At 47.6% G+C, this 72,089-nt stretch overlaps 1 protein-coding gene across 1 annotated transcript; it reads right to left on the minus strand.

The window, feature by feature from the left end:
* Nucleotides 1–9,072: 9,072 nt before the first annotated feature.
* Nucleotides 9,073–38,182, minus strand: LOC119102373 (glycine receptor subunit alpha-2-like). The gene is made up of 9 exons (XM_037225742.1): nucleotides 38,128–38,182; nucleotides 37,084–37,222; nucleotides 36,033–36,123; nucleotides 34,228–34,310; nucleotides 17,377–17,508; nucleotides 15,000–15,198; nucleotides 14,348–14,452; nucleotides 11,738–11,876; nucleotides 9,073–9,860 (listed from the first exon to the last, which is right to left on the minus strand). The coding sequence occupies exons 1-9, from the start codon at nucleotides 38,128–38,130 to the stop codon at nucleotides 9,711–9,713; spliced, it is 1,041 nt and encodes a 346-aa protein (XP_037081637.1). The 5' UTR covers nucleotides 38,131–38,182; the 3' UTR covers nucleotides 9,073–9,710.
* Nucleotides 38,183–72,089: the final 33,907 nt, after the last annotated feature.

Consider the following 72,089-nt stretch of genomic DNA (forward strand, 5'->3'; position numbering starts at 1 on the left):
CATAGTGACAGCCTTGAGCTGCTTTCATCGACCATGGGAGTAACACGCAACTCACAATATGCTGTCGACCTTATTGCCAAAATTTGGCTCTGGTGTTTTGGACTCGGAATGTAAGCACTGGCCAACAAGACGTATCTTGCGATGTGATGTGGTGTTAAATGGATGCAATAATATATGATACAATAAATAATACAACAATAAATAAATGCAACCGGTGAGGTGATAAAAAACTTGCGAATTATCCATTATGATCACGCAGATTAGATCAAAAGCCGACCTGAGCGGGCCAGACTCCATAAGGAACCCCTACAGATGAGTCTGTTCTACCGTTTGGAGTTCCAATTGCATGGCAGTCACATCAAAACATTACGAAGACCAAAAATATATGTGATGTAGCTGGTCGCGACGACACTAATAAAAGCTTACCCATTTCTCCGGGCCAAATTTATTTTCGCAAGGGCCGCAGCATGGCGCATTCTTGGCCGATTTCTGAAAGAGTGATGTCGGTCGGCTGCTGGTCAACTGATGGTGCGCGCATTGGTCGGACTTTATTGCGGTCGTCAATATTTGGTGTTTGCGAGCCGTGACCTTTGGCCAGTGCGGAGCTAACCATCCGCCGCTTCTCTGTCAGCGCTGCCCCGCGTGACCTGGGCAGCTCCGTGGCCTGGGGCGGTGACGGTGACCTGGCGGCGAGGTGACCAGGCGAGTACACTCGCGCTGCTCGCAGACGCTTTTGACTGGGTACAAATTTGTGAATACGGTGCAGGCGATCAGCATGAGTGTAGTGGATCAGAGCACAACGGAGAATGCGCCATGAATCCGTCTTCAGTGACTTGGATGAGTTGCTACCGCCAAGACCCAAACAGAAATGGCGAATACCTGTGTCTGATATGATCCAGAGCTTAAAAGATCGAGCAGAAAAGAAAAGTGAAATGTCTGCCTCCGAGGAAAAGCTTCTTTGCTCCCGAACATGACGAGTGATGAGCTCACAACCTTTATGAAAGAGACCATGGGTAAAACGAAAAAATATAGGAAAACAACCATGGCAATAGAAGTGGACGCCATGAACAAAAAGCTCAGTTCAGTTGATCAGAATATTGGGTATGTAGAAACCAAACCGCACATGAAAGAATGAGGGTTTTATGGACTGCGAGATTCACTGAACATGTCAGAATAACACCAATGTTTGACAGAACATGCAAAACCTTGATGCAAACGATCGCAATGTTTGCTAATTCAGCGTAACTGATTCTTTGAAGCAATGAAAACATCGAGAAGAAAAAACTGCGGATATTTTAGACAAAAACTTCCCAAAGCTCTCGTTCAACCTTTTTGACAGTGACGTAGTATATCGCCTTCAGAGTGATGAAAATGCCATTTGTAAATTAGCTTGAGCAAGTACAAGAAACCACATCTACAAAGAACGGCTGAACCTGGACAACAAGGCCGGACCGGACCAGACCGAACCGGACCGAACCCAACCGAACCCAACCGAACCGGACCAAACCCAACCGAACCGAACCGAACCGGACCCGAACCGAACCGAACCGAACCGAACTGAACCGAACCGAACCGAACCAAACCAAACCAAACCAAACCAAACCAAACCAAACCAAACCAACCAACCCAACCCAACCCAACCCAACCCAGCCCAACCCAACCGAATCAAACAGAACCGAGCAGAACCAGGCCGAAGCAAACCCAATCGAACTGAACCGAGCCGGACCGAGCTAGACCGGACATTACTCACTGTCCTAGTAATATTTGATCCGCCTACAGCCTGGCACAAGCCAACAAGTAGCTTGATGCGCTACTTATCCGGTGGCATACGATTTATAAATTCAGGTTGACCTTGTATTTAAGTTATACACAAGGCCGGGAAACAAGAAGTGAAAAGCTGAAGCCTCCCTTTGCAAAAGTGGCTGCTTTGGAGAGAAAGGGACACAATATCGTGACCAGAGTCAAGCCCAGCGTGCATTATCCAGCGTGTTTGGGAATGATTTAACGTCAAGCAGGGCGACCAGTGGCCACCAGCGCCGTCTGCCCAGGAAAACGTCATTGGTGTAACAAAAAGGGTCATTTCGCTTTGGATGGATGGATTTGGATTTCGCTTCGCTATATGTCGATGTACACATAAACACCCTGCCCTCAAAACCATCTAAGCGCAAACATAATAATTAGGCCGAAATAAGGTCACAGTGGCGAGGAGTAAACTGATAATGAAAGCTATCAGCATTGCTTTCAAGCTAGCTATTTCGTTTCTAAAATGCAGCCCACACAGGCATTCCGTTTCATTCAGTGTCATACTGCGCATTTCGCTCAAATGGGTTTTTCCATACAACTTTACGAGGTTTATATACCGAATCTCAAGCGGGTCAGAATGCTGCATAGTTAGATTATATCATGTTGGCCTCAGTGCATTCTTCCGCTGCTGCCAGCCTGGATTCAAGGTGCTTTGTTTGCTTATCATAGGCCAATGCACACCAGCGGAATATCCAGGGGTGGTAAAAATGTACATTCTGTACCGAACGGATTTCTGGAGGCAAATTGTCGCCAGCAGCATAATGCGATATCATATGACATAAAATGGAGATGAAGTCCATGCGTCAACACGAATCAGCCTTTCACCAAAAGCCCTTTTCATCAACGCAATTTTCAATATCACGCAGACAAGCAAAACGCGCTATTATACAATGTCTTTCAGCTAACGTCAAGTTAATGCTGCTGCCAGGGAGCAGGTGCACTTGCCCTTGTCTATAGGACAGCCCAATGACAACAGTGGTCTTCTTCCACCCTCGGGACTTGCCGGAGCCTCACATTTAAACTCGATCTACGGCTGAGTTTGCTTTCCTCGATCGTAAAAAACAACAAAAACAAAACAACGAAGGAACTTGATAGCCAGGGCAGCAGAATGCATAGCAGAATTCGAACCAGCGGCAGGCACCACTGGGGAATAACCCCACTATGCGGGCCAGTTCAAGGACATGCCCCTTTGAAAATCACGTGTGCGTTTCGAGCCCGATCTCAACAGTCATCAAACTATTCACCATACCTTCGGTATGCTTCAAGCCTGGCACGGCATGTGTTGCCTGGTGGGCACCCTTCGCCGTGCCCAACAGGCAGATTGTATTGAAATTTGCTAGTAAACTCACACCAGGCGGCTGGTCCTTTCTGAACAGCATATTCGCGTTGACGAGAGGGAGAGGGGGAGGGGAGATGCGACGCCCCGTGCAGTGTTCTGAGGATACCAATTCTGCATACTGTGCAGTCTCGCTCAGATCTTTGATGGCCTCTGGGGCATCCTTTGAGCGTGTGTTGACGCCAAACACGTGTCTCTAGCAATTCTGGTTTCGGAGTAGCGATGTTTTTTTTTTACGAGCGCTGCCAGACGACCCGAGGCCGGCGGGTGAGGCGGGCGACAAGCGGCGATTCTGCGGACGGCACGCGGAGGGCTGACACTGTTGCATAAACAAAGCCCTACATTATAAGTGAAGGCTCGAAACAGATCAAACTACACACCGTCGTACTCCTAATTAGACAAGGGACACGTCTCTTTATGTTCCATGTCTCTACATTGCATGGCTCCGTATACGTGAATACGCAAACTTAAATAGTTTGATTTTCAGGAAAATCTGAACCCAGACTTAGTTTAATGAGGTCAGCTAACAAGAAGGTCTAACTAATCACGAAACCACGTCAGTGGGATCTTGCTAATCGAAGAATCCCGTTAAAGACAGTACACTTTTTCGCAAGGCTCCACGTTTGCAAACTAAGAAATAGTTTGCAAACGTCAAGGAATCGTTCCGTCCCCCTCAGCTCGCGTTATGAAAACCAGCAAGTCAGGGTAAGTGATAAAATGGTTGGTTACCGTCCTTTCTTAATGATTTTGCATACGCTGGTGACAAATTTGCATTTCAGATCATGTAAGCATCAATTGCTATTGCAAAAGGACATATTTTGTCACTAAAATCCAAACATTGGTGGAAACTTAATCAGCAAGCCAAAATTGCCCTGTGCATGATAAGAAGCATCCAATTCTAAGCCTACCTGCGATGCTTACCATGTATAATGCAGGAAGGTCAAAGGAAATTAATTCCTGGGGCTCTTCCCAACTTCCATGTTGGGCTGGGTCCGCTCAATGCTGATTTCCCCTCCCCCAGCACATCTAGTTGGAATATTACAAAAAATATGAGAAAAAACTAACTTAAATACAAAACCATCTACTTTGGTGTTGGCTTATTGAACAGTATTCATGAATTGCTACCTCCCCATAACCATGCATAAAAATTGGCACTTCAGTCATTATACCACTCCCACACAAGCTATATTGATTTCTACTATCTATGTAGGCTGCGCAGAGGCAGACTGTCTGCTGTCACAGGCTTTACTTAATATATACAGCTTTTTTGCTAAGGGTTCGATGGGGAGACATTTTCTTTTTAATATTGGCAAAAACAGTAACGAAATATACCATATTTGCGTCCATGCAATGCTATGCTCACAAGTGCAAATATAATATGCATATGAATAAGCACTGCAGGATAAATCATTTCCAGAGCTTTCCTGTTACAGTAGGAGTGCTACCATCAGCAGTCAACATTGTCCTCAGAGGCAGCCAAATACCAGCCTTTCTATTGAACTCATAGGGCACTTTGACCACAATACCACAAAACCACCTGTTATTGCAAGTAAAGCTCTTGGGGAAAGGGGAGATGGCAATGGAGCCTGTTTCCCCTGCCCCCTCACTGCCTGCATTTGCTACACCTCACTCCTCCCTTTTCATTGCCTTCCAATTGCCTACATTATTGGCTATCATATAAGTTTCAAGCAACTAAGACTCACGTTAGCAAAAGCTTAAGCTGTAATTAATTTTTCAAACGCTATCAAAACATTGATGAAATAATTGCATTTCCGGGGGGGGGGGCGTAGCTCTTGAAAATATGTTTCAATAGCAGTGAAAAATTATACAATCTACCCTGAAATATGGATGTCTCCTAGCTTGCCATATTTCTTGACAACCTCAGGAGAAGGTATGGAGCCCTGGGCTGAATAGGAAACTAGATACAACCCTGATTTGTAAGTCTATGTGCCTGGTAACCATTCTCAATCAGAACAGGAGAAAGGCCCCTTTCATGAGGAAGATCATCAGACTTCAACTCGAACCCATGAACCTTTTCAAAGGGAAGACGGCTGGTCGATTGTGAGTGCTGCAGCAAGTCGACAGCCTTTTCGGTGTCTTGAAAGGGCGGTGTGGATAATCGCAGGTCAATTTTTACCTTGATCGGTTCATCTCGCCGACTTACCCTGAACTGTCCATGCCACTCACTGCTGAGGACAGGATGGCGAATCGTGGCACCGCTAACGAAGTAAGCGAGGCCAAAAAGTAAGACCCAGGCAGGTATTCCCAACGCGGTAATGCGAATGCCGCTCGTAAGTTCGCAGTGCGTTGAAGACCACCGCCCACCTCATATCAGCCGCATCGCACGGATTGAAACATGTCGTTGCAGGCAGATGCATCCCCACATCTAGATCCTGTTCAGTTTTTTGTCCTGTCTTGTTCGGGGCACTGAGAGTCGGCTGGTAAAAACAGCGTCTCGGCCGACCGGCCGGGCCGTAAGAAATACCCTGATTTGTCGCCGATCTGCCTCCGAACCGACAAACCAACTAAAAATCATAGATTATTTATGTCGCCGGGCTGGGATGAAACCTTAAGAAGATATCATGGTGACGTATAGTACGGTAAAGAGTCTTGACGGGAAGGCTCGTTGGTGTTGTGTGATGAAATATATTACCATGGATGCATAATATCTATGCATGGGGACCTCATGATATGTCTCGCAGAGTGTACTGTATTATTTCGTCGTGGCTGTCACCAAAATCGTCTGTTGAAATATTTTTTTTTGCACCAAGCTTTGCATGAATCTTTGCCTTTTTGTCGCCGATCTTATCCAACAAGCCAGAAGATTTTACCGCCCCTGGGAATACCGCATCGTAGTAGTAAGACATGGTTTGGATCGTTGCAATGACAAAATGCGTTTTGAAACGCATATCGCAACGCAAACGCAAACGCAAACGTTTGCGAGGTACAAAAACCGTATGATAGCATGATGCTATACACACAGTTGATGATTGCGGCCAGATGAAATAATGTTTTTTTTTGCATGACCTTTCCGGTTCAATGCAATTGTGTATAATTGGGGACAACATTCGATATAAATTTAGAGTTGGGCTACCAAACCTAAGGGCGCTGTCGTTCCTCTTTTTTGGTGTCTCTGAAAACAAACTATGAATCACCGGATATTTCTAGATAGCCCATAATGCCTTTATTTAACAGCCGACTGTCATAGGACATACACAATTCAGCTTGTGACGCACGTTTAACGTTACGTTATAACGTGCGTATTACGTATTATTTATTATTACGTATTACATATTATTTATTATTACGTATTACGTATTATTTATTATTACGTATTACGTATTACGTATTATAACGTATTACGAAACGTTATAAACGTTTCATACCCGAAGAGACTAGCGTTCAACTCGGCTCTCAGATAAGGCTTCAGTCTCTTGATTTGATTTGACGAGACTTAGGTCACATTGACCGATGAAAAATTATAAGTGCATGATGGAGCTGTTTCAAGCACATTCCGACACGCTCTTTTCCCATCGATGGGAGGTTATTAGCCATTTAGGAGCAATGTAAGGTAATTGGGTTTGAGCTGTACCAATTTGACCCAAAATATCCAGTTTGGAACACCAAAGGTAAGCTGGACGTGCATTCATTAGTTCCATTTTTCGTGTTACAAAAGCAGTTTCGCCGCGTCTGCTTTGTTATGCTCCGTCTTTTCCTTTCCTCTCCTGCCAGGCAAAGGTCAGAAGAACGCGAAAACCGACAGCCCGGCCTGTAGCGTGACAGATGCCGAGCCAACTAACCGCGTGCGTCTCCACATTAATATGCGCGTTCGACGACCCTATCACGAGGCAGCGCCGGGCCACTAGCGCCGTGTCCACCGCGGGTCGCGGGCCTGCGGCGGGCGGCCGGCCGAGTGCTGGGGTCAGGGAGCTGGGCTCGCCTGAAACCGTTCCGCGTGACTCTGGCCAGACGTGCCGACCGCTGCCTGCTGGGACGTGTCAAGTGGCTACGCCCCGACCGAAGTAAGGAAACAGAGCTGGTACGTGCGTCCATTTATTGAACCAGCAGGCGTTGTCATGCGGCGGTATGTGGCGCTGGCACCAGAGCCCGTGTACCGGGGTGTGCGGTGTTCCTACCTCTCCACGCATTCTGCACACATCATCATGACAACCAACACGCATTCAAACCGTTCGATGTACGAGACAACGGCTGAGGCCGGTGCATTTGTGAGGACATACAACCGTGGTACATGATATTACATTGGCCCACGCATGCGTATATGGCAGCCCGTGCATGGTAAATAACAACATTTATTAGATAATATGCGACTTCCATCCACGCTGTGCAGGAGACTTTCATGAGGAGGTTCTTGCCTAATGGATTCGAATGGTTTCAAGCTTATATACCCATCACATTAGAATCACATCACATAGGCATCTTATCTAACTTCCCTCCGCCACATTAATGCACACCCTGGCGTCTGATCTGCCATCCTAACCGCATTGGATCAAAATTTCACCACCACGGGATGCATAAAAAACGAGGTCATTAAAGTAACCTTTGGCATGTACAGGCATCCATAAACCCTGTACACAGCTCACATCATGCTGCGGTTTAGGAGTGATGACCGAACAAAATATGTCGAGCAAGTGTATATGTTCTTCCTGCACAGGCCGCACAATTAAAGTCAATAAAGTTAATTGAAGTGCATAGGCTTATCTGAGCGCACGAGTGAGGCACAACATAGACAGATATAATCAATGGCGTATTTACAGGAAACCAAGGACGGCTATTGAAAGGGGCAAGCTCATTGTGTGGAATTTGCAAAGAGACGCTCTTGCACTGGATAAGCGAAATAGGTTTTAGCAGTGGTATAACTTGTTCGTTATTGATTCCTGTTTAAATATTTGGTCTAATTTCTTTGAATGCATACACAATCGAGATGCTGTTATGCGCATCACTTTTATGCAAGCCACGGCCACGTATCGAGAGTTATCGTTGATATGGATGTTTTCTGCCCAATAAGCGTGCTTTTTACAGCAAGGATTAGATTTTGGTCTCAAATTCAGCTTTCGAACAATACAAAATCATGAGCACATAGCATAATGACACCATTGCTCTCCATCTTCAGTCGCAACGCCACGGACCAAAATGTCATCCTAATGAAAGTACTGCCTTTCGATTAACGCAAATAACCAGGGTAGTCCACGCGCACTTAAAACCTAATGACTAGCTGCTATTTAATGCTGCCATTTAACTAGTCCCGAGCCAGCCCACAGCTTCCCATGATTAATTAAGCATAACGAGAAACCCCATCGTTTAAGAAAGGCTCATAGTAAACCCAAACTCGAAGTAAAATATCCCCCCCCCCCCAAAGAAAAAGAAGCCGGATAAATAGGTGGGTATTTCACAACTTCCAACGTATTTAACTTGAAAACTACTTTTTTGGAAGGCCAAATCGTTATATGTGGCCCACGAAGACGTTGTTCTTAAAGTTTTTCTGTGAAAAAGCATTTGCTGCCCATACCACAACAAACTTTGCTTCGAAATATCAAGCTCTCTTCCCAAAACAAGATCTTTCCAGCCGATGCTTTCAGGGAAAGCATTGGACACATTTGAGTAGATGCATGGCGGCACAGGACCGAAACATCGCCACACACCGGACGCCTAGGTGACTGTGCTGGACGGCGTTTGCCTGCACCTCACTGTTACGGCATGTGGCGACGTAGCGGATTCTTGCAGTGAAGTTCTGGTGGTCAGAAAGGAAACTGACCCTTAATCTCCGCAAATGGCGAGCTTTATGACGCAATGTAGATTACAATTTCGCTCAATCGACCGCGAAGAGTCTGCGGCGGGGTAAATTTGCATTCCATCCGCCAAGATGAGGAATTCATCGAATGTCGTGAGATGAGATTTTGGCCCTATTTGTTGACCTCATATGGACACCAGCCCAACTGTGTCTGTTCCTCCTGTAAGTGGTGACAGCTCGCCAAGTTTCGGACATACTGGTGTTTCGGCTGTAAATGGGGTGCCCGTGTAGTACCGAGACCAATGCAGCAAATCTCCCGTACCCTGCGATCCCGTACCATCGGTTGCAACCCAAGAGAAACAGATTGTCATGCGTTTTCACGCGATCTCAGTTCGGTAAGTGACTTTCATATTGTTTGATGTCATACAGCAGAGCATGATACACAAAACGGAAATGATCTGAGTACATAAATAAAACCCACTTTGCCACCCATAATATACGCTAAGTCGGCCTACTCAGAAATCGAACACGTGCCAAGTGGCAGTTTTACCAAACACCGCTAAACTTGACTCGTCGGCGAGACCCGTGCATCCTTTGTGTTTCAGACGACCACTGGCACATCTTACGTATCAGCCGTGGTGAAGAGGACTGGGGCTCACAAGGCTGCCCTTCGTCCACTTCGAGACTAAAGTATCCAGCCGCTGCCTTTTCGTCAAGATTGTGCCTTATAACAGGAAATCCTAATCACGACATCGCGCGAGAACTCTCCACCAACGGACCGGCCGCGCCTGGCTCGTTTCACCGGCGCTCAAGGCGCGCCGTCTAACCCTCCTGATAGTGTGCATTGTCCTTGAACAGGTAGACACACCAGAAGATGACGTTGAAGCCGAGATATAAGATGGGATACGCGAGCCGGATGAGCCTCTCTAGGCGATTAGCCATCACGTCCCAGGCGATATCGTCGCAAACTTTCTGGAACGGGAGGCACGTGTCAGGCGCGGGCGCGGCGCAGCACGACCACCAGCAAGACACTTCTGCTCAGCATACGATGTCCGACCCTGTGCGGTCGTGGGGGACGTTGGCCAGCCGGCAGTCACGTGAAGCTGGCCAGGCCTTGCTGGGCTCTTCCAGGCAGGGTGTGGTCAAGTGGGAATTACTCGGAAGCTCTTCCGCTCTAGACCACATAGCGCATATATCGACGCGGTCCTTGAAGTCAGTTCCGACCGATTTTCACGTCACTGCATTGATTGTGATGTAGAGTGTTCTCCTAAAAGCTGGAAAACCGCTGATTAACTACAGCTAAACGGGGAAGTCGCTACCTCCCCGGCACCACAAAAGTATGACCAGCAGCGCAGTGCACGCTGGGGCCTGACCCATTTCACCCCCGTCGGCAGTCAGGGCTGCCCGTCGTCGCGGCGCTTACCCAGCGCCAGGCGCCAGCCGGGGCCGACGGCAGAGAACGCTGGAAAAGGCATCGACGGCAGAGGACGGTGGGAAGAGGACCGACGGCAGAGGACGGTGGGAAGGGGACCGACGGCAGAGGACGGCGGGAAGAGGGCCCATAGCAGAGAACGGTGGGAAGAGCATTGACGGCAGAGGACGGTGGGAAAAGAGCCGATGGTAGAGGACGGTGGGAAGAGCTTCGACGGCAGAGGACGGTGGGAAAAGGGTCGATGGCAGAGGACGGTGGGAAGAGGGTCCGTAGCAGAGAACGGTGGGAAGAGCATCGACGGCAAAGGACGGTGGGAGGAGGACCCATAGCAGAGAACGGTGGGAAGAGCATCGACGGCAGAGGACGGTGGGAAAAGGGCCGATGGTAGAGGATGGTGGAAAGAGGACCGACGGCAGAGGACGGCGGGAAGAGGGCCCATAGCAGAGAACGGTGGGAAGAGCATCGACGGCGGAGGACGGTAGGAAAAGGGCCGGTGGTAGAAGACGGTGGGAAGAGCATCGACGGCAGAGGATGGTGGGACGGGAACTGAGGGCAGAGGACGGTGGGAAGAGGACCGATGGCAGAGAACGGTGGGCAAAGGACCAATGGAGGAGGACGGCCGATAATAGAGGACAGCCGAGAACGACCGGCGGCGGAGTGCGCTCAGAGAACCGCGGCCGGCGAGGACGGGCGACAAAAGAGGACTGAGGTCCGACGCCACAGATGACGACCGACAGAGGACAGGCGGCGACGCGCGACGGCAGAGGACAGCCATAGAGGCCGGGTCGCGATTGGGGCCGAGACGCCGCCGCCGATCGCGACGAGGACCAATATTAGCATCGGAGCCTGATAGCTCGGCATCAATACGGTTCCGGCGCGGCCCGCCTGCCGGCGGGCAGTTAGCCGGCGCCGCGGCCGGGACGCGACAGGAAGCGGCACTGCCAAGTCAGCGGAGCGAGGCGCGTCAGCACCGGCGCCGCATTCAGCCCTGGTCGCGCCCTGCCAATCGCCGCCGGCGTCTGGCCGCCGCTGAAATTCGGGGCGAGCAGCGGGCGGAAGGCGGATGGGAGGGGGCGTACCGTGGGCGGGAGCTGGTCGGCCGAGCAGGGCAAGGGGACGCACCTTTGGCGGTAGAGGCGGGTCGTTAGGCGGAGGGTGGCCCTCGGGCGGGAGGAGATAGAGGGGCAGGGAGTCATGCTATGGGCGGGAAGAGCGGGCCAGAGGGAGGCGAAATGGGAGGCGTACCTTGGGCGGGAGGAGATAGTTAGAGGGGCAGGGAGTCATGCTATGGGCGGGAAGAGCGGGCCAGAGGGAGGGGAAATGGGAGGCGTACCTTGGGCGGGAGGAGATAGAGGGGCAGGGAGTCATGCTATGGGCGGGAAGAGCGGGCCAGAGGGAGGGGAAATGGGAGGCGTACCTTGGGCGGGAGGAGCGAGTCGGTAGGCGGGTGTGGCGCCACCTTGTCGCCGTTGATGCGGATTGGACGGACGTGCGTGACGGTCGTCGGCTCCCGCTCGGCGCGCTTCTTCCTGTTCTTCTCGGCCACGGTCATCATCCTGGCCACAGGTGCAGCAGGCGGAGCGTTACGGGGGCCAGCGGTGAGACGGTCGAAACAACCCGCACCTATCCTCACGATGCACACGGTTTGAAAACTATTGTCTAGAAGCAGACACGATCACTCCACAGCTGAGGACGCCGTTAATGATCTGCCACACGCATTATTTAGAGAAGTTTGGTCGTGTATAGCTCTACCGGAAGCTTTTACGGTTAACTTGTGAATGATATTAGGCCTACGCTTATTGCGGTACAACTGTAGCCTGCGTGCAGGGTGTCTTCCAACACCGGAAGACAACGGTAACATGACAGATGCAGACTGATGTTGCGTAAACCCGCCATCAGCGGGTTTACTATTCCAGCGAGTCCGTACACGTCCGATCGTATGAATCGGCCGCCAGGGGGCGTAAGCAGGGGGAGGAGGCCCAGACACACGCGTTCGCCTTAGGTCTCGCTGGGCCCGTTCCAACCGATCATCAGTGGCCGAACTGGAGAGCGTTTCGGCGGCTTAGTTTAACTCAACCTCGTGCGTTGGAGAGAGAAAGAGAGAGAGGGAGGGGGGGGGGGGGGGGGGGGGGTCGGACGCACATTCGTAGCTTCACTGCCCGGCGCGTACGGTAGCAGGAGGCCCCAGCTGGCACTCGGAAAGTGGATGGTGCATTATTCGTGCTGATGGTCGCAGGAAGATGATGGACGCGTGGACACAACAACACGGTCGGCTGTAAGCAGTGCCGGCGGAAATTGTGCACTGCCGGTGAATGTAATGTAGGACAGCCCGTAAGATATTCATTGCGCGCAATGTTTGTCATGCCTGAAGGTATGACTTCCCATCAGCCGCACGGCAAACATGTTAACGAAATGACAACTTTTTTGTTCTTGTCGCCACTTTGTATCACGGTCAGCAATGGTTTTAAAAGTAAAAACAAGTCCGCAGTTTCCCAAACGTGACCAGTTAGACAGTTACTACTGAGCTGAGGTGTTACTGAAGTTGTCGATGATATATATATATATATATATATATATATATATATATATATATATATGGTGATATGCCTAGGATTGCCAACTTCTACTCTGTGACAAATGTGGCTCCACACCAGTCAAATTGGATCAAACGCTAAACTCAAGGGTCGAGCACCGGAGTTAGAGCCACGCCAAATCCGATCATGCTTCACGAACAGGGATGACAAAACTCTATGGCAGGCGGCTGGCTGTGTCACGGAAATGTATGGCGCAATTGGGACTAACGAGCCGAATTTCTAACCAACAGGGGGGCCCGAATTAGGTCCCATATTCGGGACTCCCTTGCTGCCGGGGTCCGCGTCCTCTCATCGAAGTTTGAGTAGCAATCACCGTGGCGTGGCCACAGTGTCGCCCGAGAACGTCCAACACATGACTAGCTTTGAACTGAAGCATGCTAGGTGATATTCTGGAGTTTTTTTCAGGAGCTTGCTCGAAATGTCTGGAAGTGTTGTCCCAGTTCCCGTTATCAAATTACACAAGGGAAAGTGACGTTCAAGCGACTTCTGTTGACTCACTCCTTGAGAAGTTCAAAGATTAAGTTAGTCACTAAAAATGAAGTTCTGGGACTATCTATACATTGTCCAGATGGTCCTGCTATACCGTGCATTGACGCTATGTGGTGCGTCTTATGTTTCATTCTGTACAGCTCCACAAAGTTGGTGTCATTACGTCGCGCCGGTCGGAAACTAAGTTGGAAAAACTTCATGGAGTTCAAACTGATCCCCACACAGGCGTATGGCATAGATGCGTCACATGCGTCAAATCGTGTTTCAATCTACATGACAAATGGGCACGCATGAAATAATATCACAGTGCTTAAAGATCATGCGTAGGAGTCAGACAAATATGCGAACAAAGATAAATGTGACAACCAAAATGGGACGTAAGACAGTAAAGATCGTGAACGCATCGGAAATATATTTTTTCATTAATCACGCACTAAGCTACGTCATCCTATCCTGTTTCATGCCATATTTTGTGCCGCTTCACTTGCTGTCTAGCGCGGTGAAAACGCGGAAATGTTTTCGCTGTAACCTATGGGAGAACAGCAGTCCTCTAAGAGTTTTCGCTAAATGCCTATGGGAGAACTACATTCCTCCAAGAGTTTTCGCTAAATGCCTATAGAAGGGCAATAGTCGTTTAAAGCATGAAATCGTGCATAGCAGTACTCTCAAAAGGCACTACAGCTATTTTAAAGGTAGCGGTTAAGTTAGCTCAAGCTGAAAAAAAAACAAAGCGGGAAAGATGCAAACAAAGGGCTCCGATATTTCCGATTGCTGTTGATGTTGTTGTTCGCTGTTGCTGGAACGATATTTCATCGCCCGCAAATTTTCGTCTCGTTCCGGAAACCGAAGCATTGATCATGTCAGGTTTAATCCTTTTATGCAGCAGCAATTGCCAACATTTTTTGCGTCTATTTTAGCACCATTCCAACATCAATTTGCCTTACCTTATCACGATGACGTACTCCGAAAGTGCGATGAAAACAAAAAGCACGCAGCCTGCCATCCAAATGTCGACTGCTTTGGCATAGCTGGCCTTCGGACTCTCTGCCCTGCAATAACATCACACTTTTCAAATTTACTCTCATAAAATTGGCTTTGCGACTATCATCCATTAGAGCCGTGTATTCAGTACCCATTAACATGCTGGTCTCGAGAGAGGGAGAGAGAGAAAGAGAGGGGGAGAGAGGTAGAGAGAAATAGAGAGAAGGAGAGAGAGAGAGAGAGAGAGAGAGAGAGAGAGAGAGAGAGAGAGAGAGAGAGAGAGAGAGAGAGAGAGAGAGAGAGAGAGAGAGAGAGAGAGAGAGAGAGAGAGAGAGAGAGAGAGAGAGAGAGAGAGAGAGAGAGAGAGAGAGAGAGAGAGAGAGAGAGAGAGAGAGAGAGAGAGAGAGAGAGAGAGAGAGAGAGAGAGAGAGAGAGAGAGAGAGAGAGAGAGAGAGAGAGAGAGAGAGAGAGAGAGAGAGAGAGAGAGAGAGAGAGAGAGAGAGAGAGAGAGAGAGAGAGAGAGAGAGAGAGAGAGAGAGAGAGAGAGAGAGAGAGAGAGAGAGAGAAATGCGAAAGACGATACACATGCTGAGATCCGCAGAAGCACCGGCTCACCTGACGGCGTTGAACATGGCCGTGAGCGTAAGCAGGGTGGTGATGGTGAGCACCATGCGGCCGGGCACCACCTCGGGCGGCACCAGGAAGCTCAGCCAGCCCACCCACACGAACAGCGCCGACGGGATGAACGTCTGCAGCAGGTGGAAGCTCAGCCGACGCTGCAGGTTCACGTGGAACTCCAGCGCCGGGAAGCTCACTGCCGGAGCACATGCACGCGCACTCCGTCAGACCGCTGGCGTGAGGCGGGCGAGCCGAGCGGCGTTCAACCGAGCACACCCGAGCGCGAGTCACCGAGTACATCACCCGAGCGCGAGTCGCCGAGTACATCACCCGAGCAGCGAGCAAAACGACCAGAGCAGCGAGTAGCCGGCCAAACGTCCTGGTTCGCGTGGATCGGATTGGTGTTGAGTGTTGCTTTTGTTGGACGAAACGGGACCTTAATTTGAAGGACTTCCTGAAATTGGTCAAATAAAAAATACGGCCTCAGTAACATCTCGCTAACAAGGGAACACTGCAAGAAAGCAGGTGTTATGGTGAGCTGTTATCTGTGTATATCGTAGCACTTCGTTCGTAAGTGTCTGTCAAAAGAGACTATCGCGTTTTTCATTAAAAAGGTCAGCATTCCTCACAGTATCCTAGATCGCATCGTGCCTCGTGGCGGGTACCTCATCATATGTCCGGTGGTACGCAATGTCCGTTACCCGTCAGACCAAAACAAGTCACGTAATTTATAATGTGGGCGATTTCAGGTCACTCCCACACCCTGGCACTGTGCCCGGATTTGCAATGCGTGGCCACCTAAGCGCCCGTCATGGATCGGCAGACAACATTCTCAGATCGGGACAGGACATGCCTAACAGGCGCGTGCCGCCCGCTTGGCTTGAGCCCAGCGCTCCTACCAGTTCAATACGCGCTCACCGGTATCGTGCGCTCGGTGACGTCAGCACTTCATGCATATCGCCACCACTTGTCGGCTATTGGGGCCTCGCAAACGGAGTACCTCGACGCGTATCGGTCGTTTCGCTACACATGATATGCAGATGCGGGTTCTGTGTCGTAACCGCGGGAGTCATTTTGGATGCAATACTCGGGCCGGCGTGTGAATTACGACTTGTTTGTCCCCATGCAGCGGTCCCGTGCGACGGCGCCGAAGATTGAACGCGTCACCGCCGTCAGAAATATGTGGTGTCCCTGGAGGAACCCTAACAGCTGTGGACAGGTCGGCGTTATCGTCAGGCAGCGTTTATAATCGTAGCTGACACGACGACCGCAGTGACACCAGCTGGGGCCGACTATGGTGGTGCGGTAACCTGGTACATTCTCACTTCACATTGCCGAGTTTGGACGAATATGAGACAGCCCGTCCATGCTGCAATGTTCTGGGATGTTCTTATGTAGGCAAGGCTTGCTGGGTCATCAACCCTTCAGTTCATCATCTAAATGGAACTTACGAAATTTGAAATTTCCTCGCTCTCTCAGTTCATAAGCTTAATGATGTTTTACGCCACTTGACGGCATCCATGTTCCCCTGTCATTGCCTAATTAACTAGCTATTGGTTGCTAAGTGTACAATATATTTGAAATAAATTCATGTAGAGCCAAGCTAAATATGCGAGTAAAACACACATTTCATGCTAAGATGGCTAAAGGGCCCTCGCCGTTTATATCAGCCTTCAGCCCTAAGCGATTTAGTTGAAGCATACGCACTGGCTTCATGCCTGTTCTAACCCATATAAACGACCACAGTGAGAATGTGCTACAGACCTCCCTCACGGAGCCAGCGCAACCAGTGATCTAGGCCAGTGCAGGCGAGCAGAAAGCTCCCTGCAACGTCTGCACTGGCAAAAGCGTCGTTTCCTAACGTTGCGGTTGATTCTGAGTCCGGGGCGTGGGGGTTCATGACCTAACTTCCACGGATTCGTTGGAAAAGTCGTTAAAATGACAGCACGTCGTCGTGAAGTTCACCGTTGATGATATCGTGCCAACCGTGACCCAGCACATTTTAGCGGAGTCATTGGGTTTCGGAGTGAGAATTTTCGCTTGGGAGGTCTTTGGGCATGGACGAGGACTATGCAATCGCCCTGTCAGAATTAAGAGGCAATATTGACCTCGTTCCGTCTTAAAGTGCGGGATCGAGTATCGTCTTCGATTCCCACTCAACCGAACTAAACACATCGCCTCAAACTACTCTTCGCTTTAAGGTCTTAGAGTTCAAGCTTTCCCCCTGATTGAGAATGTCTCAGTGGTCGGTGTTTTGGCGGCTCGGTTTAGCTAGAACATCAGGCGAGTCTGATTTCTCTTCAGACCGACGGCAGAAGCCTTCGCCACCGTGGTCGCACACCGGGGGCTGGCAACCAAGCGTGACATCACTCACTGGTGTGATGGCTGTAGTTTTGCGTCTTCAGCACCTCCACCTTAATGTCGTAGTGGTCGTGCGTCAGGTCAGGGCTGACTTCCACGCCGGCTGCTTCCCACTCGTACACGACCTCCTCGGTGCGGTACGAATCTGAAAGCAGCGAGGGACGTGAGGCCGTGCGCCCCCCCCCCCCCCCTCCCGTCATCGCGAATATGAAGCCATTGACCGGTCGATTGGCCGGTCCCGTGACCCCTGTGATCGGCGAGTTCGATTGGTGCCCGTGTTTCCGCCGCACGTGTCGGAGGCCATGCTTTCTAAACAGCTGTCAGACATTCTAACGCCATAGCTCCGGGCTGATTGTTCGATAATCGAAGGCTAGCCTTGCCGAGCGTTTGTGATTCTGGCGCCCTGTTATTTTTGGTGCGCATATTTTAGAACAAATTATAGGCCACATACTGCCGGGTGACAGGTTTGCCTGGGCCACACATTTCTTTCCTTTAAGACACATATGAGTTTGCTTGCACGACAGGATAAAGAGTGAACCGGAAAATGTCAAATAGAAAAAGTGAGAAGAGTCATGTCGAAAGGGCAACCAGTCAGCAGCGTGAAAAGTCAACGGGAACGATGCTCGATGTGGAAAAGGGAAACGGCTGGAGATCTCCAGAGCGGGAAGTGAACAGCAGAAGTCGAGATGGAGACCTTAAACAGACAAAAATTGTAATGGAATACCACAAAGGAAACAATACTAAAATATCAAACGTCATAGACAAGAAGTAAAAAGAAAGGAATTCGAGTAAAAAGGGAAGGAGGGTTTGCCACAAATGACAAGATCAGGTAGATCGATCAACCAACAAACCAACCAATCGCCTAAGCTCTGAAGGAGGACATATTGAAAGACCATAAAGGCCGTAAGAGGAAATAAGCCATGTGACATGACCTTTTATGACACTGGTCCGGACGCTTAGGGCCGGGCGTAAAAATGTCATGAGCGGAATACTGGAATAGACTAGCTCAGACTAGACCAAACCAGAGTGAGACAAACCAGACCAGGCCAGATCAGGCCAGACCCAGCGCAGAAAAACCCACGACACAGCGGGATGGGACCGGACAAATACATCCAGGACGTGATTAAAAACAGGACCCCGCAGCACGAACCGAAATGCAGCACCGGTTGCGCCATGGCCATCAGGCGTCATGGCGAAATGAGACCTAGAGCTGTTGGAGGTCACCCTGCTGTTTAGCGCTCCTCAAAGGAGTGCAAGACTATGTGCGCCGCATTCCGTGAAAAAGAACAAAATAGAGCCGGACTGAACCGAACCGAACCGAACCGGGACGGACCGGGACGGACCAGGATGAACCGAAACGCACCGGGATGCGCCAGAGGCAGAGGCAGCGAGCATAGACCTTCGGAACCCTGAACGCGTATAGGAACGAATTCGATAGTATCCATTGGCACATCTACTCAACGGTTGGTAAAGGCCTTTCCTATAACCGTACCCATACACGTAATTATCACCAAATCTGTACCCAAACGACCGGTAACTCGATCCACATAGGTGCCCATGGGCTTAGCCAGCCTGTTAAGTCCTCTACGCTCGTCCGGCCACGTTTCCTTCAGGCATAATGAGCTCTCGTAGTTATCAATGCAAGAGTAAATCCGTCTGAAATCCCTCTTGAAACTTTTTCATCTTTTAAACTAGAATGCTGGAAAACACCCACGGGTTGGGTAACGAGTGGGTATAACTGATTCGTAATGAGAAATGGGCGTGTATGGGCACACCTTCACAGATAGCAGGTGAGTATGGATAGCATGTGGAGCGTGTAGCCCCTTGGATAGCGAATGAATTGGGTAAAGGCAGTCACATCCATGAAGACCTCTAAAGGCACGGAGCCAGACGGGACGTGCCTCGAGTGCGCGTGGACGCCCTGTGGGCGGCGCTGCCGCTCGCGGCAAATCGCCGCTGGCCAGCGAGAGGTGCGGCCAATAAATCAAAGCCTCGCCACCAATCAACACAGTCGACACAATCGGACCGAGCCGGGGAGCCACCGCCGCCTGAGCGGACACCGGCTAAAGCTAGGGCGCTACCTGGTCTGGCAGTGTGGGCAGTGTGTCGTGCGCCGCGGTGCACCGCAGCGCAACCACAGCCTGCTGCGGTGCACCACAGCACACGACGCGTCCTGCTGCGGTGCACCACAGCACACGACGCGTCCTGCTGCGGTGCACCGCAGCGCAACTACAGCCTGCCGCGGTGCACTACAGCACATCCACAGTCTGCTGCGGTTGCCTGCTGTGGTGCACCGCAGCATATCCACAGTCTGCGGCGGTTGCCTGCTGCGGTGCACCGCAGTGCAATCACAGCCTGCTGCGGTGCACCGCAGTGCAACCACAGCCCGCTGTCGTGCACCGCAGCGCGGCCACAGTCTGCTGCGGTGCACCACAGTGCGGCCATAGCCTGCAGCGATATTGCACCAACCTCGCCACTGTCCGAGTGCTGTGGAGAACCGCGGATTGCCAAGTTTACGTGGACACGCTTTTTTAGCGCATGAACGGAAGCGATCAGTGGCTATCGCGTGGAAATACTGTCAATTCAGGGTATGCTAATATAATCGTCACTCTGATAAATAAACGAGCCGGGTAGCTCTTATAACACATGTTGAATCAATGAGAAAATAATGCACGGTAAATGCAACAGTTTCCAAGCAAGACGTTTATTCGAACCAGCTAGATGACAAAAAGAAAATACGATGCGATAAGTCAAACCAATGGCGCAAAACAAAGCGGTGCAAAGAAAAAGTGCAAGTGCAAAACATCAACAGAAATGAGGGTAAAAATGAAAGAATGTTGGAGTCTATAAAAGAAACTGGATTATGTTCAACAGGGATGAATTAGTCGGAACAGGAAAAATCAATAGACAACACATGAAACGGAACTGAAATGGAAAGGAATGCCGTTAAACGGAACAAAATTCAAGAAATCGGATGATTTAGTTAAGGGAACATGTCAGCTTCATGTAAACCGACAAGAACGACAAAAGCACAACAACAGGGAAGAGGTCCAGTTGACCGAAGAGATCCGCGGAGCTAGGCGTAAATCCAGGCTTTCTCCGTCCCGTTTGGAACGCTTCCCGAAATCGCTGTCGCACGACTTTAAGACTTTAAGTAGACCTTGCTACCCAGCCCGCTCAAGCTCAACATACAAGTTGAGAACCTGTAGGGATTTCGAGCTCTTCACATGGGTGCAGAAAATCCACAGATGAGGGATGAGCTGCGGATGAAAGCAATAACCTAAATATTCTGTGTGTCAGCATTGGTGTTAAGTAATCACCCTCAGAGTAACGCCATTCTTCTGCTCGTCATGTTGCCGCTCAGAAAGAAGGCCGTAGCAGCGGCCAATACAATGCGCGCTGGATCTCTAACAGGCCCCAGCTCAGAGTAAGGCTTCTGAGTCACAGTCTGAGTCACACGGGACGAAATCTTAGCAGGGCGGTGCCACTCGGCTAAGCTGTGTATGCGGCTGGCAGACGCGGAACGGCAAAAGGCTGGAGCATAGCTAAAATGAACTTGAGCTGGTAAGGATTTCCAAATGCAGCCTTCCACCGCCAGTCAGATAAAACTTAAATGAAACTCAATCTCGCGCCGGATCAGAAGGAAAGCTTATCAAATATCAACAGGGCGCCACCGCCCGGCCGCTCCCAAAGACAAATAGCGTTTCAAGAGCAGTCAAAGGCTCAGGCAGTCGGCCGGCTAGCGCAATGGTTGGCTTCGCTGAGCTCTCGGATCAAGCTCCTCGTCGCTGACTTTCTCCGGAGATAGCAGCCGTTCGTGGACGGAATGTGTCGAGTGCGAGCCGACCACGCTCAGGCGCTGGTCAGACCATCTTAGAGCTACTCGTGACGTGTATTATTAGGCTGAGACGATTCTGAACGCTGAGAGCCGCGTTCAATCTGCGAGCCCGTCGCGTCGACCGTCCACTTGAGAACGGCGCACGCCCTGAGGCATCTGACGCTTAAGCCGTTATCTCCCCAAGGACATGATAAGTACAGCCTTTCGGGGACTCTACTTTCAAGATCCACTCCAGCTCAATCGACCAGCTTTCCTTCTATTCCCAACAATTCATGTTTTTTGCACATCCGAAGCACAGTCTGAACCACTGTACGACGTCAAAACAACTTTTCCACAAGACATCTCATCAATACCATCGTCCACAAGCTAACATGAAATTGCCAAAGCAGCGTCGTAAGCACATTGCCTTCCATAATGCGACTTCCTAGTTACCAACTCATTCGGATGTTCCGATCAGCCTGGGCTGACCGATCTTTACATACATTGTTATTCTAACCCGGCATTGACCTAGCTCCTTGGCAGCACGCCATTGGCCGACGGAGAACAGATTTGACCCGCCCCTGCTTATCTCAAGAACGGTTGTGCCAAGTTCAGCATTTGTACCGCGTATTTAAAACTTGTATCGCAATCGACAGCGCCTTGGCGTGCGGTGTCAGACCACACAGCAAGCTTAAGTTTAGGTGTGAATTAAGATCACAGGTCACGACCGAACGCTGATTTTTGTGTTGAATATCTGGCGGCCCCGCAAAACATTTTATTTTGACGCGTGTCTCATCGTGTGAAATCATTTCGCCATGATCAAACATGCTACATAGGAAGTAATTCAATGTTACGTGCGCCGTACCAGGTCTAGAGCCAAGGTCACGTGCTGTGCAAATGAGAGCCGAAACCTTGGTGTGCATATCTGTTTTGGTCTATTTATTCCCGTCACATCTGAACCATTTAAGCGCAACGTGGAAGAACTTAGCCGCCATTATGGGTGTCAGACAAGTGAGCAGGAGCGGTCACTTGTTCAAAACCCGTCTAAGGTCGAGGTCAAATGGATAACCTCGATGGGGGAAAAAGCTGTTGAATCGATTTTTGCTTCGTTTTGGACAGTTCGGTGCTGCCGACAGCGCAACCTGATACCCTTCGACCCCTCCACCAGTCACGCGTTCGTTGGCTCGCGTGTGAAACTGATACCGGCCCCGTCAACGCGCCACTGCGGCAGACCTGAGCCCGCCGCCCACCGCCGCGGGCCGGGCGGGCGCCTGATAAGGGGTTACATGCGTTGTGGTGCATTTTAAGCCATAACTAACTCACTGTTTCAGATTATTGCTTGGAACGGATACAGGCATCGTTTATAGACGCATGTAAGCCAACTTTTCCATGTTTTCAAAATTTTAAGTCTGAGACGACAAAAGATGTTCAGTGTGCTGTTTCAAATTTTTTGTTAGTGGCATGCTAATATTCGTAAGTGCAACACTGAAACAACACAACGGCGATGCATATGATAGATGGACTGACTGACATTTCCCGTTTGGTGGTATAAAATATGTTGCTTCGCTCAGCTTGTGTATCAATTTGGCTTCGGCTGTGCACCTTTGTGAAAAATCAGCAAGCGTGACGTCACTCTGACGTCACTTACGCTTGATCTATTGTGGTCACATAGTGTTTATTTTCGTGTAGGGCAAACAAAAAAATCAATTGACAGCTACTGAACATTTTGCAGCGATAACTACAGGCGTTTTCTAATTACCGCGAATATGGGACAGGAGGGCCGACAGGGGCGGTAAAACCTGCCCAATTGGTGGATAAAATCGGCGACAAAATTATACATATATGCACGCGAAACTTGGTGCCAAAATTGCTTGGGGACAGCAAATCTTAGTGACGGCTAAGATGAAATAATACGGCACACTGTGCAAAACATAACATGCCTACATACATAGATATGATGCTTCCATGATAATACATTTCGTCACACGACACCAGCAGACTTTTGCGTAAAGACTCTTTACTGCACTGGACGGCACCATAGCATCTTTTCTATGTTTCATTCCAACCCGGCGACAAAAATATCTCATGATTTATAGTTGGCCGCTCGACTCGGAGAAAGATTGGCGACAAATCAATGTATTTCTTATGGCCCGGCCGGTCGGTCGAGTCGCTGTTTTTAATAGCCGACCCTCAGTGTCCCGAACTAGGTCACATAAAATACTGAAAAATATAAATATGGGAATTCATCTGGTCGCAAGGACGTGTTACAATCGTTGCGATGCGACTGATATAAGGTGGGCGGTAACTTTCAATGCACTGCAAGTTGTAAGTGACGTTCGCATTTTAGTGTCATAAATACTCGCTTAGGGTTTAATTTTTGACCTTGCTTCCTTCGTTGGCGATGCCGCGATTCGACATACTGTAATCAGCGACGAGAGGCATTGACAGTTCAGGGTAAGTCGGCGGGATGATCCGATCAAGGTAGAAATTGACCTGTGATTATCCAAACCGCCCTTACAAGACACAGAAAAGATTGTTGACTCACTGAAACAGTCACAAGCGACCAGCCTTCTTCTCTCAGAAAAGAACCGTGGATTTGATGTTAAAGTCTCATGACACAACTCATGAAGGGGAATAACAGGAGGTGATAATAGTTCTGAAATGCCACTTTATGCCATTTTTGCTCTTGTCTTGATTGTGAATGGTTACCAGTCACGTAGATCTTCAAACCAGGGGTGTTACTGCTTTTTATTTAGTTCAGGGCTCCATACCTGCCCTCCTGAGTTTGTGAAGAAGTGGGCTTATCTGGGAAACGTCCATATTTTGGGGATGCATTGCGCAATTTTTACTGCTCTCAAACCTATTTTAAAAACTATGCCCCTGCTTCAAATGCAATTATTTCATCATGGCTTTGATAACATTTAAACAATTATTCACGACCCAACCTTTTGCTAACATGAATCTTTGTTGCTGGAAATTTATATGATATCCAATGATGTAGACCTTGGAAGGCCACGAAAGTGAAGAGTAGGATGACGTAGCAAATATAGGCAATGAGGGGAGGGGAGGGGTACAAGTTACAGCATCAGCAGTCAGCAGCGAGGGGGCCCAACCCAACATAGATATTGGGTGGCACCGCAGAAATTAATTTGGATTGACACTTCTGCATTATACATGGTGAACATCCCACATAATCTTATATTTGCTGGCTACTTGCACGCCAAGGGCAATTTTGGCATGCCCATTGAATTTGTATCATTGTTTGGATGTTGGTAATGAGATGTGTCATTCTGCTGTATCAGTTGATGTTTTCATGGTCTGAAATGCAGATTTTTACAGCAGCATGTATAAAATAAATAAAAAAGGTTGGCAGCTAACGACTTTAATCCTTACCCAGAATCGCTGGAGTTGTAACGCAGACTGATGGCGAAGGGGGATCCCTGGCTTTTAAAAACTAAGAAAGGTTAAGCCTCGCAAAAAAACAAGCAGACAGCGAACTGCCTTTAACGAGATCTCGTGATTGGTAAGAAGCCTCTTGTTATGAATTGACCCCACTAGGCAAGACCTTCATGAAAACCAAAGATCAGTTTTGCATGTTCATATATATATATATATATATATATATATATATATATATATATATATATATATATACGAAACTATGCTGTGTAGTCACATGTTGCATAGATGGGTGTATCTCTTGCTTAATTGTCAGTAAAATGGCATGTAGTTTTACCTGTTTGGAGCCCGTATTCATAATGTAGGGTTTTGTTCATGTAACAGTGCCAACCCTCCGCGCGCAGTCCCCAGAATCACGACTTGCCGCCTGCCGCACCCACCGGCCTTGCATCGTTTCGCAATGCTCTAAAAAAACATCGGTACTCTGAAACCAGAATTTCTAAGGATACTTTTTTTGAATCAACACGCGTGCAATGGATGCCTAGAGCCTATCAAACATTTGAACTGCGCCTGCATAATATGGCGCAGTTGGTATCCTCAGAAAACCGCAGCAGGGGGGGGGGGGGGGTCGCATCGCCCACCCTCCCCTCCTGTCCGGACGAGTAACTTATTCAAAAAGAGCTAGCCGCCTGAAGTGAAGTTATTGACAAATGTCGATTCAATTTACTTGTTGGGGCAAGGCAAAAGGCGCCCACCAGCCCAAACATATCCCCCCAGACTTGGAGCATGCCTAAGGTATGGTGGATAGTCTAATGACGATTGAGATAGGGCTCGAAGCACACACGTGATTTTCGTAAGGAGGCATGACCTTGCGGAACCTCCCATATTTGATGTCATTCCCAGCGCCACTTGCCACTGTTTCGAAATTTGTCATGCATTCCGTTGCCCTGGCTATCGAGGTCTTCCGTTACTTTCTTGCGGTTGAGGAAAGAAATCCAGCCGTAGATCGGGTTTAAACGTGCGGGCCCGGCAAATCCAGAGGGTAGAAGAGAACTCCTGTTATGATTGGGCTATCTCAATAGTCTACGGCAGGGTGCACCTGCTTTCCTTACAGTAGCACTTCTCCTGACGTTTGTTGAAGGACAGTGTATGAATGAACGCTTCGGTTGTGTGCATGATATTGAAATTTGCAGCGATGAAAGAGACTTTCGGTGATAGGTTGATTACTGATGACGCTACTGAGCATGGACTTAATGACCATTTTGTAATATGATATCACATTACGCTAATGGCGACAGTTTTCCTCCAGAAATTTGGCCGGCGACAAAAAGCACACTTTTACCACCCCTGGGGGCCGATTTAACTCCGGTCAATGCCGGGTTAACCAGTGCCGGAACAGCGCCTGTTCGTAACACTGCCTAAGAAGCATTTAAAAGGTCAGATCCACCTACTGAATGGGGTGACCGTCTAGTGTAAACTACCGCCGTCTGCTCATACCATCAAGGTCACTCAGAAGCGAACTAACCCATTAACGTCCGACCTATTTCTCACCAGTGATTTTTTATGTCCTGCGTTCTAGGTACATGAGTAAGTGATCCTGAAAAATTAGGTCAAAATACCAATAAATTTTTCAGATACGACACCGTCCAAAAATGACTCACCAGGCGCACGCTCAGAGATGCCTCGCCGTCTCTGCCGCCCGCTGCGCCGGCCGGCCGGCCCGCCGCTCGGCCGCGCTGGTCGGTTTCAACCCCCTCTCCCCTGCCCCTCCCCTCTCTATCCTGTCTGGCCAGCCCAATAAAACAATAATTATGAGCTCCATTTCAGGGTTATGTTGTTTCAAACGTGCTCAACCATGCTATCGCCATTATAGACAAAGCACAGAACATGTAAAAGCATGGAAGGTCATACAAGACGCAGTAGGTATGTAACAGCACGTTACGCTAAAATGGGAACAGAAGCACGGTAATAACGTCTACGGATTAACTCTGTCGGTATAGGCATGTGCCAAACCAGTCACGTCATAACACTATGCATGAGTATTTCACATTCACCCAAAGCAATACACTATATATAATACACAATACACTGTATGAAGTACTGTAATGTTTTGCTAGTCAAAACAACTGGATAAACAACGGTTAGATCGAAACCACCCGCCATTCCTAGCCTCTTCGCATCTTGTACATGGTACATCTACTTACACTGACCGCTAGTGGTACTTAGCGAAGCACTTGAAGCAGATAGCGACGTCACACTTGGCGCAGCGTTTGGTGGAGCGCAGTGTGCAGCTCTCCAGCTGGCAGCGGAGGCGGGCGTTCAGCGGTGCCATCATGTGGCCGACTCCGCCATACCGCAGGCTGACGGGTATGTGAGGTGGCAGCGGCCGGGCTGCGTCTCTGCCACGGGCTGCCAGTCTCAGGTACGTGGTAGCGATGTCACGGCGGAAGTTGATGAGCGACGGATGTTCGCCACCGGCTGCCGTCTTGTGCAGGATATGACTGTTCACGACGGACCATATGTACCACCAGAACCACTTGTTGCCCCTAATCGCCACTTCATACGCCCCCAGTAGCTGGTCGTGCAGGTCGACTCCGCCCATGCCTATGCTGTAGGTTTTCAGAACCTTGAGCTGCGGTATTGGGAGACGTTTTCTGGCCGAACGATCGTAGCGGGTCGTTGAAGTGGGCGGGTCGGCTGAGTCGTAGTTGGTCATGACGTTGACCACCTTGTTGTCATGCCATCTGACCAGCAACACTTCTGATGTCCAGTCGAACTTTTGTTCGTAGCTGCCACGCGTTGACTTAGCCATCTCCTTCTTCGGGGTCACGGGGCATCTATCCGAGCCTTTTTTCTCGAATGGTGCCTGTCGCATTGATGCCGCGGTCTTTGAGCTGCGCGAGGAGGCTTCTCGAGGTGAAAAGATTGTCAAAAAGACGTCATGACCGCTGGGGTCCGACACCACGCTCAACATGTCCATCATCACCCTTGCGCCTAGCGGCTGGCCGCGTAGTTCAGGACGCTCCTCTTTGCCACAGCAGAGGTCAAATTTGTGACAGTATCCGCCACTGCCACAAATCGCCCAAAGCTTGCAGCCGAAACGTATCGGCTTTCCACGAATTAATTGTTTCCAAGTTGTGACCGTAGTACGTTACGATCATCTCGTCTATGGCTAGTTTGGGCTTAAGATGCCGAGCTCCTGAAAAGACTTGTTGATGAATTCCACGACTGGACGGACCTTGAAGCCGTGATCTTTGGTCTGGTTATGTTTGTTGTTGTCTTGGACGTGCAGGTATGACTTTATTTTCAGATATTCAGGTCTCGTCATCGCTTTACGGACGATGAGACGTGAAAGGTCATCATCCTTCGACCAGTACATCCGTTCAGATGGCAGGGGATTGTAGCCGGAGTAGAGTAGTATAGCGATGAGCGCTTTCAGTTCGAGGTCAGACAGAAAGAATAGCTGGTGGTTATTCACATCTCTCGCATAGTGCAATGTTTCCAGCTGAATGAGGTGAAACCCTTCAGGCGTGAACATTTTGTCAAAAATATCCACAGCTGTACTAACACCCCGCCCATTGGCTATTATTTCCCGCGCCTCCTGTGGTGCGTTTGATGTTCCTGCCAGCCTGTGTACTGCGGTTGCGTGTCACGTCACGTCGGTGTGGTTTTTTTCCAAGCGTCATTTTGGCCGGCTGCGACAGGGTGTCCTCAGTTACCGGTTCCTGGTAATTTACCTCCATCTCGCCTGGTACGTCGACCACATGTGCTGTACCCAGGTGTTCATCGTCGCCTTCATCCTCGTCGCTGCCGTCGGGCGGAATATTTACCATATCGGTATCACCATCAACCGAATCGAGGTCGTTCATCACCATGTCCACTGCTTCCTCCACTGTCAAATATCGCACCCACGGCATAGCGATTGAGCTAAGTTTGTGCAGTTGGACGCATTAATTGCCGACTCACCACACGATCGCACTCCAATTCCTGCCAAGAAACTAACCGGCGCTAACCCGTCTGGAGTCGCCGCCGGGCGCCGGGTCTCCCCTCCCGGCCGGCCGCCTGCAGCTGGCGGGCGCGCGTGGAAGCTGACCACACGCCCGGCGGGTCAAAATTGGTCGATTAAAATTTCACGCCGGCTGCACGCTACCGATGTTGAATAAGAGTAATTTTTCAACGGGCTTAGTGAAAATGTGCATTTGACTTTGCTGAGGTGTGGTTCCTATCTCGGTATGTTGACACATAGCTGAAATAATGCACCTTCTTTGTACGCAAGACATGTCATCAAAAACTCGCCAAATTTAAAGCCCAGCCAACTAATGAGACAACACCGTTAGCCGCCCACACCCATCTGGTTATATTTAGCCAACCCTTCTCATCCATGGGGAGGGGTAACAGACCCTCTCGGGCGAAACCAGCCAACCGCGGAGCCCTCCAAAGCCACCGTCCACTGTTGACTCGCCGGGCGGTAATGGGCCAAGCATGATGAGCTGCGAGACCCGGTGAACGGAAACAAGGACTGAAACGCGGGTAGACGGTGCAGGCGGACTTCATCAAAACTTTCGGCCATTCTGATATAAAACCATCTTTATGGCAAGCCATCTTTAGCAATACTGAGCGAACGCACTCTATTTTTGACCATACAATTCGAAAGCGCTTTTTTGTCACGAAGTCAGGAGGCCTTTCAAAGGATACAAGGAATCTCTCCCCCTGTGTTTCTTTATCTAGCTGTCAAAAGACATGAAGTGGTGTGAAGAGCATTGTCGCCCTCCTCAGGATCAAAGAATTTAACCAAATTACTGTTACTGGTCTCAAACAAACGCTTGTGGTCATGTTTGGCCACTTCGATGCTTGGAAGCGGTGTTGAACCACTTCCACTACCGAAAATAGTTTTGCGTATGCTTAATCTAAGTAATCGCACGTGCAAATCACTAAGAATATAATGCATCACTCTCACAGCTAGCCAACGCTATACGAAGCCCTTACGTGCGTTCCTCGCGCGATGTCGGCGTCAGCTCTGGATGGATACTGTGGCTGGCAGGCACGGCAGCGCAACTCCAGCTTTCGATGAGATTGCCAATATTTCCACATTTTGCCGTCGTAAGAAACTCGCTTCCGTAGCTTTGTCAACACTAATTATTCAGCATTTTTAGCCTGTGCGACAAACCTGTCGTTCTGTCGGTGGCGAGGGGGGAAATCATTGCAGCTTTGACTCGATCGCGATAAATATGAGAATTGAGTCCCAGCAGAGGCTGTAACTGAGCCAAAATTCAATCGCAAATTATGAAAGCCACCATCCAAAATAGGTGCTTTGCTTGCCATAAAGCAACCTTTTGATTTGACCAGGAGAGAGATTGTGCTAATTCATGGTCTCATGCGGTGAAGTGGAGCTCCCCCCCCCCCCCCCCAGTTTGACCGCTTGCCAGGGGGTGAGCTTTACTGACCTGCCCCAGAGCCGCGCAAGTCTGGGAGTGGGCGCAGCTTAAACGCGTCCCCTGTCTAGCTGCCACCTAGATCAAATCGAATTATTTCAACGCGGACTACAGGCAGAATACACGTTGTCCACTTTCGTAAGTTGCTAAGTGCAGTTGCGAGGAATATCATTGGCATAGATAAAAGTCAACAGTAATCGCAGCAGTCAGTAGAAATAGCAGTAATAGCGGTCAGCAGTAATAGCAGTAGGTGGTCCCTAGTGAGGCACTAGTAATAGCGCCTTATTCTTTGGAGAGAAACCAGAAGGATGGCGATATAGATGCGTTGATATTTTGGCAGCACGCTTTTACCGAAACGAATAGCAGAAGTGAATTAATTTAGTTATGCTATTCGTTTCGATAAAAGCCTGTTGCCGAAATGCCAGCCCATCTATATCTCAATCCTCCCGGTTTTTCTCCGAGGAATAAGGATATTATTGCTGTCTTATCGTTGCTTGCTTTTGAACATACTTTTTCAGTAATCACGGCAGACTCCGCCGTGGGTAACACTAAGCTCACTGCGATCACGAGCCAATTAGCGATTAACCCATCATTTGCAGGGCTCACCTTATGGCCCAACACTGCGAAAGCTGTGTCACAGCATGTCACATCTAGCCGCGCGGTTGCAGCGAAGATAACTAAGACCCCGCACAACCCCGCCACGATAACGTGTGAGACGACGCACAATCTCCTGGGCCCTGACGCACTCCTGCCAAAACCGTGGCAAATGAGCTGATTAGTGGATCAAGTGGCGAGCTGATTAACGAAGCCCGGGAACCTGGGGCACCCGCACGGTTTGCCAAGTGCAAAAACAGACGGACCAGACGGACAGTTCGCGGTCCGATCTGACCTTTCCGGTGGCTCTCAAATTGTATTGCGCGCGGACGGCGCCACTAACTAACTCACGGGTGACGCCAACAACACCGACTGCACGCCCGGTCTTGTTGACTGTCCGGTCGGTGCTGTTGACTGCACAGCCGGTTACGTAATTATCGCTCGTTGTCACCGTTCTTATCGACGTACTTAAATAGTCCACCATTGTTATCGGTTTTGCTCCGCACTGGACCTACGCGCGGTCACTGCAAACAGCAAGCATTGCAACAGCGTGGCATTGGGCTGCGCTGATGCCCGGCGTTGATGCAGTGCATAGCACTCGTATTGTTTTTCAATGTTTGGTGGCATAAGTCTTAATTATTATCCCATGCACGACACTCATATTGCTTTTCAATATTTGGTGGTGTCAGCCTTAGTTATGATCTTAGTCTTAGTTATTAACAGTCATAATTTTTACGCAACATTGATCTGTCAAGCTTCCTAAAACTACCTTACAATAATATTGAGCATTTCTGCTACCGCTACGAGCATTGTGCGTATGACATGGTGCAGTGGCGACCATTCAGATCAACCGACAGTCATTTTGCTGTTCTATCCAACCTGTTCGTAAATGATGCCCGTCTGGCCGCATTCCGGGGGGGGGGGGGGGGGGGGCATGGCATGACGGGTAACAAGGGTGTTGTCTTTGAATACTGAGCTATGTTTACGAGTGCATGTCGAGCATCTCCCCTGCGTCGAACAGACATGCCTTGTCATCATTGCACACTGCGTGGAAATCAGAAAATCCCAAGCTCGTTAGATGGAAGGCAAAGCGGGACAAAATTCCAAGTTTAATCAATGCATTAGCTCACCAGATACCCGTGGAAGTAACGACATATTCAGGGGACACATGGCCAATGGTGGGGTTTTCGTTATTTTGGGGGGTTTTCGGATGCGCCGACTGCAATGGCCGTTTGGCGTCTATTAGGTGCAGTTAGCTTGGACCACTTACATGATCCTTGGTATGCAGCAGATCCAGAGGAATGACCACCGGCTAAGAAGCAGAGCTGCGACAAGCACAAGCAAAAAGGTTTAAATATTTATATGGCAGAAAAACTTTAAAAAAATTGTCATGAAGGTAAGGTTAGGTAATAGTCGTTTTCACGCAGATTAATGCACTGAAAAGTTCTTTCAATTCTTTTGATAAATGCTTCTATGCAGTTTTAGCATACCTTTAATACTTTGGCAAGGAAAATTTTTTCATGCAATTCCATTAACTGCACTAATTAAACCCCATGTATACAACCCAGAAAAAATTTGTTCGATTTAAACGAGATGCTGATAGACAGCTTCTACAGCCCATGTCTTCAGCCCAACCAAATTCTTGGAGAATACTAGGCCTGGTAATCAGTAATGTGCATCGGTCCGAGGTGTGGGATGTCGGCCGCCTTATTATTGCTAACATTGCTGCTGTGTAGAGCAAGGCAGGCTTTGGGGATCATTTCAGTTCAGGATCATTCATCATGGATCATGTTAAGGTGTGTAAATCCTGTGAGCTCTGTAAGTACTGTAAGCAAGCTCTGTACGTACTGTGAGTAAGCTCGATAAGTAGTTGATTACTATCAGCAGGGACGCTACAAGGGTATGAGTTTGTTTTGTCTCACCTGCGTCACAGATGCCATGGAATGTTTTAATTAAGTTTTAAAAACTTCTTTAGGTAGCGATCTGGCATGATTCTCGTTCATAAAAGCATGATCTTGCTTATAGCCAGCTAATCGCAATTTTATCAAGTTACACGTTGTAACACGTTGCTAAATCTCTGTGAAATATTTCTAGCCGGAAATGGCTGATAAAAGATATGTGGTTAGAAAGCATACGCTGAAAAGTTTAAAAAAAACATGTTTCAGGCTTGTACTGTAATATTTTATAAAACGGCTAATGTGGTATTGTTTGCTTGGTACGTAACGTTTGGTATGAACTGGATTTGTACTGAGCACTCCTCTATCATACAAACTGCTCGTGTTTGTTCGCAGCACTGCTTAATTAGCCACGGGGTGGTGGAAATCAATACAAGATTTTGTTGGCCTACGGCCCGCCAAAATGGGGTTAGCGGGGACATAATAACTAGGTATGGCTGTTTTAGTGATATTACATGAAAAATCAGGAACTTATAGTTACGAGAAGCTGCCAAACCATTTATATGCAAAATCACCAACCGAACTTCCGCGATGAAGCACCAGTCATTTGTTGGAGATATTCCGGTGTCACGGCATGAAGTCTGAAGGTTAGCCGTAACGATTCGGTGGAGTGATTCCCTGGGTCTCTGTTGGAACAGGAAACCGCCATCTAGGACGTAAAACGACCTCCAGCGTTGGCGCGTTCTGAGGCCGCAATCATCATACTGGGACCACGCTGCCCGCCAGCATCAATGATTCAGCCTCTTCTAATGGGGCAGCACCGCCGTTGTGCCAAACTTTCCCTGGCCCCGTTTCTGAAAGACAGTACGCCATCTGATGGGTCGCCATCGCTGCTGGGCACGTGGCCATCGATTGACAACAAATTATTCGGAAGAAGTCCGGCTAGGCCACGTGCGTGGGGCGGCTGGTGGTGAATCTTAGCAGGAACTTAAGCCGTTGCGATGAGCTTCTGCAACGGTATATTAGGCATAGTGTTGCAGCGTTGGGGTCTCTGCGCATGCGCAGAGACCAGCATAATGGACCAAAAGCATTACACCAGCAGTGGATACCGATCTAGCGTGGCCAGTTGGTTCCAAGCAAACACTTGCGTCCGCGCTTGGTATGGGACTAGTTCTACGCCTAACCCTCCCGCCCGCTCAAAGTTGCCATTCAATTCCCATTGAGGGGACTTAACAACACACCTGCAAGACTGTATGGCCAATTTCAGTCGATTTTGTGCGCCAAATTCAGAAAGTTTTCATATCGCCCGTCCCACCGCGACCTACTTCGAAGCCACTCTGCGTTACTCTGGCCACATGGCCACAATATGCGCCTGCCAGTGACTCTAAAACTCTTCTGTGTGTAGACGGTGGGACTGTCTGTGTCTCCCGCGATATTTTCGTAACCTGCTGTGTGCCAGATGCATGCGTCTATGACAAGGATGCAGCATTTTCTGCAACTACTGAAACCGGGGAATCACTGAAATCACTCAAATGATTGGCCCTCACCAACGACATTAGCTCTAAAACAGCCCTCGCAGAGCGAACCAGGCAGTCGGAGGCCCCTACACCGTAGGACCAGCAGACCCAGCAGTTGTGTGCGAAACATGCTAATGCAAAGAAAATCAAGGACCGACAAGATATGATGGAATACATTCCATCGAATGCCAAAACATTATCAATACTCACAGTCCTCGAGATGAAACACGCAGTGCTGGGAGTCAAACGGGTAATCTCTGAAGCTCATCTTGCAGACAATCGTGACAGTGAGCCTAGAAGCAGGGAAGCGCTGTTTAATATCAGCAAGAAGTACGAGCACATTTTATCACATCAATCGAAATGCGTGATTGCACTTTGGCCAATACCTACGTCCCATTGACGCTATGGGGACTTAGCTGACTGAATGTTTGAAGGAGTTTGGCGTTTTCGTGTCAGGTCTTGTCTATCCCTTCAATGCGGAATATATATCCGCTCACCAAGACGGATGCTGCACTTTAACGCTGACTAGACACCGAACTCGAGCAGAAAATAGTTGCAGCTCAACGCCACGACTAATTGGAGAGAATGCCGTCTACTAATGGGGGGTCGGGGAGGGGGGGGGACGGGGGCCTTGGGGCCCTTATAAAAATTATAATGACACGAAATGACAACCAGGATGAATACCAGAGACGCAGAAGGTCATGGCGAACTGAAAATAATGATTTACACAAAATGTTCGCTTCACTTGCGTGATATTTACGGGTTTGGCCACCTTCCTCAGCGTAAGAACCAGACAGCTGAAGCGACAACTTTTCCTGTTCCATAACCGGTGTATGTACTCGAGAAGTCGTAAAAGCCGAATAGTTAGCACCTTCGACTCCCGGGCGGGGGCCCGGGTGCGAACCCCGGTTACGTCATGACCCCTGAACGCTGTTAAGGCTTCTTCAGTCGCTGGCGCTCGAAACAAGGGTGCGGGGTGGCGCGCATCACGTTACGCTTTTTTAAGAGGTTTCCTTGCAAAACACCTGCAAGCGACACTTGTTCTATCCGCCGCTTTGCACGTCACTCCCGTCTATCTGCCGTGCTTAACCTAAGCGTACCAACGTGTCGTCAATTTGATTCTCGAAATAGTGCGCTGATATCGTGCAGGCTCTCATACCGACCTCACATGATCTTAACCACGAACGTGTTTGACAAAGTCACCACCAAATTTGATGCGCTCATTGCGTAAGCACTAACACCCCTTTCAACCACTAAACATGACAGCGTGCAGACAGTGCCAAGAACACATCGCATTGAGGATTTTTTTACAGGTATTCGACGGGCAGATTTCTTTAGAATGGGTCATATTTGTTGACGTGACAAGACCATGCCTCGATAAACTGACGTCTTGGAAACTGATAAGTTCACGTCGGGCGCAAAGATATTCCCGAACTCAGCTACATCGCACTTCATCATGATCTACCGAGCGACTCGAGGGACAGATCTGAAGAACCAGAAGCGGTTCCACCACCAACGTCATCCCACTCCGACGAGGTGCACTAACATGATATATTTCTTATCATCATGAGGTTCAAAAATGATTTTGTGTAGCCAGGTAGGCAAAACCAGAAGAGTCATCGGTCATTACTTGCCCTGACCGTGGTCCATATCGATAATAACTTTCCTGAATAGAGTTTCTTATCACTCTGGCCTGGTAACGCTCTTGTTGAGGTATTGTGCGCACCGGAATGAATAAGATGCAGGAAAGATAATAACATGTACGATATCTGCCTCCCGTTTATGCTTCCTACCCGCTCTCAGCAAAATGATTTAGTTCTAAATAATCGGACGCGTTTTTGCATGCATGACAGTTTTTAGCTCGATGGTACAATACGCCACGACATAAGCCTTCTTCAAAATGGGTGACTTCAGTGACTTTCATGCCAGAATCACATCATCACCTTGCAAACGACTTCAGGCGACATGTAATCCATTTCAATGGCCTGCCATCCATCACCCGACTGGGAACTCACAAGACGGAGTAGCGAATGAAGCCGTTGTACTGCATCCGCAGACTGCTGGCCGGAGATATGAGCTTGTATATCCGCAGATCCTTCATATGATCTGCAACCAGACCAGCCGATGATTGGGTCGTGAGCGCAGGGACCGCATGGCGCCGCGCGTGTGCCACAGGCGCTGGGGTGGCATGCAGAGCGGCGCGCCGCCAGCGCCCTCTCGTGGGACTCTCCTCAGGCGCCATCATCAGTCTCGGTCTCCGCCAACGCTCGCAGCCGGGCAGCTGGGAAAGGCCAGCTGCGCATGTTACAAAAAAGACCGTGGGATAGCGTGCCAGGCTGCCACACAACGGGGTACTCTGCGTCCGCCGTCGCACGTTGTCGGGGTGTGGTCTGGCCGCAGCGAACTTGCGGGAAAAACGGTAACATCACCTTTGGCAAACTCTGCAAGCACGGCCGATTTCGACGTACGTCAACGTAGTTTTTCTGAACCAATTCATTCTATTATGAGAGTATGGTTATCGTTATTTTCCGCGGAATACATCATCATGCTGCTCATGAAATTAGCGGCATCTCATATTCGTTTCCAAGGGCCATTTCCATTTATTAATTCGGGACAGCCATGCGAAAGTCGTAAGCATTTACGAGGACGTAAAATTCAATTGCTGTATGGTAGCTGGACTTGCTGACGCCAGCACCTTTACACCGCGGCTCAATACCTAGAGATACTGTTCTGCGTCTACTCGAAATCAATGTGTATTGGCATTGTAAATTGCAATAGTCTCGTACTAATGGTCAATTACATCGAGGTTGGCATAAAACGCCTCGTAACTAGCATGTCGTACAAAATGACGAGTCTTATCTGCAAAGTCATATCCCAAATATCTGACAGAAACAATTACATTTGCTCTTGTGCTGACAACTCGTCAACCGAATGACATGATAAGCCACCGCATTCGAAACAACATATGGGACCGGGGTTACCACATCGGGGCATGACAGGAAGGTCCAGGGGAGCGCGGGGCGGTCTGCACCTCCCAGCACGGCGCGTGGCGCTCCGTGTCCATACCCACGAACGTGATGGGCTTCCACATGTTGTCGAACACAGACGGGTGCACGTTGAACCACTGGCCGGGCTGCAGATCGCTGGGTGCCTTCAGCCGGCTGTCGATCCAGTAGAAACGAAGAAACATTTCGGTGGCCAGCTCCTGCGGCGCGGACGTCTTTGCTGTCATGCGTCAAGACCAACCACGCAGATTTCCTTAACGCCAGTGGGTTGCCACTTTTTTAGGTAGACGTACGCAGTTGAACATGGAGGTAAATCACAGTTTTCACCCGGTTGTACAAACCTTGGCACCAGGTAATTTGAAAGGCATTAGTATGCAAGATATCTGACAGACAGCGTCTCTTTAACAAACTTCAATAACACATGATGATGTGAGCATTTGATATAAGTTTCGACCAGCTGTGAATGTAAGCCAGTTTTCCTTTGAAAGAAACATGTGGATTAGTTGCATGACCAGCAAGGGGTCTTAGCAAAAAAGAGAAAGAAGTAGACACGCTTAAAACAAATTAATGACGCATAGAGCTCAGAGGATATGCACGTGGACACTTCTCCCCAAACCAGAAAACTCAAAGGTCAGGCTACAGCAGAGGTGTTCGTGGTCCTGCCACGCGGGAGCGACACAGAAGTGAAGCGTCTCAGATGACACCTCCATCGCGCGGAATGCCGGGATCGGCGCAGGCGGACGGCGACAGAAAAACGACCGGAGCGGGCAGAAGGCGATGTGGAAGGCTCGCTGCGAGAGATCGATTACTTCGCGACGGGAGAACTGGTAACGGCGGGAAGCGTTCAGGGATGGTCGGCAGCCAGGATGGGGCTGGTTAGCCCCGTCCGGCGAATAGCGACATGCAGTGAGGCGACAAAGCCTGTTGTCCCTAGATCTGTCCCAAACCTTTTCCCACGAAATATCTCATGCTGTGCGCATGCGTTCAGGTCAAGTGCAACGTTCATGCGCTTATGGTTTGAAGCTGCAGCGATATTTGCAGCCAACATACCTGTCGCCACGAATTGGCGGGAACGACTTTAAAATACGAACGATTTGGTACTTACCATATGTTCTTCGTTGACATCTTGAATGTCTCTTATCTTTAAGCTGAGGGATACCTTCAGTGGTTGGCCTGCAAATAAGAAATATACCACGTCAAGTCAAAAACGTAGCCCAGAAACCTTAAATTAAAGGAGCCGGGGCCTGTCGGGCTATACCGGACAAAGTCCTCATTAACTCTACTTCGGACAGGGGGAGGTGGATTAAGTCGCCCTTGAAAATTTGAAGCTTGAAACACTGCAAAGTCATGGGCAGCCTCAGCAGATGCAAAACGGATAGAACAAACGTTATCAAAATGGGTTTTTCGTTGAAAGGTAACGGAGCAAACGGGCTAATGTTCTATTTCTCATCAGACATTCGTCTTCCTTTTTCTTTTTCTTCCACCAACCACTCCCACTAATCGTTTTCATTTGTGAAATGCTGATAATGCTGTCCGTTTTCTTTGCGATATTATGTCACAGATCGAAGAAATACATGATGAGGATGGCAATCGGATACCTCGCGTGAAACTGTTCCATATCTGTCCATTAACATCACGCTTAATATCCTCAATGGATCTAGCGGGTTCAACAACATCGTTTAGCCATGTTGTAAATTTTCAGAACGTGTGCAGCATGCAAGTGAGATGAGATGCGTTTCATAGCCCTTACACATTGAACTATGACGGACATTAACCCGAGAGATGGCGTGACCTGAGAAATGTGAGACCATGTCATACGATTAAGTTTGACGTGCATTTCTTCCACCCCATTTTCTCAACACGCAAGCAAGACACGACAAATCAACAAACAACACCGGCTGGGCCTACCAAAATTACATCAAAAGTCTGTCAAGTCTGCAAGGCATATAGAACAACATTACGAGACGCTAGGCTGATTTCCGCCAAAATGCATTTGGCCCGGCGCATTTGTCCGAGACCTGGGGCAAAGAGACGAAAATAACGAGCTCTCGTCATGCATTACGTAATCCTGTACTTACATAGTCATTGGGAATTCTGGGTATATGAAAATTTGCTGATGTGGGCCAGGGCATTGGCATGTAACTGGAACATTTCGGCAGGGCTATTCATTTGAACTGCGAGTGAAGCTGCTGTAAAGGTAACATGCAGATGCTACCATTTTTGTGTTGATGCTTTATGCATGCCGAAGTGTAGCGTGTTTTCCAACCAAATCTTTCCATACTTTGAGGGACTTTCATCTGACGGCGACTGAACATACATTCCACCCCCAGCAATGGAGTTTCTATTGTGCAATGGACCGCAGGTAAGTATGCCATTTTTGGCGTTCTGACACACGACCAAAGCTAATGGAATCCAAAACGAACCGGTGCCATGCAAGAAAGGCATGACAAAGAGCGTCGATTGTTTGCCCTCTGTATTTATGCCACTCTGGTGAGGTTTGGCGGACTAACTGGCACGTGTGTGTCCACAGTCTGCCCGTAATGGGTCTGTGGGTGCATGGCCACGCAAACACTGACAGCTAAACGAATAGCCGAGAAACAAAGGTCGTCACGCACGACGCTGTACAGTATCTCAGTGCCAACTGGGGTATTGATCTACTGCGATCGCTAGCAGGGTAATATTGTCCACCCCTGTTGCGTAAAGGCCCATGCGCTTGTGATCAGATCAATTTTGACTCTCATGTTGCGTGACCCCAAGGAAATGAAGACGTTTAGAGACCTCTCTTTGCACAATTAGTGATAATACAGTTCTCGTCGGAAATATTTTTTTATTTCCTGTTTTCGTCCGATGTTTTCTGTGTCCTTTAGTGTTCACAACAATGGGGGCGGAATATTGAAACCGCACCCAGACGAAAGGGCGTCTTCTGCGTCGGAAACGTACCACAATGCTGGCAGAGGTCTAGTTATTTCCGCTTTAATTCACGACTTTGACAACACAATTCATAGCAAGGTCAGGTCAGATTAAGGCCTACTATTTGAAACGGACATTTATGCTCGTTAGTCACATGACCTGTTGGGGCCCATGATGACCCGGCTAGGAGCTAATAGCTTAGAAGAGGCGTTGGCTGCAAGGATATATTTTTTAACCGATATTCTGCACAAATCGTTTCGGTTTGACAAATATAAGTTCACCTGACAAAAGCTCTACTGAGGACCGAATGCATCAATATACCATGCAATCTACTATGACTACCACGAAGTTAAAGCAAATCGCGGGTTCTGTTAAGCCATCCGATCCAAAACGGGAACCTTATGTGCTTGCGCCGGATACTTCTTGGAAGAGGCTTCTGAAAGGTGTCGCATCTCACCCTGATTCGCCGTTTTTCATAACATGGGCGGGTAGGAGGGGGTCGATACCCCTCAAGCGCTTCAAAACTAATAAAGACAAAGCATAGCAGAAAACACCGTCAAATCTTTTCAACAGGATCTCGGGAGTGGTATTAGTTTTTATGGTTTTAGGTCAATAATTGACCCTATTATGCCAGGACGGTGATGAAGTTTTCCAAAAAATCGCCCTTAAGCAGCTTTACATCATCATGCATACGAAACTCTCCCTGGTGGGGAGGGAATTGAACAAGAAACACGCCAGCTTAGGTTTTGTCTACATTGGTAGATATTTTATGTGTTTTGAGCATATACTCATAATACAAGTCCCCACTGAGTGCCGGTCCCTGCGCGCGTTCCGCAGTATCGTCGGATGTCGCCGTGCATTACTCCCAAAAAATGCCGCTGCCCCGAAACCAGAAAAGCTGGGAACATGTTTTTATCTCAAAACACGCGCAATGAATACCCCATAGACTACTGAAAATTTGGGTGCCATTGCGCGACATGTCAGACCGGTATTCTAAAAAAAATCTTAGGTGGAGATGCATCAGATCCCTCCTATCCGGGTGTTAATTCAATGCGTAAATGTATTGTTATGCACACGAAAGCAAAGTCAGATACGGATGTAAAGAGCAGAAACATAATCAACCATCAATGAGTTATAAACCAGGGTATTTTTGCGATGCTTGTGCCGCCGGCCAGTTCCCTTTCCGTTGTTTCCCAAGCACCTCAGCCTTCACGCCATGGGTGTTTGTCCTTAAGCAGGGCGACGCCACCCAGATGTTGTCTGGCTTGGAGTCTTTCACGGTGGCGCTGATCGCTGACACAGTCCCGTGATCATTTGGTGGTTATTTCTGCGCAAATTGCCCGGAAGTTAACGAAGTACACTCGCGCTTCTTGCACTAAACGTGGGACAAAATCTGCTCAATTTGTTTCCGGCCTCCCAGAGCAGACTTCGAGTCGGTTTTGAGCGTCCCCTCTCCTGGGACTCGCACACTCCCATGTTTAATATAGCTGACTATGTTTCAAGGACATCCTCAGTTAGATCCAAGGTCGTCCTTAACAGCCTCCCCTTAGTTTTGAGCAAGTGCATGGAATGATCTGAGGGTAGATTATTAATTGCATAAATGCATTGATAGTTGTATTTTTTTTTACCAAAACGTTGCTAGAAAACCATGCCTTTGAGGAGAAACGTAGCCATCTCAGGCAGAGCATCCTACCATGAGGAACAGGGACACTGATGGCAGCTTACTACAAGTGAGCATTCTTACAGTTCACTAGAGTAAGTAGGGCAAGCTCTGACATGAGCCGTCGCCGGCTCCTATCGGGTCATTTAACCCGCGACCGCCTGGAGCGTAAAAATATCCCCTCTGAGTTTCATGCATAAGCTCCGAATCGTGCAGGAAAACTCGGCAAATGGTCAGCACCTGACAGGCCAGCAATGAACACATTCTTGACCTGACAGCATCTGATGGTGGGTCATGACGCTGAGCTATGACACCATCAGTGAAGGCTTGCAAGAATAGTTTTTACTTTACCGAAGCGATTCCTCTCCTGTTTTGTTAAATGTTTTGGGGTAATTTTGACCTACCTGTCAACCGGTGGCGGTCCTCCACACTATACCAGGTCACACTAGCTCACATTCAAAGGGCAAGATGCATGGAACGAAATCTGTCGAGACGAAACTAGTTGTTACGCCCATTTGTGGCAAACGGATGGTCACAGTTGATACATCTACAAGCCAGTGACCTCTGGTTAAGTGTGAGCTAGAAAAGCAGACAAATCGCATTTAATGAGTTGACCTAACCTTAACCTGGCCTGACCTTGAATCGACCTGACCTTGTTCACAAATTTTTATAACATTTCGAAGTGTTCTTTCCATCTGTCTACGTGTCCGCATCGTTCCTTCGTGTTTTTTTTTTTGGGGGGGGGGGGCTAGAGTTACACAGCCGTGTTTCCATTACTACCAGTGCCAGAGCACCCATTTTTGACCTGACGAGTTTCCCACTTCTGTGACTTTTAAGGCCTTTTACAAGATTCGTGACATTAACAGTCACGTGGCAGATGCCGATTCAGCGATTCCTGGGTGACATCGACCAAACCTATTGACTACAGTCTGAATGTCTCTGATCCGACGGATTCTGAGCCGACGACGGTCGATGCCGCGATTCTACGGAGAATCACGTTCATCGTCATCCCCCATACGTTCCCCGGAGGCGAAACAACCGCACCTGTGTATGTCACACGTCGCATGGCGCGCATGCGACGCATTTTTACAAGGTGCAACTTGGATGTCGTACTGGCTCAAATTAATACAGACGTCTGGGAGACAATTGCGCCATTACAGTGCACAGCTGCCGCTCAAAAACTTCACGCAGTTTTACCGATGCATGGACACAGCAAACTTACGTCGCGGTATGAGTGAAATGCTCGGGTTTGTTACCATACTAACAACTTGCATTCCCATCATAGCCTATCATCATACGGCATGAGCCAGCAACAGACTACTTCTACAAACGCAAAAAATAAATGGTTAGCAGCATGCAACGAGGCGGGTGAAGAAATTAATTGTTTAAAGCGCGCTCATCAATCGTCGGGTACGGATGATTAAACTGCGAGGCTGCACGTAAATCATTGCCGCGGGAATTATTGCAGAAACTGTCAGTTCTTTGGAATGTGCGGCACGAGCTGCCACGTTTGCAAAGAAATGTGAACGCCGGCAGTCCACGTGGCAGGCCAAGGACGCCTACATCTTGTGGTCTCCGTTTGACGCCATGGCCCCCAAGTCCCCAGGGTCATCAGATCAATGAGAGCCGATTCAAGACACGGAGGGGAGCCATCCCGGCGAGCGGCGTCCTCGGTGTGCCATGCAGTCAGACCACGTCGCGGACTGCCACTTGCTCCAGAGTTCCGATTTGTCCGGCAGATCAGCGGACTACGCTGCTCCGGGTACAAATGACACGGCTCGAGAGCCGTCAAAACGTCACGGGTGGGGTCCCTGGGCGCCGCCGGGGCCCTCTCGGTCACGGGGTCCTCTCGCTCACGCCGGTCAGGTCCGCCTACTATCAGCGGCGCTGGCTGGGCAGGCCGGTGTTCCGACGGTGACACCCGCTCCGGGCGCGTCCGAGCAGACGGGAACGACGCCGAAGCACGCGCGATGGTCGTTGCATGCGCGGTTCGACGTGGCCATTGGTGATGGGCGGAGTAGTGCACATGCAACTGCCTGCTGAACAGTGTCCGGCCGGAGTGGCCCATGGCCAGGCGGTCCGCGGCGGGTGCAATCACCATCCGCACCACGTCATCGCCACTCCCAGGCGGCGTGACGTAGTTGCATCCAGACGCCCACCAGGGAGCGTCCTTCGACACCACTTGCCTTGGACATCAGATCTCGCAGATTCTGTTATGAGATCGGTTACGCCTTGCTCCGAAAAGGATGATTTCGAGACAATGCTCTCGGTGACACAAGCTACCAGCGAGATACCTCTCGTGGTGCGGGATCAGCGAGATAACATACGTGGGAGCGGTGACTATCATCACGCAGATGATTTCAAGTCCCGGGCAAAGTGATTCGGAAAGTTTCGGAAGACGATAAAAATGGGTCTGGTCGATGCATTCGGGAGTCTATCTTTCATGTGAGTTGTAAAGTCAGCTTCACCGGTGTGGCGTTCAAGCGCTGAGTTAGATATCACGTGTTGCTTGCAAGTTAGCTGATTATGAATCTGGCCCAACCCCGCAATTCTAATTGACGATATCAATTAATTTTCATTGCATGTGTTACCAGTGATGGACCCCAAAGTACCGCAAATAAGTATCTGGGTGCAGACTGTCTCCTGTCTCAACTAGTCTCCAAGAACTTGTGGTCGCCATGGACAGTTTTTCTTGGTTTAGACCACCATATCCACCCATGTCAGTTTCGAAACATGGGCTCTCGCCTGCTTCCCATTCAAATACTCGCTCACCCACGAAGCGATCAGCTGATCAAGCACATTGCTCTCGGTTTTCGAGTGTATCTGGCTGCACCAGCTTAGTTTTTGACGTCATCTAAATTAAAGTGACTAACAATCCTGCCATTTTTAAGCGCCTCACTTTCTTGCACTGCCCAAAGCGTCTCACTGGTATATGCGGTTAGCATTGGGTTCTTGGGCGTAGGAACAGAGCTAGTGATAAATACAACCCCTCTCTCCATACGCGCACGTTTTAAGACGTTCATCTGTCTGTTTCTAATTTTCCAAAATACAAAATGGCTAACATTCATTAATTATTTTTCAAAATGGCAAATAAGCCTGTTATAAATGAACTTTTCAAGAGATTTGGAAAACCATGATAGAATTCTTACCGGCCTATAATGGGAGCAGCTAATGCATGCAGACATGCAAGCATGCACAGCATGCATCAAATTGGAGATACTTTTAAGGCTCGTTTTTCTGTTCTCACCTGTTTTTTAGGCTATCTGTTGTCTTGTCATACCCTCATGATAAGGTCACTTGATGGCCAATAGATCGACGTAAGCGACTCGAAAAACGTCGTCGGATGAGTTGAAACGGATAGAGTGATGCATTAGATTGACAACCATCACTATCCAGCCCGTAAGTATCTTTCCTTATCCAGCCACTCCCTGATGAATTGTTTCAGTTGGACGGATGACTCACGCCTCGACCTTTCATCCAAACAGTAAACCGCACAATCTCATCTTGCCGTGATGGATTCAAGAACTTTCAAACTGCCTCGCGTATGCTGCGTTCCAGTTCGTGACGGCACGTATTGCCACGCCGATCCAATGCCAAGTCATCTATGATCCAACATTGAACCTTACAGCGCTCCTGGTACCGATCAGACCGGCCCCAACATGGCCGCCGACTATTGGCTGGCCCTTGGTAGGCTGATATGGGCTTGCAACTTGGGTAATTCAAGCTTCCGTATGGAGGCACCATCGATAACATTTCCATAGTTAATGTTGATTGCTGGAGCTAATGCAGTGTGGCAATCATGCTTTCCGTTTAATCCTCGCGGGGCAATAGTGTGGCTGCTTCCCGTGTGTAATGTTATCAACAGGGTCATGGGGAAAAAACGGGGAAAATGTGGAGAAAAATCCGGCAGAGCTATCGATGGAGATCTAGCGTTCTTGTCTTGTCAGAATTCAGCTCCAGGCCGCGTTACGCCATGACGTGACTTTTATGATGCATGATTTGATGCATGATGTTTTGGACTGAACGTTCAGCGCTGTTCCCAAGCAGTGGAACAAGATGGATATGAGGTCCGGGTGTAACGGTAGCCATAGGACCTACAGGAACCAGCAGATCACGTTGCATAAGTCAGTTTAATTCCAAGCAGGGGTGTCACGAGGCACACTTCCGGGGGCTTAGGCCCCCAATTGCTGACTTGAGCCTCTGAATGTGTTTTTAGAGCCCCCAATACACATAAACAAAAAAGAAAATAGTGGGCTAATGAATTTGAGTACACAAATGCATACCTGTCAATGTTATCATTTCCTTGCACTGTCGTCATCACTGTCGCATCGATTTCAAATTAAAAGTTTTCTCAACATGTAAAATTTAACAACCGATCAAATAATTGGCAATGCTAAGTTTGGCATAAGTTACGCAACTGAAAAAGACCAAAGTCCGGAAGAAATGTGGATTTTAGGGTAAATTAGGCCAACTTTATTGGTTCAGCCTCCGCAACCAATTTCAGAAAGTGGCGCCCATGATTTCAAGCCTAAATGCAATTAACATAGTGCCAGCGTCTCCTTGCGTTAATGTCTGCAGAAATACACATGCCATCCTACCGTCTCGGACCATCCAGAGGACGGTTTTATGGGTTTTTAGTTGGCTGTGTCCGTTCGGGAGATCTTACTTAATCAATGAAGTCTGCTCACTTCGTGGTAATCGGGAAAACCTTATCAAGTTTGTTTATAAAACTATACGAGCAGCCAATGCTGATAAAAATGAGTTCATTTTAATCAACTTTACTTTACCTATTAGTCCAAAGTAGGTTGAACTACGCACCAAAATACAGGCAATTGACTGATACACGCTTTCACTTTTTAATCGTTACTTAGATGATTGCCTGGAGTTTTATGGAAGCAACGCACAATTCCGGGCAAATGTCCAGCGGTGGATTAAGTCAGCTTCGCTGGATCACTTCTTGTGACGCGGCACCTGATTGGTCGGTGAGGCCGCAAGAGGCTTGCGGCCCTGACGACCATCCTTTGGACGAGCTGAACACAGTGTGGTCCCCCGACTTCGCCTAGTTGCTTTAAATCGTCCATTGAACTATCTTGTCGGCGTTTTGCTGGACTTCTGCTTTTGACGGCTGAGTTCCGATCGTCCTCGACGCCCTGGGTCCGGTGATGGCTCCTCACCTGTCGCGCTCCATGACAGTGCCTATAGACCACACGACAGATGGCGGCAGGCGGCCGGCAGCGGTTACCTGGCTGAGACGAACTGGGCTTCTCCTGCATGTCATAGCCAGGTGGTATGACCAAGTGACTGGACATGTTGGAGGACAGCCAGGCAGTGGAGCGGCGTGCTCGCCGGCTCTGCAACTGCGGCTCCTGCTGCTCCTCCTCCTGACGGATCCCCTCGAAAAGGCTGCCGAAGGGACACATGAGGCCCAGTCACTGGCTTGGCCAAACGTTCTTTCATGGCAATTGGTTTCGAGCAGACTCTGGAGTGTACTTAGATGGGTCAGTGGCTGCTGACACTACATCATTTAATGTAGGAAGTGCCTGTCGTCTATCGTAATGACAGAATATGGCGAAGAATTTGCACGTACCACCACCGTATCAGGGTAAAGTGCTTGCAGAAATGTTTTTCCAATTGAAATAGGAACCGTGTAACATTGTGTGCAACATTTAACTAACATGTGGTAACATGCTGCCAGCTAATTCCTAATGTGTGCCGGGCTAAACATATCACGGCATGGGTCTGCGAACAAAACAATAGGTCTATCTTGCCCAAAAAATTAATAAATCCATCCTGCGACCTCTCTGGGCATGCTTATGCGCCCATGCATTGCCTTGCAGTTGCTTGCATTGCATGTATGACGACCCTTCACCATCTCCACTCATTTTGTTTGTTTAAGAAACAACGCCTTGATAATTATGAATGTCCTAACAACGTGATGAACTATCGATAAACTGTTCATGGAAGGGCCGCGAGCGGCATTGTTGATGAAAAGCTATCTGACTTAGCTGGATTGAAATCGGCTCAGTTGGCTTGAAAGCAGCTCGTCTGCTCGCTTGGAACGCACAGCTTTGACTTAGGACACATATTTCAGTTCAGTTTTTGTGTTACATGAACTTAGAATTTAATGATATATATTCCTTTGCTAAATAAGAAAATTATCAAGGCGAGGAAGCTTTTAAGCTTGTTGGTTTTTTACGAAAAGTTCCAGGTTTTTGACATCATGAGTTCAGCGTTTTTTGATGATATTGAACTAGTTGCATACTTTCGAGTGGAAAAGACTGTTCTGAACAATACGATTTCTCCATTAAGTAAATATGCTCCTCAATACGTTATTTGTTGATTGCGTCCTCCTCGGAGCGTATTATACGCTCGCGGACGCCAGGTATGATAAACTCTACAATTATATACCTCTTGGCTTTGATTGCTGCATGGTCAATGGAATGACAGGATTTGAATGGCGTTATTATGGCGTCACGGACGCATGGTTGACCTTTAAATTGTCTGCGCGAAAAAGTCTGCGCATCTTCGCAGGGGTGTAGCACGGGAATTAGAGGCGTTCAGATATTAAGGACAGGACTTTGGACTGCACAGAATGATCTTCAAGATGGCTGTTTCAGTTCAGAACGCAATGCAAATGTAGAACACTTCCTTTAACGAGCACCTCCTCGCATCCTGAAGGTCGATTATTACCACCATGAGAACTTCCAACGTACGATGCCGGAATATAAATTATAGAAACATCCACGTTATAGGAGTGCATTTGTCTTCGGCGTTGTCGGTGCGTTCGACTGCGGTGAGTGCATTGCATAGCTACGTGATGTGATAGACTTTTCGTGCTGTCTGGCTGGCTTTGTGCAATCACTGAGGGCCGAACAACTTGCTCGATGATGAGTGGTGGTTTTCAGGCGTTTCGGCTTCAAGGGCCGTTTCTGTAAAGTTTCTGTGTGACGTCACGCGCATTCTGTGTACGGCCACAAACTTTTATCATCTTTGGTAATCAAGCTTTTACCTTACCAGTGCGTTTACATCTCCTGACGGAGGCGGGCGCATGATTAGGTCCCATGCATCTGACGTTAATTGGTCCGTACGGTTGAACTTCTCTGCTGTATATCTTTGATGTCACCGTCGTTCATCGTCAACTTGGAGCGCGACCTATTTGAGACCGAATCTGAACAGGCCGGTCGCCGGTCGATGCATCACTGCCAAAGCTTCGTTGATGCGCGGCTGATGATGTTGTCGAGTGAGTTCTTCTGTTCTATGGTTCGGACAGGCTGTCGAGCATAAATTGCGAGAATCGCACAACGGTCGGCTGGCTGCTGCAATGTGCCGTCCCACGCTCTCTCTCTCTCTCTCTCTCTCTCTCTCTCTCTCTCTCCTCTCTCTCTCTCTCTCTCTCTCTCTCTCTCTCTCTCTCTCTCTCTTCTCTCTCTCTCTCTCTCTCTCTCTCTTCCTCTCTCTCTCTCTCTCTCTCTCTCTCTCTCTCTCTCTCTCTCTCTCTCTCTCTCTCTCTCTCTCTCTCTCTCTCTCTCTCTCTCTCTCTCTCTCTCTCTCTCTCTCTCTCTCTCTCTCTCTCTCTCTCTCTCTCTCTCTCTCTCTCTCTCTCTCTCTCTCTCTCTCTCTCTCTCTCTCTCTATCTCTCTCTCTCTCTCTCTCTCTCTCTCTCTCTCTCTCTCTCTCTCTCTCTCTCTCTCTCTCTCTCTCTCTCCACGCTCTCTACAACGCACGGGGTCGGGCTAAACTCAGTCGCCGAAGCGCCACGGGATCTGCGGCATGCGCACCGTCACGGTCCAATGTCGATGAAGCCAACAGGAGAACGGCCTTCACACACACTTGGCTGATTGATTGCCTTTCGAATACGTTGGCACGCCAAGAACTAGCTAGCGTTAAACAGCAGTCAATGTTGGGAAAAAGCGTCCAATTTCTGGGCGGTTCGTTACAACATTGTGCCGCGAGAGACCTCGCACCGGGTGGGCTGGCGGTGAACCCCAGACAGGTGAACTCACGGTATCTTGCTTTTCCTTGGCATTTCGTGGCGCCCGAGGTCAGCTATTGCAAACGACCATCTATGTCGTTTCACTGTAAGTTGCAATGATTTGGCTGGCGGGAATGCAATGAAGTTCTGGCGGTATGAGACTAAAGAATCACCTAACGGCTCAATAATTGTGTTTTCTAATTTGCGACTGTCCGCAACAGGTAAGATGTAGAGAGGCCCGGGGGTCTCTGAAGTAGTCAAGAGGCCAAGTAGCTTCTTGGCTGCTCTGAGAGCGAAATGCACAGGTTCAGCTGAGTAATCAGGTTGTGCGCGAGTATAGCTGAGCAGAAATCCAAACCATATTTTCATGGGAACAAATTTCGTTTGAATGTTATGCGTGTGGAAATGCCACCCATCCACTGACAGATACAAACATAAAGGACAGGTCCCGTCGTTCCAAGACTGAAAGCACCGCCGTTGGGGCGCAAACTGCCTTCTGAGATGTAAAATGCTTGCGGGCTGTCATGAGCGCATTTAAAAAAGAGTTTAATTCATAGAACAATAACACGCGTTTGAAAGGTATAAATTAGTACCCAGATGAACAAAAGCTTATAGAAACGTACAAATATACGAGATGTTAGAAAACGTGCGCATGCCGTTGCTGTGCTGGTGACGGATGCCGACATGCGCCCCTACGAAGAAACTGCTCCTCTGGTTGGGGCCTCGCAATCGTCCATCCACCGAGCCACGAACAAACTGATCTGAGTCCAAAAGTCCGAGCCCAGGTCCGCGTCGGAGCTCGAGTCCGAATGTTGTGCTGAGTCCGAGTCTTGAGTTCACTCTTTCCACACTGCCTGAATCCGAGTCCGAGTCCGGCAGTTTCGCCAAACATTGCCTCGGCGTGGGCGTTTTTGGGGCGGCGTTCGACGTGCCTCATTGTGAGCCACACGCCAGTTGAATACGAGTCCGAGTCCTATAGTCTCGAGTCCGAGCTCAGGTCAAGTCCACCCATGACTTGAGGGGGATGGGGGAGGGGGGGGGTGAGAATCCCATCCCGTGCGGAATGGGATTCTCACCCCCCCCCCCATCCCCCTCCTCGTCTCCATGTCCTAAAACGGTGAGTCGGTACCTGTGCCCGATACCTCGGCCGAGGCCGGGCGTCACCATGGAAACGACCATCCGGGTACCAACGCAGTTGATGTAATGACACAATGGATGCAAGGCTGAGCTGTCCTCGGAAACGAAAGTAGAAATACAGTTTAATTTGTTATGCGTTATTAGTTTCATTCCCAGTATGCTTGTAATGAGGATAGATACCCGACGGAATCCGGACAGAAACATTCACAGAGGCGGTCCCCCAGAGGGAGACAGCTTCCGATTTACTGGATATGATCGGTGCCAAAACCGCACACTTTTGAAAGCTAATTGGTGACAACTTGGAGAATGTAAAAAAAACTACAACAGACCAGACCATATACGACAGACCATCCTAGTTAGACGAAATTCAAGGCGTAGCATTGATCTGCACTCGCTAAAGCTTGCAGCGTGTTTGCGTAGACCGTGTATCTGTGTAGAGCGTGTGCTTGTGTAGAGCGCACTTCGAAACGCTGACGCTTGGCTGTATGAACAGGTTGAGCCACAGTATGTTGCCAGGCATAGCAACTTTAATCCGGCTGGTTTTTAGCAGGTGACAGAAATATGCTACGAACTATATCAGTGCTGACGTCACAGATCAGGGGCGACACAGTGTGTTCCCAATGCCCTTCAGATGAGTGTTTTTCACAGATTTGTCAGCCAAGATTCACGTCACATACTGAACAGTATCAAATACCAAACAACTGGGCTTATTACTAGTGGCATGAGTCGTGGCTGGCCATGGCATCTTACGACGAACTTGATCAGTTTGCTTGCGGCGTTTTAAAGCGTCGTGCCATTTGAAACAGATGGCACGAGTGCTCGCCACGTGGTAGTGCATTGGGTTCAGCGCTTCTATTGCCCTGGGTTCAGTGCAAGGCTGTGGGTTGCTGTTGGTTGTGCTCGTGTCGTGAGGAGCTGACTGACTTGAAGAACGTAGCTAATCGTCAGTTTCTCTGAAGCGCTTTGCGGCTTTTCTAAGGATCACCAAGGAGGGTGTCCCTGGTAAAAGCGTTATAAAACACTGCCAACCTCAGAGGTTTGCTGATTATGGATGCCCGAACAGCAGCTTCAGAGGTCAACAGAGGACGTGGGAGCGACACACGTCAGGGATACATCGGGAGCTTTCTGCTGCTGAGAGGAACAGCAGCTTTAAGGCAAAAGACCAAGCCTTGTTGGTGTAGGCATCTCACATTGCCCACTGCACCCCAAGCTTCGTGTACTGACCGGTGGACAGGCATCAGATAAAACGCTTTTAATGCGCCTTTAATTTAATTCTATTTGATATAGAGCCAAGTAAAGGAGGAAGAGGTCTAAAAAATATTGTTTGCACCTGCTGATGCCATTATTACATGATTTTTCCACGAATTGACTGGATCATGATGGGAGGTGCGAGGCCTTCACTAGCCGTACCGGTAGTATGCAAGGATTTTGACGAAGCTGCTAGCTGATCGCGTCTTGACATAACAAAACCAAAGTGATATTGTTTTCAGGTGCGTGTAGCACCATGCTATCGGTAAATAAAGGGCTACAATGCGTAGAAGCGAGGGGGAGGGAGGGGGGGGGGGGGGCAAGAAGAAAATGGCTGAACCGAGCTTGCCGTCCTCCTGAGACGGCTGAACTTCCCTTCGAAATGCACTTAAAACAGCTTTATTTCCAGATTTGAAGATTTTTTTCTAGAGTTGGGAACAGCGATGTAGCTTCACAAAATTAGTTGGGGACTGAATCCTTATAAATGATAACTAATGAACAATGATAGATGCACATGATGAACAAAAGTAGGAAGCTGTGTTCCTTGGTAACGAGGTACAACCTCCAGCTGAATAGGAATCTACACGCCTCTAGGGCTTGTTATGTTAAGTATGCCTTGTAGATAAGTATAATTTGGTGACCATCGAATAATGAATTATGCATAATTACCATACCTATAAGTATAAGTTATACATATCAGCACTTGAGTATTATTTTTTGAACATCAAATACTGAATGATGTTAAATGATCATACTTAAGTGCAAACGAAACTTCCGAAACGAGAATGTTTCATGGTTATGCTACATTGCATTTCATTCATGTTTTTGTGGTTTATGTCATTTAGAGTTAGATTGCAACGGTTTCTAATAATTTTGGCTCCAGGTGACAATTTAGACTATTTAGAATTTCGTCAGTGACAAAAAAAACATTTTTCACCACTGCAGCTAGACAAATTCATATTTCCTTCATTTTTCCTAGACGCTCCCATTGCTTTTTTTGATGACGTGGAGCCATGCGTAGCCGAAGCGAGGGCACGGGCTGGCACGGACTGTCGTCGCTGAGCGTCTCCATGAATGTGTTTTCCATGATGGTGATGAGCGTGTTCTGTTAGCTATCCTGGATATTTCAGAAGTTCAGTGAGATCCCGGGTAATGGTTGAACAGGAATTTCCGGAGGGTCCACTATGTCGGACATTTTCAACAGTCTTCAACCAATAGCATAGCACTTGACTCACCACCTAGAATTACCTGAGCCCGTCTTTCTCTTTACAGGGCGCAGACCATTTCGATAACGCTCCCACATTGATGGAATTGATTCATGTCTGTTTTGTTCTCTGAACTTGCATATTGTTTCAGTATCAGTCAATATAATCACCATGAAATTGCATTACAAATCACCATCACGTGACCAACACCCGTATGGAATTATTGGAACGTGCTGATGAATCAATGGAAGTTCGCATGGTTTACCATGTTCGTGTCACGAACCCAATTCAGGTTGCTGGGGTAGAGCGTAATCACACACAAATCACGTGCCGTCAGGAATTGAAGGGCTGCACCCGAACAAATTACTGTTGCGTTAACTTAGACGGCCACCTCTAGCCTTTTTATAAGATGTAGTACAACATAATATAATATGACGCAATTTAATGCAATATAATATAGTATAATATAACATAATATGATATCACACAATATAATTAAACAATAACTTTCCGTCCCAGTGGCTCAGTTGGTTAAAGCGCCTTCCTTCCGGTCCACCCACCCGTGGCGGGGTGGGTTCGAGTCGCTTGAGGCGCTCGCTCTTTGCCCTTACTGGTATGGCCTGCGGCCAGTGGCAGCGGTCGCCCTAAAGGTCAGTTGACTTCAGAGGGCAGGACGGGCCGTGCCGAGCATTGCGGCACGTTAAACTTTTGCCACCAAATTATGCCGTTGCCTGGAATTGCGCGATCGGCTAGCAAGTGTCCGGGGCTCACATAAGCGCTGCTTAGCGTGAGCTCTGATCCCAGAAGTTTATGCATTCAAACAGTTCGGATCAAATCTTTTAAAAAATTATGTCATGGCAACATATAAAATAGTCCCAAACAGAACAATCCCCACAGAAAGACCTTAACCGATTTGCGGAAGTCGATGCACACCTTGCAGCATTGCGAGCCATGACATTCTTTTAAATTATCCAGATGATACCCGTGTCAACAATTATTATTTGGGTGCCTGTGACCGGATCTTTGGTCACCATAGACGAAGTGACCGAGGAAACCGAGCGCGATTAACCAGTTGGTGGGTGTTTCATATGAATCAGCCACTTAGGAAGATTCGAATTTCGAAGCAGGACTGCTGGCAAGTTGAACAACGTTTGGGTAATGTGCTCACCCGTGGACCTAGTTCCAGCTTCGCGTATTTGGAGAAAACGCGAGCGCCATTATGAATCGATTTGCAAAAATCGCGTGCAAATCAGTAAGTGGTTTGGAAACAACTGTGTGAGCGAATGGAAAACAACAGTTTCTGTCATTTTGGAATTTGCGATCTGGTTCCAGGTCAACGTATTGTAACGAACCAAATAAGTTGACCATGCGAGATCAATTGCTGATTTTTTTTTTTTTGCTGATTTAGGTCTTTGCACTGAGAACCTGACAGGTGTCCTTCACCTCCGCTGTTTAGAAGCTCGGCCAGTTTCCGTTTGGTTGTTGAAATTATATTTTTTGTGCAGCTTGCTGGTTGTCCCGTCGCTCAACAAGTTAGTGTCAACTGGACATATGGCGATGCCGTTATCATTTGTGGGTCTCTTGATGGCTGCTCGCTCTTCCCTGGCCACATTTGGCTTTGGTGATTTTACCTTTTTAGTGATTGTCAAGCCAGCGTAGCTCATCTTTATGTTATCTTCCTATGCACATTTCTGTTCCGTCCATGGCACCTTTGTGCAGATGGCTTATTCGCACGTTTGAAGTTGTAAGAGAGCGGAGCGTGCACTCGTCCGGACTCGCCCAAAAAACCGACTGGCGCCTGCGAACGTCGGGTCCCTGCCGCCGTCTCAGCGGCCGACCCTTGACCCCTGGTGAATCGGAAGACCCGCGGTCACGTGACGCCCCGCGGCACCCAGTCAGATGTAGAGCTCGGGAGAGGGCGAGGGCGCCCACCCCGCACAATCACACCACAGAAGTCGCAAAGCTTGGTCCGCTATTCAATATTGCCTCCTCATTTGCTGAAACATAAGTGCACCACCGCCTTTATTGGTTGCATCATTCGCTTAAAACTTGTGTTGTCGTTCTAGAGTTTGTCCCCGCTTTTGGATGCAGATCGTCTTCACCCGTTGATCTCGCGCTGGGTGAGCTCTATTGGCGGAGTTCGACATGCGGCTGAAATGTTCTCACAGTCCTGTGATCTCATCTTTGTTTCGATGATTGATGATTTTTCCCGTTGGACATAGTGCAGGACAGTGAGGTCAATATGCCAGTTAGAGGGCCCAGTCGAGCATGTGGATATGGTGGCGGAGCGTTCGTTTTCATTGCTTCCGGGACCCACTCGGGACAGGATAGCCGAAAGTTGTGTGTCACGTATTTGGCGACTCTATGATGAATGATTTCAAATGGATTCCCGAGTGAGACAACTAAATGCAGAAGGCGTTTAGTTGTCAATCTGCATTGATGCATTTTTAATGCAAGTGGTCCTTTATCGGCATGATTATCATTCAGTCTTTGCTATAGACGCTTGCATGCATGGCCCTCGATGGCACGTGCAATGAAACAATTTCTGTCGACAACATTGATCAAATGTTTGACGGCAGCCACTGGGACAGAAGTAACCAGTATCTCGCTTTAAGGAAGTGCCTCCACATTTGCATGGAGTTTTCAACTGAAACAGCCATCTTGAAGATCATTTGGCACAGTTCACAGCACTGCTGCTCTAAAAACTTCAACAAGCCTAGCTTCTGAGCTACTTGCCCGCGATGCTCTGCAGATTTTTTTTCGCGCAGACTATTTTTCAAAGTCACCCAGGCATTCATAACTCCATAATAACATCATTCAAATCCCGCCATTCCACTGGCCATGCGGCACTCAAGGCCAAGAAATATATGATTGTCGGGTCGTTCATATCTGGCATTTATGAGCACAATTGCCAGATATAACCGCCGTCACTTGCCTCACGACCAATATTATGCAAGATGCGATGACACAATCAATGACGTATTGAGGTGCATGTTTACTACACAGAGATGCTGTGTGATGTAATGCAGTTGTTTCCACTTAAAAGGACACCAATAATTAAAACTGAGCTAATTTGATCATACCTCAGGCCTGCTTCAATATCCTCGAATGTGGAATATTCCCTTTAAGTGAGTCAGTATGATGTTAAGGCACACGCGCTTTAATGCCCGGACCACGCCACCAAGAGCACCAAGAAACTGTCCTATCTACCCTGTGGACAAGCTCGGCGATCGCCTGGATCGATGCCACATTGCCTCTCATCATGTCGATGACAAGAGTCTTGATCGGCACCCAACACTGAGCACATTCAAGAGCATGTCATTACTCCAGGGTCTCCGCCGTGTGACTGATAGACTGGACCGCCAACTGAGCCTTGGACCAACAATTCTGCGCTGCTTAACCTTTAGAGGTGTTATGAATGAAACCGGTAAGCCAGAGCGAAGGCGATGTTCTGGGCCACTCTTATTCATGAAATCCGGAGTTCACTGAGCCCTCAGATATGCGCAGGCTTCCTGGTGTGTCATTTGCGACTGGACGACATGGCCAGAAGGACTTTGCTGAATGATTTTTTCATTGCAGATAACAAATGACATTGTTGATGGACCTTGCATTCAGCGACTGTTTGACTTGGTGCACTGGACTGCCTACAAGACGTAATTAACTGGAAAAGATCGACATGACTTTCTTTAAAAGACTTTCGTTTCAAGGCAGCAAAAGACAACGGATGCAGATAAACGGCGATATTCAGCACCTTTCAGTTAAAAACGCGGTATAAACGCAAGAGCCCCTCTTGCTCTCTCTTGCTCCGTATTTTGGTCGTTTTGTTTGTGCGACGGTTGGAGTCGCTAGCCTATGGAATGCATCATAACCTAGCGATAAAAAATTATGTGCAAAATAAGGTGAGAGGCTGGACGTATTTGTATGACGCAGTCAGTATGATAGCCATAAAAACTTGGCCTAGATTGTTGCCTGTTACCCATACTGTCCGCCCCTCCATGCCCATGTACGGACGCATCGATGTATATACATACATACGTACATATATATATATATATATATATATATATATATATACTTATGCTGTTTATAGTTATGAAGTAGGCAATCACTAACCAAGAGTCATAATAATATTCCCAGATGGCTGTGTTTTGGGGTGGCGCAGCAGCGGGGCGGAGGTGGAAGTGCCCTCCCCTTGGCTGCCGGAAGTATGTTCCCGAATTTCTTGGGATGCTTATTTCCCAAACTCAGGGTATTGCAGCTACCAGTACATTACCAAAGCTCGGGTCTAGGAGGCTTCGTTACTGAGTAAGAGAATAAAAAATCGGGCTCAGAACACCCTTGTCTACATCAAGACTCCGTTCTCCGGATTATGAGGCCATGTTGTAGGTTAGAGGAACCACTTGGTAGATGCTTAGAAACCTTTATCAGAGACACATGCCCTCAGTGTTTTTTTTTCCAGTTGAATACGACACTGTCCAGCAGGCCCCGCTGTGAGGAGGTCTTATTTCGTGCAGGAGGTCCCTGGAAAATCCTGCTTCCCTAACTCATAGGCCGCCGTGTCGCTCGCCCCTGGCTGAGTCCGAAACTCGAAACGTATGTCGATTGCTACTCCCCATAGTTACATAGTTACTATATGGGCAATTCAGGTGACTATAAGCAGTTGCAATTGCACCTATATAGTTCCTGTGCGCGCTGTTTGCTGCTCACATGCTTGGCATTAGAGGGCAGCTTCGAATACACTCACTGAGAAATGAATTGTTCCCATTGCGTTCATTTTCGTGCATGGTTTAAGTCAATTGTTTATGCTCCTAACTTCTGCTGGAGCCGTCCCTGGTGGTTCGAATGTACAAAGAACATCTAATTATTACATATTTAGATGCTTTTACGTAATCGTATTTCATGTAAATAATTTTAATGTACCTTACGCTAGTTCTGGATAATGTCTGTTGGTCAAACATGGCAGGTTGTGTTGCACTGATATTTTGGAAGTTCATTATGTTTTATATCGTTTTTAGAGACGATCTGAAATATGGTCTCCAAGTGCACTGTGTCCAACTACCCCTCCGTATGAATAAATGGCCAAGGTTTCAAAATTTGCATCTAACGCGGCGATGGATTCATCTGTTTGCTGCCAAGCACATTTACATGACAAATTTTAACTGACATGGTTCGCAGGTTGTTTCTTTAAAGCATCTACAATGGTTTTAACTTGCTGCAAATGTGATCTCTGTCTTTAAGGGAGCGTTCCACCTCTGGGTATATTTCAAAAACATACTCAAATGAAACCTCAGGACTAGTTACGTCTAATAGTAGCCACTGCAGCACCGTCAGAACATAAGAATAACATCAGTTTTAATAATTGTTGTGTCCAAAGTACGTTCTCAACGCTTTAGAACAGCGCAGCGCTTCTCTGCAGCCGCGACCACCATCGTCATGACAAACACCGCGCGCACTTTTACTGGTGCAAATAAAAGAACGCTTGCGATTGGTCCAGTAGACAAGGGCCTGCTGCCGAGAAATTGGTTGGTTGAAATTTGAGGCAGTGCATCACATGGATTGTGTGATATCACCATTCATAAGGCAAAATGCGCCTCGAAAGAGCCAAAGTGGTTGACGCCATTTGAGAGGAATTAAAGCAATGTACAACATTTTGTTGAAGTCGCGGCATAATAGTTTCATTTTAGCACATCGTTTTGTCTGAACGGTGTTTCAGGCTTTCTTGGCATTTACTACACAAACATTCTGACACATTAATGTGTTACACACAAATGAAAAAGCGGGGCAAATGAAACGTGGTCCTTGTGCGGGTAGTCAAATTAGATTTCTCTCGCAGAGTTGGCTATTTCAAATCAAAATTTTGGGTTACCCACAATGATTTGGAAAAAAATTGATATTACGGATCCAAGTGTGCACGTGTGATGGAACAGTGACTGAAAGTATAAAAGGGGGAATACTCCCCCTAACGCCACAGGTGGCGTAAACATGCTGCCTTTCTCCTTTCAAAATGGTCCGTTTTTATGACACGGACGTAACGCAAAAAACGTAGCCCCGTACATAAATCGTGAACAAAGCAAAAAACGAGAGCATGGCCTGATAAACACCGAAAAACGCCCCCACCACCAAATGGCAGCCAGCCTGAACTTGAACGGAACAGTCAGCCAGTCACTTGATATAAAGCTTTTGCAAGTATCCTAGGAGTAAACCGTGACCCCGGCTCCCCCACCAGCCTCGCCCGGCTGCTCATGTCAGCCTCCGCTCAGGCCACCACGCCGGGGTACCGTCAGTACGCAGACTGATCCGGACATGGCCGAGAGCGCCGGAAGCGATCCGCCTCGGGCGGCCGGCGGCGATCTCACGCTGGGCCGACCTCTGATGGGAGGGGCGACGCAGACCGCCCTGCGCGGGCCGGCCGGACACTGCTGTCTGACTCCAGCGACGGCCGGGCGCTGCCGTCTGACTCCAGCGACGGCCGGGCGGTGATGCTGCTCATCTCCTCCCCCCTCGCCTGAGCAGGATGCGACGCGGCTCGTCCGCCGCAGAGTCATCTAGCGCGCCGTAAAGTGTAGTGGCCTGATCATCTTCAACATACATTTGACAGGTGACTGGGCTATGTGTACAAACCTTGCGCACATCTAGCGGCAATAATGCCCGTGGGTATTGTACATAAGCTGCTCGTTGGCTTCAATGTGACATGTTGAAGTGCGCTAGTTGATCCCACTCGAGGCCGGAGAACTCCTGACCGTTCCTTCCTTCTCCTCTCTGGCTTTTTGACGATGACAGGAGATTTAAGGAATCCGCAGACGTCAAAACCTTCAGAAAATTATCCCGTGGCATCTTTACATGATACATGAAACTCATGCGTGTGTGTCATATCATGTCACTGACCCGTGATGACCGGATAAGCCCATATTTAAGAGGCTCTGACAGCCGCCATGCCAAATATTTGCAACCGATGAATACCAAACTCACATTGTGGTTTGCCTGGATGACTGGCAAGTAATAAGTTTGCAAACGCGAACCTCTTTGGTGTGCGGACATATGTCTGGTTCCCAAGATCCCTTTCAGGAAATCGATCGCGTCTCCAGGTTGCGGAACCAGAAAGAACTCAGGAAACAGCTAGTATCGAGCCACTGTTTCAGCAAGAACCAGGATCCCACGCAGAGTTTTCCCGGGTGAGCCTGGGTCCAGCCTAACAACTAAGTCAAACTTTTGTCTAAGTCAGTTAGCTTTTTTCTTGCTGGCATTATAAGATGGAACTCATTTGGTGCCATATGCTTCCCCATTACGTGTGAATATCTCTGCTGGTAAGAAATCTGAAACGGACGGAAGGTAGGATAAACAAGAACGAAACACATCGTTTGTCGCCAGGTCTATGAAAACAGCGGCGGTAAAGTTAGCTGTTGGTAGCGTTTTATTTCGTCGTAGTTCATATTCGTTGCAATATTCATCATTTTACATATCTAATGTGGTCGCATAAGACATAATAAAAAAGTACCGCAAACGTGAAATGATGGATACGTATTCGATGGCTACACAGCAACGCTTTTTGTAGGTCTTTCCGACTCTTTATAAACATGACATTACTTCATAAATTTTGCTTCTGCTCATCCCACGTTTCATGCATTGCAAATGCGATACCAAATTAGGTCCATGCCCAATAATGTTAGCGTGAAAAGAGCTGGTAGGAGTCAATATATATGCTGAAATATTCACACCGCTGCAACAAAAACCAAGTCCCAACCCATAATTATGTCGAGAAACCTAACAAAAAATCAGATAAAGCCTAGAATATGCCAGATATTTACGTAAAATCAAGTTCCAGGAAAAGGCTGTTTCATGAAATCATCGAACATCTCTCATTAAAGACAAAAGAAATGAAGCACACTGGCGTTTTAACCCCCATCGCGGACTAATTTGTTTTTATACTGAATGGCGATGCATTAACCTACTCCGACTTTTTTATGCAGAACTGTTGTTTAGAACGTTGAACGGCGTTTTTCAGAATGCTTATTGCTCGTTACTTGTCCGTGTCAAAGTGGAACGTTGCCAGGGACATCTATGCTTTATGGTGCTGATCAGGTAAGTTTCAACTTAGCTTTAAAACGGTGATTTTAATCTTGTGTGGCGATGGGTTTCCAATCAAATGTTATCTGTTTTCAGTCTGTATAGTAATCGGTTCTGGGGGGAGCCGGCTTTCAGTGACACACTGGTCGGGCACAGAAACGCCACATTTTCTAGTGAGGTAAGCGAGCGGGCAGGCACTCCTCTTTTTGGTCTCCATCTGAGTTAAGGCCATGCGCAAACACTAGTGAATAGACCGGTTGTCCAATAGGGACTGGGTTGGCCCACAGGTGTTTGCCGTTTAGGGTTGGCCAATTGCCTGTCAGGTCCGGTCAGCAGTAATGATTCTGGACAACACGTAGAAACTTCAGAAACATCACACGATCAGTCATGCCAAGTGCTAGAAACAACACGTGACTCTCCCGAGCAAAAAACGGCGCAATTTTTGTAAAATGACACAGCCGTTCTCAGAACGAGACTCGGTGCGAAGGTAGTCTAAGAGCGATGCAAGTTTGAACAAGATCGCCAAGCGACACTGACCTTATTCCATCTAGCAAATGTATTGAGCTTGTTCAACGTGATGTGGTTTGAGAATGCTCATAGCTTCCAATTCTGGCTAGTGGCAAGAGAGTGGCCTCGCAGAATGCGCCATGGGGGAGTTCGGCAGAGAAAGCTGACACAATCAAACACGACAATCCGCCACTGTTTTCTCCTCCGATCTGGCCCACTTTCTTCTCATAGTTGGGGGAGCCTTAGATTAGGGGAGGGCATCCCCATGGGCTGAATAGGAGACTGCATCCCTGACCAATGGAAAGGGAAAATACCGACATTTGTCGAAAGAATGGGTCTGCAAGATTTGATGATCATGTCCTGATGCGGTTACTTGACTCGACTTGAAACCACCTCACGGCGCTCTCGCCTGTCACTTGCTGTGATAGCTGAATGTGACTGGCGGATGACTTCCACCCACACATCTGCCCAAAGATACTGCTTCTCTTCACCACCAACCCCAAGTTGACTACAACTATGCGTAACGTTTGTGCGTATATACTCTGTGTGTTTACATGTTTGTTCAGCCACTTTTACGTGCAATATCGAACAGTTAAAACAGTGTAATTTTCTTATTTTGCACAGACTGCCGCCACTCTAACTTTGAGCAAATGTCGTTTTACGGTCGCTCGACGTTTTCAGACTGGCACGCACTGTCACTGCCGGGAGCCGACCTACGGCACTTTTTTGCGCAAACCTGACGGAAAGTAGAAAAGCAGGGCCATAAATGTAGGACTGGCACGCATCGGTGCTGCCGAGAGCAGACAGATTCCACCCCACGGTGCTTTTTTGCGCAAACCTGACGGAAAGTAGGAAAGTAAGGCCATAAATGCAGGGCCACCGGAAAGTAAGGCCATAAAACGCAGCACTCATTCTTGTTGCTGTAATTGTCACAATGTCCGTAATCCTTATAACTTAAATCGGCAATATTATTATGAACAGCGAGAACCGGGCGACAAAGGTAATTTGAGTAAATGGGTATCCTACATTTGGTTTAAAAAGTCATGTTTGTAACACAAAGTCCCTATGTCATGTGGCTGAGCAAAACAGAGGTGGTGCTACACCATTTTATCCATGATCATAGGCATAGCAAGATGGATGCATATGGGAACCGCTACCCATTGGTGAGAGTTGCTTCACGCCGAACATCAACAATTATCAAAAATCTATTTAAACCTAGGGGACACCCATCTGTGTTTTAAAGAAGATTTACGAAATGAGGAATGTCCCCCAGATGACATTTGTGTTGCATTTACCATTAGAATAGTAATGGAGGTGCCCTGAAATAATGCGTGGAAGTAGGACCATTAGCCAATGTTATAAAAAAGAAGAACAGCCACCGACGTTCTTTTTTTCCTTCAGTTTGACATCACCGAATGTTATAAGCCGTCCGGTAAAAAACACGCTACAGAAAGTACGCCACGAAAAAGCAGACAATGAAACTGTTTGAGCATTATACAACTCTTCGTGAGACAAGCTCTGGCGCGGCACTGCGCCATAGATGTAAAAAGACGACAAATTTTACGCCAGGTAAAAACGCCACTTTACCCCGACGTTTTTGTGGACTGCCGCATGACACTTGTGCATGAGAGATTGAGATTTCGTGAGATTTCAGATATTTCAGATGGGAAATGAAACCAAGCTTCCTCAAATACTGTCCCAACCATATTTTCCTGCAGAACCTTGTACCTTTCGCATGTTCAGTTGCGGGGAGAGCATTGGTAAAACACCTTACCGAGTACATTGCTAGGGCATGCGACCACGTACGAAATGTAGCAGTGAAAAACGAAACGCGTCAATCCTTAGAACAACATACTTGACATGAACAATATGTGAACTTACAACATGCAGATATCCACACCTCATAGCAGGAAGCAGACTACCATATCCCCTAGTACTGTCATGCAACGTCAACTAATTCCTATTTAACAGTATAATGGAAAAATAACCACTGTTGCTAACATTTTGCACAGCCCAACGTAATCGCACTGTTCGGAACATTTACAAATGACAGCAGTGTGCTAAAAAAAAACAATAAGAGGTTGCTTATTGAATGCAATGCTTTTACAGTCATGCGAAATGCTGCCACCGCCAGACTGCTTCACTCCAAAGTATTGTTCACACGAATAATAACGCATGTATAAGCGCATGTGGTTGCTGGTAAGAAGTGTGAAAAGTAAGGAAGTGACAAAGCTGCCAGTGCTTGCAAGGCTCATGCTAAAAACATTGTTAAATGCCATCCAAGAAATCCAACAGCAATACCATTCCATTTTTCCCAGCACCCACCATCCGACACAAGTTGCAGTGACTAAAAAAGGCTTTGAACAAAATGGCCAAACATGGAAAACCAGGTGACAACAGTTGCCGAGGCTTTTTACCAATCTTTCAAGGTCACAAACAACATTACTTGATAATTTTTCAATGCAATTTCCCTGAAGGCATTACATTGATGGCTCGCAAGCAATGCTTGCCTGCACAGAAAGGTTGTTATGACAGTAGTATGTGCATCCATAATAATATAACACCATATTTTCAGAATTTTTAATGCAAAGACAATGTTGCAAAGCCATTTCATGCAAGCTTTTACCCAATCATGAGCATTAACGAGCTGCGCAGACATGCCCCTGCCAAAATGAATTGCTAATATAATGGCATGAAATGGATGAGTTGCATGCCGTAGTACCTCAATAGGTTCGGCATGTTGGCAAGATCATAATGGAGTGGCAAATTGCCTTTGTACAACCCCGCAGCATAAAAAAGCTAGTGTTTCTTAAGGTTGTCTGTCATCACCACCTTGTCATGTTTAAGTGCAAACATAAAGTTAGAGGCAGACATCGATATATCACATTTTATTGGCAGTCATCAGACTTGAAGAATACCAAAACAATGTTCTCTCTCAGTAGTGCAAACCTCTCACGCACACTCCCCACCACATCAGGATCAATGCAGGCCACTGGCACGCACCACCAGTGATTACACCCATTTCAAGCGCCTGATTCACACACAGGTGTGAAATAAATGTGACCTTACACTTGCACAGTCCGCGGGACTACCAAATTCCAGGTTTTCTCACAATTTCCGCACAGGTTTTGGTTATAACACCGCATTTTACCGCGAGCTCCCTCCAAAACACAGTCTCAAGAAGGGTTCACGGTAATGCCACTCAAGAGGTTTTGATTGTGAGACACACTTTGTTGTTTAAAGTTTAAATTCTGTCATGCAATATGTGTTACATATGTAGTAAAATACGTATTTTAAATTACTGTAATGTTCTCCTAACTTTACAATTGTTTCCTATACCATAAATCCCTGTAACATTCGTTGCTCTGGTGCACGATGCGCCAACCGAGCCGTCTAAAAAAATACGTCAGTAGAAGAAGAAAAAACGCCAGCATGACAAAAAAAACAGATTTGCCATCGCGTCTTTTTTAATAACATTTCGGAGAGTGCCGTTCTTTTTTTTGTTACCGTACTTCTTCTTGCAGACAGTGGCGTTCTTTTTTATAACATTGGCCTCATGGCATAAAGTCAAGTGCCCATAATGTGTATTGTTTTACGATGGAAAAATAGGTTAATGGTTGTGACAGGATGACACGACCCTATATCGTCGACAAAAATTAGCAGTTTTAGAGCAATGGCACGCTAACTGAGCTTCAACCGAGTATATGCACATTGTACCAATATTGATAAGACAGTAGTGATAGCCTTATTCTTCGAAGAAAAAAAACAGGAGAACGGAAATATAGTTGAGTTGAAATTGCGGCAGCATGCCTTCATCGAAACAATAGCAGAAGTGAATATTCACTTCTGCTATTGTTTTGATAAAGGCATGTTGCCGAAATATCAACCCAATTATATTCCATTCTCCTGTGGTTTTTTCCGAAGAATAATGCTAATACTACTGTCTTATTCATGTAAATAATGTTCCTCGCTAATGCACTGAATAACTTATACCAATATAGCCAAATACCATACTAGTCGAGCGGACAGGACTCTTCACCTTCGTTAAAACTGTTTCTGTGGGCACCCTGGCGCAATACACAATCTAGCCGTGTGAACTCTGGAGCATCATTTGAGCCGAACACCCATAGCCTCTGACTGGGCATCCGTAGCCTCTGACGACCACTCGCGGTAGCCATATAATGCCGAGCATCACATTACCCAGACCGCCAACCCAGCCGTGTTGGTGAACCACGAACAGGGGAGAGCAAGCGAGGGGCTCAAAAGGCCGACAATCGTCTTCCGCGAACACACGCGAACAATCGTCGAAAGGTTACCATGCCGTAAAGCCCCCATAACAAGGCCAGCATTCTATTCTGGGCACTGAAAACGTCGACATCGAGCCTTACACAGACTCAAGGCGTTAACGACGCGTCTCTAAAGCGCTTCTCAACGTGGCGCAGAGTGCCTTTGGCTCACCGCCAAGATAACCGTCAATAAGGAAAATAAGCAGACCTTTCCTATCCAAATTTGCTATCGAGTGAACCAGCATAGCCCGTTTTCTTCGATTGCCTCTTGAGAGCAATTGATGTGTACAAGGAGGCAGAACATTATTTCCGTGGGCATAGTTTTGCAAAATCAGTGAGAGAGGGAGCCAGCCGCACGAAACTGAAACCCAGCCCATTCTCACTCGAGGCCCAACTTCTCCATGGATTTAACTCGCAGTCCTTCAAAGTTGAGATGAAGTCAATGGATGGATGGGGCTGGAGCCCCTCAAATAGGATACGATGCGGCACTCCGAGACACTACGCATCAGCTGCGTGGGCCGTGTATATGGGCCGTATACCCGTAAACCTCGGGTATCCAGCTAGGAACAGAATATTACTAAACATAATAAACTACATTGTGTGGGTCATTTCATGTCCGTCAGAGAGCGGAAAACACAAAAAGTTTGTGTAAAAATATGTTATCGCATTATTTTATATGGAACATGACGCTACATCTCTAAAAGGTGCACATATACTTGGCGTTCTTTAGTATTCAGGTGGCCGCGATTCCATTTATGTGCAACTGAAGCATATGAACCTCGTTAAATAAATGTACATGTGTCTGCTTTGTACGGCATAGGATATTTTGAAACAAAATAGTTGTTTTCACAAAACATTAGAGAATATGAGAAATATGGTAAAAATGCGTTATCTTCGCACTAAATGCAAGGACTACAACCATTTGGATATGTCCTTCAAACACGTTCGGAACTACCGCCTTGAAGTAAGTGTAGCCCTCTGTTCTTTAACGTTGATTTTATACTATAAGCAAAACAGCACAGGCGTAATCATTAATTTGTATATATGTGTATACATATGACATTTTGTTTTGTCAGACTTAATTATTACACCTTCCTTTCTGTTCTATTATAATATACACCATGAATCGTCCCGTAACTTCGGGAAATATTATGTTTGGTGACCACATATGCATAACATGCGTAATGATCAGACACTTTTCATGAATATGGCCGCCATTGTTCAAAATGTCACAAAATTTTACATTAGCTTGTTTAAAGAATCGTTAACGGGATACGCCTCAGTGTGTGCCAAGTCCAGAGTGTCTCACACACAAAAAAACTATGCATAAAACGCAGACATGCGCGTTTACATATGCATCGCTACATCAGCGACGCAAACTTAATCACACTTGTGAAAAAACATACAATCCAACAGAAAATATGTCAACGCTAGCGTAGTTGCAAAAGGGCATATTAAGGAATCATGGCAGCGTCACATGCGATGCGTTTCCAGTAGCGTCGACGCGAGCGAAAGGTACATGCAGCAGTGGCAGATGGTGGTCGGGGCGGGCTGGAGCGACCAGCGAAAACCAGGCTACTGAAAGCAAGGAGCCAATCCTGCCTCTAAAATATCGTGCAAACACAGAGCACGCTGAGTGTTGCAAGATGTTAAAGTGACTAGTTTTAGATGGTTCAAAACTTCGGAATAGGAGAAAGACCAAGAAATTGTGAGCGAAAGAGGACATAAGTTAAGGTGGATTAAAAACGCTTGTGTACACTCTCCTAACGTGGGCTGTATGAACTGCGCCGCCCCTGTTCAAACTACGGCGCAGTATTCTAGCACAGAGTATACATGTGCATAATATGAGGCTGCTGCGGAAGCTGTGTTAAAATATCCATGAGTTGTATCCTTTAAAGAGCGAATCCCAAGCCGTGTTCCCCGGATGGCCTTGTGTACTGTTAAGTCAACACATGGTCCAAAATGCTACTTTCTCGTCGCATCGCCGAGAGCACGGAAAATGTTGACATGCCCTAGGGCTGTGTCGTCGACCAAGTTAGTATATCTGATGGTCTTCTCTTGAGGGCCATCCGGAAATATATGCATTTTGATATCTTTTATTTGGTTTCAAATCGCTCGATCGCTGGCACAGCTTACCCATAGTTTCCTGAAGCAGTTTTGTGTCGCCCGCATAGGTAATCTTGAGATTAACCTTTAGGACATCAGTAAAAATATGTCGCTCTGAATAAATTGTAATAATAATAATAAATATAGCGATAAAACTATAATAACAAATAATAATAGCACTAAAACATAGAATGGTAATAATAATAATGATACAAGGCACTCAGCCGAAATATCTGTTCTATACTTTGCGGAAGCAATATTAACAACTTTTAACTCTCATGGGTGCCAGAGTTCCCGCAGTCCATGCACCGGTCCCCCAGCACTTGGCTTACGCATCAGCATACATCAGACACTGAATTAATGTGAGCTGGAAGACCTTTAATATGTCTTGCGCAGAATAATATTAACAATATTTTATCTTCACGGCCGCCAGACTCCCCGAGCGCCAGTCTACAACTACGTTTTCCAAACTATTACACACTGCTGTGGTGAAATAAATGCCTTCCATCCTGTCTTCATCTGTGTAATATAATACATGTCGTCGCGATCCGGTTTGTTCGGTGATAAGGCAAACTGTTTCCATCGCGCGCAGAAGTGAGGAGGCTTTTCCCGCGGCTGTTCTGTCAGCATTTTGGGCCTTGGTGTCCGCCACCGCTCGCGTTATCACCAGGTGACCGGCCTAGCGCCTGGAGATTAGGCTAAACCGCAGAGCATCTGCATTGAAGCCTGGCACGGCGGGGGACGTGGGTAAAACCTTTGGTCTGAAAGTCTGACTTTTTCTGATTGTCTGACATCACTAGATGCTGTATTCTACATTATGCGGTAAGATTGCATTTCCTTCAGTTGAGCATGAAGGCAAGACCGTCATTCTAATGGCACCAGTACCTGAATATTAGGAAAATAAGATGTGTGTGATGTGAAGTCAAAAGACGACATCTCGCCATGTTATAACGCACTCTCAACGTCATGCCCAGCCGTATTGTAGCGACATTACATACGATGCACTTATTGGTTGGTAACTCTGGTGCTGTTGGGGGTGGAAAATGTATCGCAGAAAATTGCTGTCATGTGAAAGCTCACTTATTGCAAACTTGTAAATCATGATGAAGGTTTTGATAAACGATGAACGTATGCCCATTTTCAGGAGTTTCCAAGTCAGTTCTTCCAGTCATAAAAGAGCGTCGTTAGAACTCAAACATCGTAGCAAGAAGAATGCCACGACCTTTGAATGTTCTTTGCTGTAATTTTGCATGTTTTAGCAGATTACTTCCATCTCAACGCACTGACGCGTATTAGTACATACATGTCTCATGCACAACACGCTTCAATTTATTGCCTGGCTAGTGGGATCATTCACAAGACGCGTACGGAAATAGTTGCAAACATACAAATGGTGTGGTTATGTCGTTCGATCACATCATTGGGCCGACTTGGCTGAACGGACGGTGTCAACGACGCCCTGAGGAAGGTACCTTGACGCCGGGCACCAAACGGTGACCTGAGAGTTGCCAGATAAGTCGCAGTCGGGGCCGTGTCGCTATCTGTTCATTCCAGCACATTTGAATCAAAAGCAGAATAATTTACATACTTTTGCACTCCTATTCCAAATACTTTTGGATTACGTTCCAAAAGCTGTTCATTTTGGATATATCACCTGTGCTCTTAGTTTACCATGCATGATTAGTTAGTTCGCAATTTCAGTGGAGTTCCTCGTGACAGCTGCGCAATGGCGTCAAGTTGCATTATTGGTGCATTGATGTATAATCGGGGCAGTCTGTCGGGAAACGTTGGTGCAAAACGCTGCTACTACCGGGCATGTGTAGACGCAATGTGGCAGAGTTACCACAAAACCGGAGGTTCCGTATTTTGGTAGGTGTTATTACCACTAGCTACACAATGGGCATGCCATTTTTGTTATCGTTGCGAGGTGTTTTGAAAGCATTTGTCGTGATGCAAAGAGATTAAAACATCGCCCGAACAAGATGGAGATGTATCATCGCGGCGAGTGATATCAGATACTATATGATTATGACATTACAACCAAATTTTAACATGATATTTACAATAATTTGCGTCCTACACAATCGCATACGAGCTCTACGACCACATCCGAGCTATACAATCACATGTGAGTGATACTATGACTACATTCAAAGTTCGTGTCTCCTTTGTTCAGGTGTTATGGTATTCAGGTCAAGTCTAGGTTAAACCCTCGTGCAAAACTCTGCGCGCGTTTTTTATTTATACGTGGCGGGATACGGTGGAGAATAAGAGGTGTAATTAGAGATGTTTGTTTAACCCCTGCGGTGTGTAACGACTGCAACGCACGTCTGCTTTTAGGTTCGTTGGCTTAGCGTCAGGTTGGTGAAGTGACGTGGATAAAATGACATTTGAAAACGTAGTTGACATTTCCGTCAGCAGCCATAACTGGCGACGACACCCAGTCAGCAAGTTATGCCAGTAGAGTGAACGGAGAGTGCTGGTTCTGGCCACCGACCTATGCGGCTCGCATATCACGGGTGGCGTGCATCACAGATTTAAATGCGCGCTTGTGCAGCTTTCCGCCTGTTACGCAATCGTTGTTTGAAATTCAAGACAAAATATCAACTTGGTCTTGTTGATTTCGTTGCTGTAACGCAAATATGATAACTCGGAAACCAGGACGGAAATGAGCGTATATGCCATGTCACGCGGAAATGTTTCATCTACACGACCATGCGTGTGATCATGATCATGCGACACAACTGAACCTTTTCCTACCACCGGTTGCATAGGCAACTGGCATGGGTAACCAGTAGTCTTATCGTCAGGATGGATACTCCTACGAGAGTGTAGAATACTTAAAGCTTGCTTATTGAGGCAGGGAGTGGGGAGATCCGCCGCAATGAAGAAAATCCCGAGCTGAGACAAAATTGCCCGAGCGAATTGTTCCATTGTAAAATTTGACTTACTGGGTCAGTAGACCCAACCAACTCGTCTTATCTATGCTAGCGTGCGTAGCTTGAAATCTTTATTACAAGTTATGACAGATTTTCAAGAAACTGCCATTTGAATTTTTCATATTTCACTCCAAAAATCGGTGTACCATTGTCTCATTGAATGGTATCGCATTAAACCACATCCAAAACGGTCAGGATTCAACTTAACGACAACATCAGCGGGATGATTTTTTCTTTAGAAGACCTCTACCTGAGAAAACACGAGCACTCAAAACACAACCAAATGTGCACGCTACGATGAAATGTAAACTGCCTCTTCACGAAAACTTGCAATGAATAACATTTGAAGTAACCGCACAACCCGACTTAGGTCCCTAAACGGCCTATGTAAAACTGAAGATACTGAACACAAGACATTGCACAGGCAGGTTGCTCGTAAGCAGAGACGAGCCAACTTGCTTGTAAATGATAATAAGATTCACTTTTACCCCATCCGCTCTCAAACACGAGTCCAGTTATCACAATTGAAGAAGTAAAGCTTCTTATATTTTACAAATATTAAGAATGCCGTTACTCAGTGGAACGGATTTAGAATGATTTGATTTGCGAAATGTCTTCTGAAGGAATACCTTCTGGCGAAGTGTAGTTTCAAGCGCACAGATAACATGATTACTCCTTGTCGTGACAAGAATAATGGTATATATGATATGCTACAACTTAAGTAGCCTGCCCCGCGTCTCAAGTCAAGTTAAGTAACCTTCTCCGTAGGCCTATCTGTTCAAAGAGAGACTAAGCTCGCACCAAATTCTCATCACCTTGGGAAACGGTGATTTCAACTCTCAAGCGATATTTGCTGTAAACTTCGACGTGGCTTTGCTTTGAAATACTGTAAGATCTAAACTTGTGCCTTGAGAATGTTATCTACAAACCGGACGATGCTTGGAGACGTTGTGCTCTCTTGGTAAGACTCGTCCAAGATCACCAGCGTGAGAAACGCTCTCATACCGCGTGGCCAACACAACTCGCCAGAAGC

This window comes from Pollicipes pollicipes, unplaced genomic scaffold (assembly GCF_011947565.3).
Source record: "Pollicipes pollicipes isolate AB1234 unplaced genomic scaffold, Ppol_2.1 Scaffold_5724;HRSCAF=6776_pilon_pilon_pilon, whole genome shotgun sequence".
Taxonomy (NCBI): domain Eukaryota; kingdom Metazoa; phylum Arthropoda; class Thecostraca; order Pollicipedomorpha; family Pollicipedidae; genus Pollicipes; species Pollicipes pollicipes.

Excerpts from the sequence above, each read along its gene's own strand:
- LOC119102373 (XM_037225742.1), bottom strand. Across the intron at positions 17,509-34,227 it reads CGTGTTTCATCTCGAGGACT|ATTCGTACCGCACCGAGGAG; the intron begins GTGAGTATTGAT and ends CGCTGCTTTCAG. Across the intron at positions 15,199-17,376 it reads AAACTACAGCCATCACACCA|TGAGCTTCCCGGCGCTGGAG; the intron begins GTGAGTGATGTC and ends GTGCTCCGGCAG.